The 72,089-nt window shown below is 42.2% G+C and overlaps 1 protein-coding gene across 1 annotated transcript; it reads right to left on the minus strand.

The window, feature by feature from the left end:
- Nucleotides 1-14,808: 14,808 nt before the first annotated feature.
- Nucleotides 14,809-53,899, minus strand: lrp12 (low density lipoprotein receptor-related protein 12). Its single transcript, XM_021571703.2, has 10 exons — nucleotides 52,637-53,899; nucleotides 40,766-40,822; nucleotides 32,181-32,316; nucleotides 27,039-27,241; nucleotides 24,155-24,333; nucleotides 19,931-20,161; nucleotides 19,489-19,710; nucleotides 18,182-18,651; nucleotides 17,714-17,846; nucleotides 14,809-16,815 (listed from the first exon to the last, which is right to left on the minus strand). Exons 1-10 carry the CDS (start codon nucleotides 52,716-52,718, stop codon nucleotides 15,868-15,870), a joined length of 2,661 nt encoding a protein of 886 aa, XP_021427378.1. The 5' UTR covers nucleotides 52,719-53,899; the 3' UTR covers nucleotides 14,809-15,867.
- Between the last annotated feature and the right edge of the window lie 18,190 nt (nucleotides 53,900-72,089).

Below are 72,089 nucleotides of genomic sequence, written 5' to 3' on the forward strand. Positions count from 1 at the left end.
CAAGAACAAGATGGTCGGAAGGAGTAGTGCAGTATTATCATAAGGCGATGAATACTTGGAGAACGGGGGAATGGAGGAGAGAAGAGAGTGGCGGTCTAAGAGAGAGAGAGGAAAGAAGAGGTTGATCTTGAGTCAGATAAAAATGGCAGAAAAAAGGGAAATAGTTTGTTAAAGAATGGAAGTTTGTTAAAGAATGGAAGAAAATGTAAGCAGAGGGAGCTGAAGTCAGGAGAAATTAAAGTGAATGAGGGTGAAGTTAGGTGGTAGGTGTGGTGAAGTTATTGGAGACTGGAATGCACCAAGGATCAGGAAAAAGATGAGTGACAGTAGGAATGATGTTTATGGAAAAAAACGGACTCTTGCTATTGTATAGCACACTATTACTTATACAGCTAATATAAGGACAAGACATGAGTAGAAATTAACTTGGGTTTCACAGGAAGAACATTCCAAGCATTTCAATGTAGGTAAGCAGGGGGGGGGGGGGGGGGGGGGTTGTTACGTACACCTCTAGGAAGAGGGAACACATCACCCTGTGTCAACTCAACTCCCCGTGGTGTGAAAGAGGTATGGGATTGTAGGTGCAAGTAAGGATGATAGAGGCAGAGAATTTACAATTTTCAGGGAATTTATTCCTTCACACGGTAAATTTGGGGAAAGGGGGCTGAACGGAACCAAAGCAAAGAACGGAAATGTCAAAGCCCCCTCTCCTACCTTACCTGCCTACCCACCACCCGGTGCACTAACCAAAATACAGGGGGTGGTCCACCCAGGTCTTACCTAGTGTGTTTAGACAGTAAATACTACGGGTTATGTATGCCCCCAGACCTCTTGCCTAAGCAATACCTAGGTGCCTTCCCCCCTGGGAACAAATGAAACAGAATTTTGCAATTTCACACAAAAAAAAAACCTCAGAAACACAGGACATCAAATAAGCTCTGACTGAGCAACAAATTAACAGAACATAACCATCAGGTCTCTCTCAGCAACAACAAACATAGAGATCTGGCATGTACCATCTGAAAAACCACCAACATATGATAACCCTGAGCTCTTTCTAAGAAACAACCAAAACAGGCTATCACCCTCGGCTCTTTCCTAACAAAGGAACACTGGCTTGCCCCTTGCTTGCGCAAAAAGTCAGAGTGCGCGCTGCCGCTGGGGGCACAGGCTTTTGGCGGGGCTTGTTGAGTTGGCTACTTTTGTGAGAAGGCAGAGCAGGGTGATGCTGGTTGATGAATTTGACAATGAATGTACGTTTTTGCCAGCCAGAGGTGACTGAATTAATGTTTAGGCTTATAGATAATCGTTATAGTAATGAAGTATAATTTCAAAGCATGAGCATAAAAACAGGTAATAATAAACATGAATATTATATTACTTCACAGTAATCTGCATTTTCAGTCCTTCCTCTTGCGTTAGCCATGTGGAAAGGGACAGAAAAAAAGCAACAAAAAGGTGGTGTATCCAGGGAGATACACCACTGTGGTCTTATGCTGCCATCTATTGGAATTATTTAGCAACTGCAGTAGTATTGAATAAATTGTATATCCTTAATAAAGTAGTAATTACTCAGAATTGCAAAATATACAATTTTCTAGTTCATTTTATCACTTATAACCATTTAAACCATAACAAATGAAACTGACAAATGCCATACATTTAAGTTAATTATTTTAAATAAACTAATTATTTAGATGGGTGACATTATCTGTGAAAGTAACACACCCTTAACATATAAACACAGACACTAAAAATGTGCTTTTTTTATAATAAATCTGGTAGCCGTATTTTATTCAGGATCATCGATTTTTTTCTAAATATGTAAGGCTGGGCAGTGTCTCTCATTGTCATCGATCGCTAGCCCTGAAATACTTTTTGCCCTTGGAATGCTGAGCTCCCCCCATTGTTTTCCTATGGAGAGGCATGCGGGTATATTTCGCCAAATATCTCGCAATGTGTATATTTAGTTTTTTTTCAAGTACGACACCATTTTAAATCAGGATAATCTCTTATTTCTAATTATGCAAACTACCGTTCAAATGTTTGGGGTCACTAAGAAATGTCTTTGTTTTTTAAAAGAAAATCATATTTTCCCATTAAAATAACATCAAATTCATCAGAAATACAGTGTAGACATTGTTAATGTTGTAAATGAATATTGTAGCTGGAAACGGCAGATTCTTTATTGAATATCTACATAGGCATACAGAGGCCCATTATCAGCAACCATCACTCCTGTGTTCCAATGGCACGTTGTGTTAGCTAATCCAAGTTTATAATTTTTAAAAAGGCTAATTGATCATTAGAAAACCCTTTTGCAATTATGTTAGCACAGCTGAAAACTGTAGTCCTGATTAAAGAAGCAATAAAACTGGCCATCTTTAGACTAGTTGAGTATCTGGAGCATCAGCATTTGTGGGTTCGATTACAGGCTCAAAATGTCCAGAAACAAATAACTTTCTTCTGAAACGTGTCAGTCTATTCCTGTTCTGAGAAAGGAAGGCTGTTCCATGCGAGAAATGGCCAAGAAACTGAAGATCTCATACAGCGCTGTGTACTTCTCCCTTCACAGAACAGCGCAAACTGGCTCTAACCAGAATAGAAAGAGTGGGAGGCACCGGTGCACAACTTGAGCAAGTGGACAAGTACATTAGAATGTCCAGTTTGAGAAACAGACGCCTCACAAGTTCACAACTGGCAGCTTCATTAAATTGTACCCGCAAAACAATAGTCTCAACGTCAACAGTGAAGAGGCGACTCCGGGATGCTTTATCCTGACCCTTGGTGCAAGCCTCGGGCTCTGAGAACTTCACCATACCTACCACCTCCAATACTTCGCCCTCATTCACTTCCATTTCTCCTCCTGTCTTCAGCTCACTCTGCTTACACTTTCTACCATTCTTCTTTAACAAACCATGTCCCTTTTTCTATTTCTTGTCCTGGAATAAAGGACAAACTGGATCACCCAAAGTTCCAATGCGGCAATTGTTTGCTTGCCGAGAATTTTAGGCTTGAGGTGGTTTCCTTGATCACGCCAGCCTATTTAAAAAAAACTGGGGAAAACGCGGAGTGGAATGTTTACATTTTCTACGCCGGTGGCTGGACGGCATTCGCGCATGTTGGATGCATATCTGTCTTGTCGTTTCTCGTTATCTGACTGGCCGGTGTTGCCCAGAGTTCGGAGCAGATCCAAACAACTAATAGTTTAGCCGCCCTAGAGCCTGACCTTCCTGCACCTTCGTCGCTGGGGGTACCTGTGTCTCTCGGCCGCTGTGCCTACTCCTACCCCTATGATTTCGACTCCGGCAACCTTCCATCCCTGCTCTGGATCGAGCGGGGCTTCTCCATCTGTCGGAGGCCTGCACCATCCTGTGAAGCGTGGGAGTAGGCGGATTTCCTCGTCCTTCTTGCCAGCTGGGATTTTGGGCAGCTCCATGGTAAGAAACGTGACTGTTCCTGGTGCAAAAACAATGTCCTATCCCGGAGCTCAAGTAAATGACATTACTAAGCTGTTCCCGAATGTACTATGTCAGGACATGGACATTGATTCTACTGTAGTCTATGTGGGTTTTAATGACATAATGAAGTCAGCTGAAACTGGATGTCAAAGAGCTGATGGATTCTCTGTAAAAGGCATAGATTATGGCATTGGTCACCAACATTTTCTGGGTCAAGATCACTTTCCGAGTGAAAATGCAAGCCGAGATCTACCGCTCAGGCATGAATCTGAGCAAGTTTGATGTGATGATTGTTTGTTGAAATGTATGTACAGTGGCAAGAAAACGTATTTGCCAAAGCAGCAGCTACTTTTCCTGGGGTCCAGCAAAATTAAGGCAGTTTATAAAATTTTTAAAACATTACAATACTTTTTCAGATTTCACAACGCATTGTTTTCCCTCAGGCCCCTACTCCACCACTACCACATCGTGTGTGTGTATACATGTGCCAATGTTTGTTGCTTCACAGTCCCCGCTGTTCCGTAAGGTGTTTTTTTATCTGTTTTTTTAAGTCTCTCATTTTACTGCTTGTGTCAGTTACTTGATGTGGAATAGAGTTCCATGTAGTCATGGATCTGTGTAGTACTATGCACCTCCCATAGTCTTTTCTGGACTTGGACTGTGAAGAGACCTCTGGTGGCATGTCTTGTGGGGTATGCATGGGTGTTCGAGCTGTGGGGTATGCATGGGTGTCCGAGCTGTGTGCCAGTAGTCAGGCAGACAGCTCTGTGCATTCAACATGTCAATACCTCTCATAAATAAAAGTAGTGATGAAGTCAATTTCTCCTCCACTTTCAGATTGACATGTGTATTATTAAAATTAGCTCTCTGTGTACATCCAAGGGCCAGCCGCGCTGCCCTGTTCAATTTTTCTAAGTCCTTTTTGTGGCACCTGACCACACGACTGCACAGTAGTCAAGGTGTGACAACTAGGGCCTGTAGGACCTGCCTTGTTTATAATGTTGTTTAGAAGGCAGGGCATCGCTTTATTATGGAAATAGACTAGATTCCCACATTATTCATTACGAGATGTAGTTGAGGTTTAGGGTTTAGTGAATGATTTGTCCCATTTTACAAAGCTTTTTTTGGTCCGATATACTTGGCTGTGTAGTGTTAGCGTTTGTTGCTGGAATGTCATCCCTAAATTTAGTTTATCTTGTCAATAAAAAAGTCATTAAAGTAGTTGACAATATCAGTGGGTTTTGTGATAAATGAGCCATCTGATTCAAGGAATGATGGAGCAGAGTTGGTTTTTTTTCCACTATTTAATTGAAGGTACTCCAAAGCTTTTTACGATCATTTTTTTTTTCTTCATAGTAATAGTTTATTTTTATTTAGCTTAGTCACATGATTTTCTTAAATTTGCAATATGTTTGCCAATCAGTTGGGCTGCCAGACTTATTTGCCATACTTTTGCCTCATCCCTCTCAACCATACAACTTTTCAATTCCTCATGCACAGGGATTTAACTGTTTTTAGTCATTTTCTTAATGGCTGAATTCTTATTAGTAACTGGGATAAGCAGTTTCATAAAGGTGTCAAGTGGAATGTCTGTTTGCTGCTCATTACACACCACAGACCAACACATATTTACATCAACAACATAGGAATCACTACAAAATATATTGTATGACCTCTTATACTCTATATTTGGCCAAGCTATCGGAACTTTGTTTTCCTAGATATGGCTACTATATTGTGATCACTAAATCCGATGGATCTGGATACAGCTAATTTCTGCAGCATTAGTAAAGATGTGATCAATACATGTTGACGATTTCATTCCTATGCTGTTTGTACTCTACCCTGGCAGGTTGACTGGTAACCAGAACCAGGTTACAGGCACTGGTTACAGTTTGAAGCTTTTTCTTGAGTGGGCAGCTTGATGAAAGCCAGTCAATATTTAAATCACACAGAAAATATACCTCTATCACATACATTATCAAGCATTTCACACATGTTATCCAGATACTGACTGGTAGCACTTGGTGGTCTATAGCAGCTTCCCACATGAATGGGCTTTAGGTGAGGCAGATGAACTTGTAGCCATGTTACTTCAACAGCATTTAACATGAGATCCTTTCTAATCTTTACAGGAATGTGGTTCTGAATAAAAACAGCAACACCTCCACCACTGGAATTTCTGTCTTTCCTGTAAATGTTATAACCTTGTATCATCAAAAGGTATTGTCTACACGAGTTTCAGAGATGGTCAGAATATGAATGTCTTCTATTACTTACTTACTTAAGTTATTCATTTCATGAACCTTGTTTCTTAAAGCTACATACGTTAATATGGGCTATTTAAAGCACTTTTCTAGGATGCTTGCTTGTTTTCACTGCTTTACTAAGAAGCTTAGCAGAAGTATATATGCTCATGTTATTTGTGTTAGTGCAGGGTGAGCTGCACACAGTGGACTTCCTACTAGGGCACACTGCCTCAGTGCTAACACATAAATCTGGTTCATATTCATAGGCACATGATTGCTAAATACAATAGTTGTAGGATCAGCAGAGGCATTCAGAGGGACATAAATTAGGGAAAAGGGGATACCTAAGTCAGTTGTACAACTGAATGTATTCAACTGAAATGTGTCTTCTGCATCTGAATCAGAGAGGTGCGGGGGGCTGCCTTAATCGACATCATCGGCGCCCGGGGAAAAGTGGGTTAACTTCCTTGCTCAGTGGCAGAAAGACATTTTTTTACTTTGTCAGCTCGGGATTCAATTCAGCAACCTTTCGGTTACTGGCCCAATGCTCCTCCCCGACTGTGTCTACCAATGCCCCTGGAATAATGTACATTTACTAAAGCATTATGATGACTCAGTGAACACAATGGTAGGGATTAACTGAACTGGGCTTGGGTCATTGATAAGTTATTGTCTCAACGCAGCCTTATAATCCAGTGAAAGGATCCAGAAACTCAAATGATTTGGGTGGCTCCCATCCTCCTTATAAAACGTGTTGTTTGCAAAAGCTATCGGAATTGTCAACTAAAGTTACACACATTGAGCTGCAATAATCATGTAGCCAGTTGTGAATCATCCTAAAGCATTCAATGCCACAATTCAGAGGGCACAGGGCCAGATATGATGGGTATTTTATTAGTGTCTAGTTATTATGGCTGTGATCCCCGTACAGGGACCAACATCAGGGGAAATTTCAGAGTGACAACTAAAAATACAACTTCGTAACATTAAACATTCTTGAAAATGCAAGTGTAATTTTACATCTGAAGGTAAAATTATGACTTACATTCTGATATCTTGCTCTTATTTCTCTTCCTGAGTGTCCCATTGATCAAACGAAGTGCTGTTTTCTTTGATAAAATCCATTTTTATAGCCTAAATCGATACATTTTGTAAACCGTTTGTGCCGTGAATTCCATCTCTATCAATTTTTTACGGAGCATTCGGTGTGATTCCCCCCTGTAAACAATCGTTTATCTAGTCATGGTGGGTTTCAGTGCATTCCTCTGGATGTTTGCAACACAGCCAAACTTCATTGGTGTTTTTGCTGGTAGTATTGACCGAAGTGAGCTGATTTGAAGACAACGATAAATGACTGACTACCTTACGCACCAATAATTTTAGCAAAGCTTCATTGATTGACTATATTTCTGCCCAATGACCACTGATCTTCTTGAAATCTAGCTGGGTAGATAGCCAATGAGCTGAGGTAAACGCCAGTATGTAATGGTTTGGGGTTGGACCACAATTCCTTGTTTGTAATCGCAAATAAAAATGTATTTATTGATTTATTTTTTGCAATGAAATGTGTAGTTTGTTTGTGTGTGTGTGTGTTGGTTTGTTTGGGTGTGTGTGTGTGTATATATATATACAACAATGGCCGGAGTTGAATGGAACAGCACTTCACCTTAGTGACTGTTCCCTCTGCTCTATACAATACATATCTGTTTATTTTATGTGACGATAAAAGGCTCATACAATACAAATATTTTTTTTATGTTTTCTTTCACAGTGATAGTGACTCCGACTGGGAGCCCCCGGTGCCAAGCTGCCCGCTCTACCTCTGCCCCCAGTGGTGTTCATATGCTACAGTTCATTACTGCAGGCATGACTGTGCCCCAGGGCCAAAAGGGCACAGCATGGAGGCGTCAATGTGTTCTGTGTCGCATGAAATGCACCACTTGTTCAGTTTGCCTCTGCTTTACATCAGAAAGACTGCTATGGGACATGGCACAGGCAGAAAAATATTATGACGAGGACTTCTAAGGGGTGTACTGTTTTTTTTTTTATAACTAAAGTGATCACTGCCATACTGTGTTAGATCTTGTCTCAACAGGACCACAATGGAAATAAGTCTTAGACTTTGTCATCCTCAATGATTTTATTAAGGTGCATGTATGGCTTTAAGTTGTGTGTTTGTTTTTTTTAAATGGTCAAATTAATTAACTAAAATGTTCCTTTAATAGTGCTATGCCCAGGCCTAAACCCTGATTGGTTTACATTCAAAATACATTTCTCAGATAAAAAAGAGCAAAGTTGTACATTTACCAAGGATTGAAGAATCTTAGCTAGACAAAGCCCTGAAATGAGGCAATAATTGAGCCCTTGCGACGAAAAAAATGTATATTTTTGAAGAAAATAATTCAACAAACAGTAGTTTCACAAGACTTTAATGCACTAATATTTAAGATTTAATTATAGGCTCACTTGGATTCTTGGATTTTTTTAATGTACACTGTGTTAATAACATTATGACTACGCAACCCAGCATGCTATGCAAGGGTGGGGTAGTTGAAGTATGCCTTGCATGGCTACAAGGATATTGCTAGCTGAAGTATCTGTTTATTAAAAAGTAGTTAAACCTATGTCCGGTTTGTCATTTAACAAGGAACAAACATAACATGGTGTCAGATTGATAGTCGCTATGAAGAGACAGAGAAAAGGATGATCTCCGCAAATTTCCGCTACAAAAATTTAACATTCTACGGCAAGTCAAGTGACGTGAGTCGTCGAAGATACTAAGCTAGCAAGAGCAATGGCACTGAGCAGCAGCGAGAGTGACAGCAGTGAGAACGAGGCTGCATTGGAATCTGTTTACGAGCAAGTTGATGACCAACTTGCCGAAGTAAGAGAAATTGAAACTGTACCTGTTCCCGAGTGTTTCCCGTCATGGATAGGCTTAGTTATTCTACTCCTATGCAGTTAACAGGCAATTTAGCCAACAATTGGAAACATTTCAAGTAGAGATTCAATATCTACTTAGCAGCCAGTGGAGCAGGGGAGATATGACAAATTGAAAGCTTCCATTTTTCTGTATGTTATTGAAGAGGATGCATTGGACATTGACTGTGCTCATGGCTAAATTTGAGGAGTAGTTTGTACCAAGCCAGAACATCACGTTTAAGAGATACAAGTTTTTCTTTCATGATCAGTTTTGACCAGTACTGAGCTGAACACACTGAGCAAAACATGTGAATTTGAAAATCTGAAAGACTCACTCGTGAAAGACAGGATAGTCTGTGGCATACTTGATAAATGTACTGCTGCATGAGCAAGATTTAACTTAGGATAAAGCAGTGAAGGTGTCGAAAAAAATTGCCCTAAAAATTGTCAAAGACCCCAGCCACCCCAGTCATAGACTGTTCTTTCTACTACGGCATGGCAAGCGGTACCGGAGTGCCAAGTCTAGGATAAAAAGGCTTCTCAACAGTTTTTACACCCAAGCCATAAGACTCCTGAACAGTTAACCAAATGGTTACCCGGACTATTTGCATTGTGTGCAAATTTTGTGAAGAGGGTATGTAGTGACAGACTGAAAATGACCAAGAATCAATACTGGCTGAGTATGTGGACATGTTTGAGGGTCTCAGATGTTTACCTGAAGAACGCAAAATATGTACTGATGACAAAATTACTCGAGTTGTGCATGCAGAAAAGTACTGTTCGCACTGAGGAAAAAGCTCAAGGAGGAACTCGGACTCATGGAAAAGATGGACTTCATCACAAAAATGGATGAACTGACAGATTGGGTAAGCTCACTGGTTATTGTGGTGAAAAAGAACGGCGAGCTCAGGATATGTCTAGACCCGAGAGATCTCAACAATACTATCAAGCGAGAGCATTTCAAGTTGCCAACCAGAGAAGAGATAATGTAGCAGTTTGCTGGAGCAAAGTAGTTCAGAAAGCTTGATGCCTCATCAGCATTCTGGCAAATTAAGCTAGATGATTCAAGCTCAAGGCTATACGAGTTCAACACACCTGAGGGCAGATATAGATTTCTTTGTCTAGCTTATGGGATTCTCTCGGCAACATCAAGACAATCCACATGATCTTCAAGCACATTCCAGGAGTAGAAACCATGATTGTCAACATTGTCGTCAGGGGGGGCCACAAAAAAAGAACACGACGTCTCACTCTCGCGTGTGCTGGACCTGACACAGAAAGTCAAACTGAAACTAAACAAGGATAAATGCGAGTTTGGTATGAAAACACTTTCTTCATGGGAGACATGAGGAAATCAGCCATCAACAATATGGAACGCCCGAAGAATAAGGATAACGTGAAACGCTTCATGGGCACCTACCTTGCAAAGTTCCTATCTCAACTGTCAGCATCATCCACTCCACTCACGTCTTCTGGAACAGAAAAACGATTGGGAATGGGCCCATGAGCAGGAAAACTGCTTCCAAAACCTGAAGACAATCACAGAAGAGCCAGTGCTCAGGTTATATGATCCAGAGAAAAGCACAAGGATTTCTGCAGACGCATCAGTTTGGCCTGGGAGAAGTTCTTCTGCAACAGCATAACGACACATGACAACTCGTCGCTTATGCGTCCAGAGCCTTGACAGTCAGAGAAACAAGGTATGCACAAATCGAGAAAGTACTACTGGCGAGCACATACACGTGTGGAAGGTTTCACCAATACGTCTACCGACAAGCCTTCAAAGTAGAAACCAACTACAAACCATTGGTGTTGATCATGTCTAAGCCACTGAATGATTGTCCAATGAGAATCCAGAGAATGTTGATCAGACTGCAAAAGTGTGATGTGAAGATGATCTACACCCTGGGAAAGTTCATGTTCGCCACAACACTCTTTCTAGAGCAGTTGATAAGAAAGAGAGAGCCGACATACAGAAAAACACTGAGATTCAGGCCTAAGTCGAAATGATCATAGCATCAGTTCCTGTCTTCTGAGAGAATGGAGCAGATCAAAAGAGAGACTGCAGCTGACCAAACAATGACAGAGTTGAAAGAAGCAATAGTGAAAGGATGGCCCGCAAAGAAAAACAGTTCAAGGAGAATACAGGATTACTGGATGTGCAGAGCTCACTGTTGTGGATGACAGTGTTCAAAGGCAAGAAGATTATCATTCTCATGACACTATGCAAAGAAATGCTACAGAAAATACAAGGGCCACTTGGGTGAGGAAAAATGCAAACGAAGAGCACGAGAAGTAATGTACTGGCCAAGAATGAACCAGGAATTGGCCAGACCACTGCTTCATGTGAACTTTGTTTGACCTACAGGCCAAAGCAGCGCTGCTAATGCCTCATCCAGTACCCAACCGACCCCACTACAAAGTTGGAGTTTGCCTTTTTGACTGCAATGGCAAAAGTCACATTGTTGTTACCGACTACTTCTCAAACTACCCTGAAGTAGCAACACTGTCAACTACCTCCAGCAGAGCTGTAATCACTTACCTGAAATCAGTCTTCGCAAGACATGGGGTTACGTCTGAACTGTACTCAGACAATGTTCTAAAGTTCCGAATTCCGATCGTTCACTAACGACTGGGGATTCCTACACAACACCTTCTGCCCTAACTATCCAAGGTCAAATGGCTTAGCAGAGAGGTCAGTCAACATTGTCAAAGGTCTGATGAAAAAGGCAAATGGAAAGGAGAATTTCCTAAAATGTCTGATAATCTACCGCAGCAGAACAGATGTTCACTTGCACAAATGTTGATGGAACGTCACATCAGAACCAACCTACCCATCAGGACTTGCTAACACCCTGAGGTGCTCAAAAGTCAAACACGCAAAGGAAAGACAAAGACAAACAAAAACAGCGACATGACTAAAGTGCAAGACACCTGGAGATCATGTACGACTCTGAGACATCACTACAGAAACCTGGACTGAATGTTTTTCTATCTGAAAACAAATAGAGCCACAATAGATTATTGTTGGACAGAGACTGCATTTAGTAAAAACAAATAAATACACACTCAAAATATGTTTATTGCCTCAAGTGATGAGAGTGAATCAAAAAAATAAAGGGGAAGAAAAAGGGGAAAGAAATGTGTGGTTATTGACAATTGCATGTTATGCAGGTTGAGTACACAAATGTGAAATTTGACATGTTTAGTAACAGAGAAAAAGTAGTTATCTTTTAAAGCAATGAAGATGTATTATCTTCTTTGGGGTAGGGGGCAGTATTTTCACGTCCGGATGAAAAGCGTGCCCAGAGTAAACTGCCTGCTACTCAGGCCCAGATGCTAGGACATGCATATTATTAGTAGATATGGATAGAAAACACTGAAGTTTCTAAAACTGTTTGAATGATGTCTGTGAGTATAACAGAACTCACATGGTAGGCAAAAACCTGAGACACATCCAACCAGGAAGTGGGAAATCTGAGGTTTGTAGTTTTTCAACTCATTGCCTTTCCAAGATAGTGTAAATGGGGTTATATTGCACTTCCTAAGGCTTCCACTAGATGTCCTCAGTCTTTAGAACCTTGTTTCAGGCTTCTACTGTGAAGGGGGAGCGAATAAGAGCTGTTTGACTAAGGGGTCTGGCAGAAGGCCGTGAGCTAAATCATGCGCGCGGGCCGTGAGAGCGAGCTGCGTTCCTTTTAATTTCTAAAGACAAAGGAATTGTCCGGTTGGAATACTATTGAAGATTTATGATAAAAACATTCTAAAAATTGATTCTATACATCGTTTGACATGTTTCTACGAACTGTAATATAACTTTTTTGAACTTTCGCCTGGACTTGCCCACGCCTTGTGAATTTCGATTGGTGAACTAAACGCGCTAACAAAAGGAGGCATTTGGACATAAATTATGGACTTTATCGAACAAAACAAACATTTATTGTGGAACTGGGATTCCTGGGAGTGCATTCTGATGAAGATCATCAAAGGTAAGTGAATATTTATAATGCTATTTCTGACTTTTACTGACTTCACAACATGGCAGGTATCTGTATGGCTTGTTTTGTGTCTGAACGCTGTACTCAGATTATTGCATGGTGTGCTTTTTCCGTAAAGCTTTTTTGAAATCTGACACAGCAGTTGCATTAAAGAGAATTATATCTTTAATTCTGTGCATAACACTTGAATAGTTTATCAAAGTTTCTGTAAATTGATGTGGCTCTCTTCAAATTCGCTGGATGTTTTCAAGGCACAACATTACTGAACATAACGCACCAATGTAATATGAGATTTTTGGATATAAATATGAATTTTATTTAACAAAACATACATGTATTGTGTAAGATGAAGTCCTATGAGTGCCATCTGATGAAGATCATCAAAGGTTAGTGATTAATTTTATCTCTATTTCTGCATTTTGTGACTCCTTCCCTTTGCCTGGAAAATGGCTCTATGTTTTTTGTGACTCGGCTCTGACCTAACATAATCATATGGTGTGCTTTCGCTGTAAAGCCATTTTGAAATCGGACACGATGGGTAGATTAACAAGTTAAGATTTAATTTGGTGTATTGCACTTGTGAATGTATGAAAGTTAAATATTTTCTAGAAATATTTTGGAATTTCACACTCTTCCTTTTCAGTGGATGTTGTCGAGGGGTTCAGAACTGAAAAAGTGTGCGCGAGCAAGGAGGCCTACAAATCTGACTTGGTTAAACCAGCTCTGTCAGGAGGAATGGGCCAAAATTCACCCAATTTGTTGTGGGAAGCTTGTGGAAAGCTACCCAAAATGTTTGATCCAAGTTAAACAATTTAAAGGTAATGTTACCAAATACTAATTGAGTGTATGTAAACTTCTGACCCACTGGGAATGTGATGAAAGAAATAAAAGCTGAAATAAATAATTCTCTCTACTATTATTCTGACATTTCACAATCTTAAAATAAAGTGGTGATCCTAACTGACCTAAAACTGAGTTTTTACTAGGATTAAATGTCAGGAATTGTGAAAAACTGAGTTTAAATATATTTGGCTAAGATGTATGTAAACTTCTGACTTCAACTGTACTTCTTGCACTTCGCTGAGCAGAGCTGTTGTGAAGGAAGCTGTCAAGGAAGTGAGTTTGTGCTTATACTGGACCTCCCGTACGGAGCTTCTGCATGCCAACATAGGCTCTGCAATTGCGTAACACCATCCAATACGGCGCCTCCGACCACATTTTCGGATCAAGCATAAATTGGCTTTAAGATAGATTGGCCTAACATCACCACAACAGCATGTTTCCAATAAAAGACGCATCAAACTAGTTCTGCTATTGAACAATTCACATTGAACAGGCCCAAATAAACGTGTTCCTTCAGTGATGTACTTTGTTGTTTATGTTGCTTATGAAAGTGGACATGGAATGGAAAGTCCTGCCACTAGAGAGTAGATATCTTCTCACAGTTTGCATGCATCATGACCATCAAAACGCTAATTTACAGAATACTCCAATGCCAGGTATTACCATGGCAACTGCCCAAGCCTGTTGTCGTACAATATAAGGGTTGTACCAGAATGTGAATTACGCTATGACATTTGGGAAGGTCTCAGTATTGTGCATGATTTTTCTTAAGGGCCTAATAATAAACTGTACATTTTAATGTGGCATGAACTCAACCAGTCAGGATATCTTCATCTGATTGTCCAAGAAATAACTTCAACTTTTACCCTCCACTTGGCCTACACCACTGCCGGTAGCCTACCCTCTCAGCCAAGGCAATGTTAAACACTTGAACATACACAGAATAGACTACAGACTTCAGTATTCTTGGATGCGCATTTTTTATTAAACCTGTATTTAACTAGGCCAGCCAATTAAGAACAAATTCTTACAATGACAGCCTAGGAACAGTGGGTTAACTGCCTTGTTCAGGGGCAGAATGAGATTTGTACCTTGTCAGATTGGGGATTCGATCTAGCAACTTTTCGGTTACTGGCCCAACGCTCTAACCACTAGGCTACCTGATGCATTTGTGTCTAGCTGCAGGCTAGTTGTCAAGTGATATTGTCGACCATCAGGTGATTCAGTAAAGAAAACAAATATTGACAGCAATACAGGTACGAACATTAGTCCTGAATTTACTATTGACTTTGAGCATTACAAATTTCACCTCATATCCCAACAAAGAAACAAACAAGTTAGCAGGATGAATGCTTTATTCTGATTTTCTACATGCAGAAAACAGTTATGCTTATATACTTGTTTTTCAATGTATCACTTTAACAAAACAATAGCACAAGACAATTTGACATGCATCTTCTCAAGTAATAACTACTGAAAATGAAATAAATACACAGTGGCACAAGTATTCTCAGTACCAAAACACAGAGGTTACCAAAACAGTAACAAAACAATAAATACAACAAACATCTGTGGATGTTATACAACGTTTCGTCTTCAGAAAGAGGTTCTCTGCAATTTACTTTTCATAAATAAACTGCTCTTGCTAAGATCACGCATGAGAACACATCAGTACCTTTCAATAGAAAATGATTTACACAGCCTCCCATTGAACTGAAATGAAACAAACATACCATCACACGGTAAGCCACAGATACTCAGAGCCCTCACCCTCACATTCCCTATACCGAAGAAACAACTGACATCAAATAAAGCTGACAGCTATTTTTAAATCTCGTCTAGCTTTTCACAGGCTCGAGTTTGTTAATTGTCCGTACTCTATACTTGGTCTCTCTCGTACCATTATTCTTGAACATAAAAAGACAGCTGGTTTATTCTGCTTCATCCCAAATTAGTGTGAGAAGAAGAGGTGCTGTGGCTACGTTGCTATACACCTCAGTCCCACTCTGCTTGCCTTGAGCTAAGCCTAACTCACACTCACAGGTGCACGTGTCTTGTTGCTATGGAGGCAATTCAACTTCTGCTCGGCTAGACAAAGTCAAGGTTCAGTAGTTCTACTCCCCAGTTCCCAGGCTGAGTTGGAACTCCCGAGGGAAAGGTCTGGAACTGGAACTTGGAGGGGAAGAGGGGGAGGTTGGGCAGAGATTGTACCATCTGATGAATACACCAAGAAGACTGCAATACAGTACGAACTACAGACGTTTCAAAAACGGGGCATAAAAATTACATTTACCCCCGCCCTCTTCCAGAGAAAATAAATGGCAAAGTTTTACAGGGATGGTCCATTTTGACAGTCAGTTGAGTCAAACTGTAACGTCATTTAGGTTAGAGCTATTAGCAGAGCAGAAGTAACTCGTCATCACTATTGGTCTCCGTCTTGCCTGTGGCCTCCAGACAGGCGTCTGGGATCTGTGCGGTGTGAACCATGCTACAGTGTTCACAGGGCCCGTTCCGGCCCAGGGACACCCGGCCTGACCTGAGAGAGGCTGGGGATGATAGGCGGGGGGCAGCCTGATCTAGACCTACCTCCAAGCTGAGGAGCCTGGAGGTCTCGCTGGTGGAGTCAGTGTCCGAGGCAGCATCCGATACAGGGATAAGCAGCTCCACGTCGTCTTCGTCCTCCCTGGTCCCTGCTCCATGCTCTAGGTGCCTCAGAGGGCTGTGGTTCTGGGTTCCCCCACCTGAGGAGCCTCCGGAGCGGCCCAGGGAGAAACGTACCCAGTGCAGGCTGCGGGTGACCCGGCTCAGGGCACTGCTCAGCTGGCTCCTCCCGGTCGCAGTACACTGAGGCTCTGCTGCCTCTCCCCCTGGGGTCTCCATGGTGTGTGCCTCCACCACTGCCGGGCTGGCCCTAGCCCGGTGGCTGTCCCTACGGCTGGGCAGAGGGGCGGGAGTGGTAGAGTTTGTCGACACCGAGACGATGGCCTCCACTGCAGTTGCCGGAGGGGTCTTTACGGGGAGGGGGGCTACAAGCCCCCCCACGGCCCCAGGGACATCCCGGCGCTCGCTCTCTGTATCTGTGTCATCCGAGTCGAGGGGCAGCAACCCACGGTTGGGTCCAGCCCTGTCGGGTTCGTGGGCCGAGCAGCCACCGTTACTGCTGGTGGTGCTGTTGTCCTCGCCGTCAGCAGACACCAGGGCCAGTGAGCCGGAGCGCCGTGAGCGTGTGAAGTTGAAGAGGCGTTGCCAGATGTTGCTGTGGCGACCGGAGGTGGGCAGGTGGATGGAGGTGAAACCCAACTGGGAGCGAACAGCCAACCTCAGGTTCTCCAACACAGACGCCTGGACAACACACAGGGAGAACAGCAAGACTGTTAGTATCATCAATCAAATAATAAAGCCCTTTTTAAATCAACAGTTTACACAGTCCTTTACAGTAAGAAATCCAATCTATTATAGATGACAATAAACATCAAACTCCTGAGATGTGAATCTGAAGGTCATTGGGAAATGTGTCTCCCAACAGAAACCAGGAAAAACGACAGTTTATCCCACATAGTTGTAAGCTGGCGGCAAACGGGACTGTTTGTTGGGATTTCCATGACGAAGGCTTTATGAGGAGAGAAACGTTGGTGCTGAACAAACTTGTTGGAGGAGTGGCTATACAGAGAAGCAGGCAGGACAGCTTGATTCGTGGCTCCGGACCTGTCCGTGTTTGGCTGACTAACTGTGACCCTCCTGGCTGCTACCGCGATCTTCCCTCCACTCAGAGACAAACGATGCTTCCTCCCTCCACTCCAGTTCCAAACGGCTTTAAATGAATTATTTAATTTCACCCGAATATCTTTTCCCCCCCTTTTTTGTCCGTACACTGTAATTCAGCTTTCAGCTGTGAATGTGTACATGCTCAAATAAACCTTACTATATATAAACGGCCATATACTGTAAACAGACATAATGTTCTCCATACAGCAGTTACTGCTTAACTAAACAATCCCAGTCAACTTCCACTTAATGAATCACAGTTAAACCGCTTCAACTTTGGTTACTGAAGTCAGGTTGTTAGACATTACACAGTTGATTCTTGGTGTCTCCAATCCTATGACAAAGATAGGCATTCACGCCCGGACTTGAAATGTGCACTCTTAACACAGACGTAAGCTTAAGTCATGTACGGACAAGAGGATCACCTCTTCTGAGGAGAACAAGAGAGGGCAGTGTGATCTAGATGTAGACTTACCTGGTTGCCGGAGCAGACAGGGAAGTCCTCCACCGGGGGTATAAGGCCCTGGGCGATCAGCTGGCCATACGACGGAGGAGCCTCCCTCCTCAGGAGCTCAGCCTCAACTCTGGACAGCTGGGTCTCAAATGACCTGGGGAAACAGTTAAGAAGGATTCCAAGGAATGGAAGCAACAAACACAACCAGATCAGTTAGACGTACAAAAAAAAGTTCATTCAGTGTCCTTTGATGGAGATCAAAGACAGAAATCAGAGAACTAACTAGCTATATGAATCCAAAGAAAGCATTTACAAAAGCCTAAAAACTAGTCTGGATTACCAATCATAGTAGTAGGTGTAAAACATACTAAAGCTGTCATAGCAAACCACGCAGACAGAAACAAAGTCTTATGACTTATGTGGGCACTGTATAACTGTTTAACAACTGTGCAATAACAGGAGTAATAGCATGGGGTCTGAGTTTATTACCTGCGCTCAAACATCCGGAGGGAGTACAGTTTGCAGGTGCAGCCCAGAGCGATGACCAGCAGCAGGCCACAGATGAGACTTCCTATAACCGCCGCCGTGATGACCCGTGTGGGCACGATGACCGGACAACTCTCCTCGTCGCTCCCGTCGCCGCAATCGTCCTGCGCGTCGCACACCCAGCTCTCGAACACACAGCGGTTGTTCTTGCAGTGGAAGTTGCCAGGCTGGCAGAAGAAGCAGTTCTTCTCGTCCGAGCCGTTGGGGCAGCGGTTCTGGTAGTTGCAGCGGTCCGAGCGCGGGTAGCAGGCGCCGTTCCTGGAGCAGGGGAACTCATCCTCCTGGCAGGTGCTGCAGTTGACCTCGTCGCGGCCATTGGGGCAGTGCCAGTAACCGTCGCAGCGCTGCTGCTCCGTGTAGCAGCCCCAGTTGCCCCCACACGGGATCTCCCAGGGCAGACAGAAACCGTCCACCTGGCAGGAGATGAGGTAGATTTAATTAATTAGTTGATTCGAGGGCATCCGTAATGATTCCAAAATAATGAAATCGAGACTTTTCAAGGGAGAGTTTAAAGGGAAATATCAGAAGCACTTCTAGGTCAGTGAGATGCGTTTTACACATATTTGGCCTCGAAGAAAGTGGGTCTGGGTTTCGTGCGTTTAACGATACACGTGCGCCGAACGATACACAATACACCCATTGACAACAATACGGACGAGATCAGAAAATGAAAGTAAGTCCTGCTTTGTGGCATTTCGCAAAGCCTCTGATATACCAATCGCACTATATATTTGTGTGCGTGTAGATATTGTTGTACTTCTTCGATAGAGCCATTGGATGTCTTTCAGCGGATTCATTCCGATATATACACACGATGACACATCAGAAATACTACAGCTCTGTGTTGGCCAGTGCTTCCTGCTCTGGTCCCGTCGTGCATTCGGTATGAATGCTGGATCTTGTGGTACACTATGAGCAGAGGAATAGACAGGAAGTCGAATCTTCCAAATTCTACCAGTGAAATGAAAATGAGCTTGTTCTAGCTTGTGGCGAGGAGATTTTTTATGTTTATGAAAAACGTAACGTTGTTAATATGCTATATACAGTGGCAGAGATAAGGCTAAGTGTCACTTTAAATAAACAAGATTGTTTGTTTAGATTTTTTTTTTTTTAAAGCCTTTCTCCTGCGCAATAAATAAGAAGCTAGTATGCAACGACGGAAAACTATTAATTGAATCAATCGGCCCTAGCAACCAAACCAATAGCAACTAATCGATTTGGAGAAACTTGGGTTGAACTCATGCGCCTACCTGGTAGGTGACATTGAAGCCCCTTGCCGCATTGATCTTGTCAGCGTAGAAGTGAACGCGCAGCTGGCCCGAGGACGAGACCACGGCCATGGGGGCACGGGAGTCGAAGGCTGTGAGGACGCGGAGTAGACGGCGAGGGTTCTCTTCCAAGCCGTCGTACACCTTGACGTAGTCCCCATAGCCCGTCCCGTCTAGCTTGAAGTCCATGAAACGCAGGATCACCTGGAATCAGTCCATTAAATAATTAATTCATGATTTTAAATACATAGTCTGCGTCTGGTGAGCCTTTGTCAAAAATTGTTTACCATATAAGGATAGCGTGTCATTTCAGACAAACCCATAGTTGTCTCAGCCATGTGAATACCGTACAATAATACACACATGCAAAAAAATCATTGAGGATAAAAAAAATAAATAATCAACAGTCCTAGCTACATCCAACCTTGCGGTGGTCGCCTGTGTCGATAAGCCAGGTGCAGTTGCTGCCTGGTGGGTAGAAGTCAGGGTAGTTGGGTGAGCTGAAGGTGCCGTAGAAGTTCCGCAGCCACTCGCCGCAGGTAGGCACGTCACAGTCGATCTCGTCACCAAGGTCCTGGCAGTCGATGCTGCCATCGCATTTGAGCGACTCGTGCAGGCAGGTGTAGACGCGGGTGTAGCGGGAAAGGCAGGGAAACTGAATGATAATTGTATTAATTAATAATATTAATATTATTTTATTTGACAAATGTAAAATACATATAGTTGTCTTGGCCATGGGAGTACAACAAAAACTTGTAGAGGATTAAAAACAAAGTCTATAAACGTATTTTCAACTGTGGTCCTTGCTTTTATCAAGTGGGCAAAATAATGGACAGCTTGCGCAAGATTGGCTGTACACTAGACACCCCATACTCACTTTATATTCAATTAAATTGGATAATACATACAGAAAGTATTCACACCCCTTGACTTTTTCCACATTTTGTTGTGTTACAGCCTTAATTTAAAATCGCCTAAATTTAGATTTTGTGTCAAGTAGAACATTTTCTATGAACTAATTTAAAATGAAAAGCTGAAAATGCTTGAGTCAATTAGTATTAAACTCTTCTGTTATAGCAAGCCTAAATAAGTTCAGGAGTACAAACGTGCCTAACAAATTACATAAGTTGCATGGAGATCACCTATTGGTAGATGAGTAAAAATACTGACATTGAATATCATTTTGAGCATGGTAAAGTTATTAATTACCCTTTAAATATACCCAGTCACTACAAAGATACAGGCGTCCTTCCTAACTGAGGTTTCCTACCTCTTCAGAAACTCAGGGATTTCACCATGAGGCCATGGTTACAGAGCTCAATGGCAGTGATAGGAGAATGTGGCTCAGTTCGTAGAGCATGGAGCTTGCAATGCCAGTGTTATGGGTTCGATTCCCACAAGGGACCAGTACAAAATAGTATGAAAAATGTATGCACTCACTCCTGTAAGTCAATCTTGAGAAGTGTCTGCAAAATGTTAAATTGAGTTACTCCACAATACTAACCTAAATGGCTGAGTGAAAGGAAGGAAGGAAATATTCCATGACATGCATCTATTAAAATAAAAATGCAAAAAATGTGTGAAAGAAATACACTTTTTGTCCGGAATACAAAGTGTTATGTTTGGGGCAAATCCAGTACAACACATCACTGAGTACAACTCTTCATATTTTTAAGGGTGGTGGTGGCTGCATCATGTTATGGGTATGCTTGTCATCGGCAAGGACTAGGGAGTTTTGGGGGGGATAAAAAATAAATGGAATAGAGTTAAGCACAGACAAAATCCTATAGGAAAACCTGGTTCAGTCTGCTTTCCAAAAGACACTGGGAGACAAATGCACCTTTCAGCAGGCCAAATATACAGGAGTTGCTTACCAAAATTACATTTAAAATTGGCTTGAAAATCTATGTCAAGGGTAAAACATTGAGGGCCTCCCGCATGGCTCAGCGGTCTAAGGCACTGTATCGAAGTGCTAGCTGCGTCACTACAGATCCTGGTTTGATCCCAGGGCTGTGTTGCAGCCGGCTGCGACCGGGAGACCCATGAGGCTGCGCACAATTGGCCCAGCATCATCCAGATTAGGGGAGGGTTTGGCCGGCTGGGTTGTCCTCATTGCGCTCTATCAACTCCTGTGGCGGGCTGGGCGCAATGCATGCTGACAAGGTCACCAGTTTCCTCCGACACATTGGTGCGGCTGGCTTCCGGGTTAAGCAAGCATTTTGTTAAGAAGCAGTGCGACTTGACACAAAAATTGGGAAGTAAAAGGGCAATAAATAAATAATTAAAGACTGTAAAATGGCTGTCTAGCAATGACCAATAACCAGCTTGAAGATTTATACAATCCAGGTGTACAAAGCTCTTAGAGACTTACCCAGAAAAAGTCGCAGCTGTAATCGCTGCCGAAGATTATTCTAACATGTATTGACTTAGGGGTGTGAATACTTACAGTACCAGTCAAATGTTTGGACACTCCTACTCATTCCAGTGTTTTTCTTTATTTTGACTATTTTCTACATTGTAGAATAATAGTGAAGACATCAAAACTATAAAATAACACATATGGAATCATGTAGTAACCAAAAAAAGTGCTAAATCAAAATATATTTTAGATTATAGATTCTTCAAAGTAGCCACCCTTACCCTTGATGACAGCTTTGCACACTCTTGGCATTCCCTTCAAGAGGTAGTCACCTGGATTGCATTTCAATTAACAGGTGTGGCTTGTTAAAAGTTTGGTAAAAGACCAAGTCCATTTTATGGCAAGAACAACTCAAATAAGCAAAGAGAAATGACAGCCTATCATTACTTTAAGACATGAAGGTCAGTCAATCCAGAGTTTCTTCAAGTGCAGTCGCAAAAACCATCAAGTGTTATGATTAAACTGGCTCTCATGAGGTACGCCACAGGAAAGGAAGACCCAGATTTACCTCTGCTGCAGAGGATAAGTTCATTCGAGTTACCAGCCTCAGAAATTGCAGCTCAAATATATGTTTCAGAGTTCAAGTGACAGACATCTCAACATAAACTGTTCAGACACTGCGTGAATCATGGTCAAATTGCTACAAAGAAACCACTACTACAGAACACCAATAAGAAGAAGAGACTTGCTTGAGCCAAAAAACATGAGCAACGGACATTAGACCGGTGGAAATCTGTCCTTTGGACTGATGAGTTCAAATTTGAGAGTTTTGGTTCCAACCGTAGTGTCTTTCTGAGACACAAAGTAGGTGAACGAATGATCTCCGCATGTGTGGTTCCCACCGTGAAGCTTGGAGGAGGAGGTGTGATGGTGCTTGCTGGTGACACTGTCTGTGATTTATTTAGAATTCAAGGCACACTTGAAAAGCATGGCAACCACAGCATTCTGCAGCGATATGCCATCCCATCTGGTTTGGGACTATAATTTCAACAGGACAATGACCAAAAACACACCTCCAGGCTGTGTAACGGCTATTTGACCAAGGAGAGCGATGGAGTGCTGCATCAGATGACCTGGCCTCCACAATCCCCCGACCTCAACCCAATTGGTTGGCGCCCCCCCTTGGGTTGTGCCGTGGCGGAGATCTTTGTGGGCTATACTCAACCTTGTCTCAGGATGGTAAGTTGGTGGTTGAAGATATCCCTCTAGTGGTGCGGGGGCTGTGCTTTGGCAAAGTGGGTGGGGTTATATCCTTCCTGTTTGGCCCTGTCCGGGGGTGTCCTCGGATGGGGCCACAGTGTCTCCTGACCCCTCCTGTCTCAGCCTCCAGTATTTATGCTGCAGTAGTTCATGTGTCGGGGAGCTAGGGTCAGTTTGTTATATCTGGAGTACTTCTCCTGTCCTATTCGGTGTCCTGTGTGAATTTAAGTGTGCTCTCTCTAATTCTCTCTTTCTTTCTCTCTCTCGGAGGACCTGAGCCCTAGGACCATGCCTCAGGACTACCTGACATGATGACTCCTTGCTGTCCCCAGTCCACCTGGCCGTGCTGCTGCTCCAGTTTCAACTGTTCTGCCTTATTATTATTGGACCATGCTGGTCATTTATGAACATTTGAACATCTTGGCCATGTTCTGTTATAATCTCCACCCGGCACAGCCAGAAGAGGACTGGCCACCCCACATAGCCTGGTTCCTCTCTAGGTTTCTTCCTAGGTTTTGGCCTTTCTAGGGAGTTTTTCCTAGCCACTGTGCTTCTACACCTGCATTGCTTGCTGTTTGGGGTTTTAGGCTAGGTTTCTGTACAGCACTTTGAGATATCAGCTGATGTACGAAGGGCTATATAAATAAATTTGATTTGATTTTAATTGAGATGGTTTGGGATGAGTTGGACCGCAGAGTGAAGGAAAAGCGGCCAACAAGTGTTCAGCATATGTGGGAACTCCTTCAAGACTGTTGGAAAAGTATTCCTCGTGAAGCTGGTTGAGAGAATGCCAAGAGTGTGCAAAGCTTTCATCAAGGCAAAAGGTGGCTACTTTGTAGAAACTAAAATCTAAAATATATTTTGATTTGTTTTAACACTTTTTTGGTTACTAAATGATTCCATATGTGTTATTTCACAGTTGATGTCTTCACTAGTATTCTACAATGTAGCAAATAATAAATATAAAGAAAAACCCTTGAATGAGTAGGTGTCCAAACTTTTGACTGGTACTGTATGTAAATGAGATACCTGGTTGAAGGCACAGGGCTGGAAGGAGAATGCTGCCGAGGGGTTGGGCTGGACGCACAGCTCCTCATCAGAGTTGTCACCACACTCGTCCATGGTGTTGCACTTCCACGACTCCGGGATGCACTTTCCGTTGGAGCAGTGGAACTGGTCCAAGTCGCAGCTGATCATCTCCGATTTTCCTGAAATTAGGAATATTAGGAAATACTAGGACTGTGGCGGTCAGGAAAGTTCCGTCAGCCGGTGATTGTCAAGCAAATATCTGTCGGCCTCAAGGTAATTGACCGTTAATTAACATGAACATGTTTTGCATCTCCTGGCTTCCACACATCCCTGCCACTGACACAGACCTTTGGAACATGTACATTTTAAAAAAGTCTCAGAAATACATGTAATATGGCCTACATCTTCACAATAAATCCATTATTCATTTTAAAATGGGTCTAAAGAAGCATGATATGAAGAAAATGTCCTTATTTAGGTCCTGATCTGGCTATGCCAAATGGCTGTGGGCTACACTAGTTCATTTAGCAGACAAGATTTGCTTAGGATTCCGTGGCATTATTTTATATTATTTTATAGTGTATGAAGAATACAATTGAACAAAGCTGAATAAAATAGAAAGGACATTTTCTCCAAACAATTTGAGGGAGTGCACGCGTGCGCGGCTATTCTGTGTTGAGGGGTTAACAAAGAAATACCTATTCCTATATGCTTAATTTAGAGTTATTAGTGTAACTTCAATTCTACAAATGTTGGAATATATGTTTTGACTTTTAATACATTGTAAGGCTGCATGATGTGACTCTAATGATGATTTGAAAAAAGTAGCTTGAAAGGCATGAGCTCTGCTTTGTTTCTTGAGCAGGCTGCATACACATTACATCAGTCTCTCATTCACAATTTGACAAGCACTTGATAATGCTTATAATTTCACGTCGGCAATAAATATTCCAAACAGTCTGGTACAGTTGTGGGATGCGAAGGGTAGCCCAGTGGTTAGAATGGCAGGGTAGCCTAGTGGTTAGAGCGTTGGACTAGTAACCAAAATGTTTCATGTTCAAATCCCTGAGCTGACAAGGTACAAATCTGTCGTTCTGCCCCTGAACAGGCAGTTAACCCACTGTTCCTAGGCCGTTAAAAAAAACTTGAAACTCACACACTGCTTGCTTGGGTCTGCCAGTTAGGCTCTACACCCCTTGTAGAGCGGCTTAATTTTAAGAAGTTATTTGGCCACTTTAACCTTATTTGGCCATCCAAACCTTATCAAAATATATAGGACTATGGGCTAGGCTACATGAGGTGTGATACTAACCTTATTAAAACGTATAGGGCTTTGGGTTAGACTACATGAGGTGTGATACTAACCTTATTAAAACATATAGGGCTTTGGGCTAGACTACATGAGGTGTGATACTAACCTTATTAAAACATATAGGGCTTTGGGCTAGACTACATGAGGTGTGATACTAACCTTATTAAAACATATAGGGCTTTGGGCTAGACTACATGAGGTGTGATACTAACCTTATTAAAACATATAGGGCTTTGGGCTAGACTACATGAGGTGTGATACTAACCTTATTAAAACATATAGGGCTTTGGGCTAGGATACAAGAGGTGTGATACTAACCTTATTAAAACATATAGGGCTTTGGGCTAGACTACATGAGGTGTGATACTAACCTTATTAAAACATATAGGGCTTTGGGCTAGGATACAAGAGGTGTGCAATTATGATTTGAAAAAGTTGCAAAAAAAATGCAGTTTCTTATGCTGGGCATCATTCACAAGTGATATTATATCATTCACAAGTGATAGGCTAATATTGTCACCCATCAGACTATTCTTGATTTAATCATGTCTTTACATATACTAAATAATATATGTGTAAAATTTGTTTTGGATTTAGAATGGACCATTATCATGCACCTGTATCGAAACAGGGACAGCGGAAAAAAATACATGTCATCCATCTATGGACTTAAATAGTGAATGGAGAACGCTTTTCCCCGTGGTTTATTTTCATGCCAGCCAGGTAGGCTATACTCCTGTTGTAAAGATAAACAATGTGCTTAATATTAGGAAAGTTGAGAAATAAATATAGTAGGCCTAGCCTTTAGAAAGCTGATGGGATCCTCCTCTTTAGTAGAGGCCATCACTCTGCTTTCTCACGCAATTGCATAGCCTATAGAAATGTTACACAACATGAGCTCATGGGCTCTCATGAAGTGTTTGGTTCAATTTTCTGAAACATTTGCATTGATGTCAGAGTGATTAGAGGAACAATATAGTGCTGACTACCAGGTAGGTAGCAAGTTTGGTAGGCTACTATATGACCAGCAGCCGCATCAGAGCTTGGAGAAGCCTAATTACCGTGACTAAATGGTCACATGGAATTTGACTGCCTTCATGACTCGCGACCGCTGCTGTAGCAGAAATCTGGTCACCGCAACAGCCCTAGGGGAAATACCACCATTTAATGCAGTGTGGGACCATTTAAAAATGTTTTACCATTAGTGACAATCAAGCGATTGTGGTATCATTTAGTTAAATTACGTACAATGATAGTGTTTATTGATCAAGCTGTGCACCATCAACATTATATCAGCAGAATCAATTTCTTCATACGTTCATTTATAGACGTGCACAGTTCGTGAGCCTCTGATCCTCTGTCTTTTTACACATTTGAAAATCCAATGCTTGGAGACAAGAGAGAAAAGCATAGAAAGAGGACAAAAAAACTAAAAGCTGCTTTCTCTCTTTTCTCTTGGGGGTAGGAACATCCTCACCACCAGTAGACATCTGTCCACATGTCATCTCTGATCTGACCGTACAGTAGCCCTTGATACAGATATAAATAGCATGACTCTGCGAGTGGTGCTACCTGTTATATAAGACAGCCTGAAGCCCTTGCCAGTCATGATGTCGTCTGAGTGGAACTTAATCCACACGTGGTCCTGGGAGGAAATGTAAGGGGCTGGGATGGATGAGCCACATGCCCGGTAGCCGTCCAGGTTCTTGTAGGTGCTAATGGAGATCCAGTCCAGGCCGCAACGGTGGGAGCTCTGGATCTCAAAGTCCTGGAAACTGCGGGGAGAAATGGCAAAGGGTTAAAAGAGGTTTCCCGACAGTAAAAACCATTCATGTACTGTACATTTCACAATTTAGTAAGTTAAAGATCGAATCCGCATTTTGGGAAATAGCACCACTGTTCGCCCCAGCGTCTTTGTTATTGTTTTGTTGATGAAACAATGGAGTGGGGTGTCAAGCAGCGTGGTAAAATAAAATGTGCAGTACATATTCGGCTGTTCTATTGCGCGTGCATTGATGATCGAGTGTTCGTTGTTTGCCGTAACTTGTTGAAATATCCCAAAAGGACGTGGCAGGTCCACTAATTAAGGACTCTAGCTTTAGAGACACTCTTATCCAGAGCGAATTACAATAAGTGCATTCAACTGAAGTAGGTAAGAAAACCACACATCTTGTCGAAGTCTGTAAATTGGATGTCACCGATATGAGCGACTTTCATAGGGTACATGCTGTAAAAAAGCAAACAGTTGAAAGAAGTTTCCCAACAATAAAGATGATCAATGTATTTCCCTGATATGACTAGTTGACTTTCCTCCAGGGTTAGAATACAATGGATGAGACATAACCAATAACTGAACTGCTTTCATAAAAATAAAAAAATAGAGTAAAACCACTTATATTACTAATGTGTAGAACCATGACTTAAGTATAAACACTACTAACCTATTACTAACACATTCGCTAATAGTGGATTTATCAAGTGTTGTTTGCATGCAAGCCCTGTTGCCCATTAATGGTCATTGATAGATTGCATTTTCTGTTTGTTCTTAACCACTAAACAGGGTCTATTTCTGTGCAGGTAACCATGGACACAGCACTGCCATAAAGAAAAGGCAAGTTACTGTCAGCACTCTGATCGGTGATCATCCAGAGGTGGCGTTCCTAGTGGCCAGGGACTTTAATGCAGGGAAACTTAAATACATTTTACCTCATTTCTACCAGCATGTGCAACATGTGCAACCAGAGGGAAAAAAACTCTATACAACCTTTACTTCACACACACAAAGATGTGTACAAAGCTGTCCCTCGCCCTCCATTTGGCAAATCTGACCATAACGCTATCGTCCTGAAGCAGGATGTACCAGTGACTCACTCAATACGGAAGTGGTCAGATGATGCAGATACTAACCTACAGGACTGTTTTACTACAGGACTGTTTTGCTAGGAGAGACTGGAATATGTTCCAGGACTCTTCAGATAGCATTGAGGAGTACACCACAACCGTCACTGGCTTCATCAATAAGTGCATCGATGACGTTGTCCCCACAGTACGTACAGTTGAAGTCGGAAGTTCACATACACTTAAGTTGGAGTCAATAAAACTCGCTTTTCAACCACTCCACAAAAATCTTGTTAACAAACAATAGTTTTGGCTAGTCGGTTAGGACATCTACTTTGTGCATGACACAAAACATTTTTCCAACAATTGTTTACAGACAGATTATTTCACTTATCATTCCCTGTATCACAATTCCAGTGGGTCAGAAGTTTACATACACTAAGTCGACTGTGCCTTTAAACAGCTTGGAAAATTCCAGAAAATTATGTCATGGCTTTAGAAGCTTCTGATTGACATCATCGGGGTCAATTGGCTAATTGACATCATTTGAGTCAATTGGAGGTGCACCTGTGGATATATTTCAAGGCCTAACTTCAAACTCTTTACTTGACATCATGGGAAAATCAAATGAAATCAGCCAAGACCTCAGAAGAAAAAATGGTAGACCTCCACAAGTCGGATTTATCCTTGGGAGCAATTTCCAAATGCCTGAAGGAACCACGTTCATCTGTAAAAACAATAGTACGCAAGTATAAACACCATGGAACCGCGCAGCCATCATACCACTCAGGAAGGAGACACGTGGTCTCCTAGAGATGAACGACTTTGCGAAAAGTGCAAATCAATCCTAGAACAACAGCAAAGGACCTTGTGGCAGTATCATGGCAGTATCATGTTGTGGGGGTGCTTTGCTGCAAATCAAGGTCCCTGGATTTTTTTTTCTCATTTTGTCTGTCATAGTGTAGTGTACCTATGATGAAAATGACATGCCTCTCTCATCTTTTTAAGTGGGAGAACTTGCACAAATGGTGGCTGACTAAATACTTTTTTGCCCCGCTGTAAATACGTACGGTCACTGTGGGGATGACGTCATCGATGCACGACCAGTCGCGGAAAAAAATATTGGCACCCTTGCACTTTTTTCAAATATTGCACCATTTCTTCCAGAAAACGTTTGAAATTAAAACATATTTTGGTATCCACATATGCATGCCTTTGGTGTGCAGTTGAACAAAACCAAAAAATCTGAATAATTTACTAAATCTTAGATAATTCCACAAAGAAATCCTAAAATGGCCCTGAAAATATTATTGGCACCTTCTAGAAGTAGTTAGAAATAATTAGATTTCAAGCAGGTGATTCTCATTTACTTTGGAATTGAACTCACCTGTGGTGAATGGAAGGTGCCTGCAGTAAAAAAATATTGTATTCCTCATGTTTGAATAGAGAAAAAGACTCATTGTCCTGTTTTGTGTCACTGTGTGTACCACACTGAGCATGGACAAAATAAAGAAAACCAGAGAATTATCTGAGTAGGTCAGACACAAGATTGTCCATGCTTGGCAACAATCTCAAGTTCATCTCCAGAGACCTTGATGTTCTGGTTTCTCCTGTACGTAATGTTATCAAGAAGTTTAAGGCCCTTGCCACTGTAGCCAACCTCACTGGACGTGGCCACAAGAGAAAACTTGATGGAAGACTGCAGCGAAGGATTGTATCGAATGGTGGAGAAAGCACCTCCATCAACTGCCACACAGATTCAAGCTGACCTTCAGACACAAGTTACGAGTTTCAACTCGCACCATCCGTCGCCAACTCAATGAAGGAGGTTATATGGTAGGAGACCCAGGAGGACCCCACTGCTGAGAGAAAGACATAAGAAAGTCCGATTGTAATTTGCCAAAACACATCTGAACATGCCAAAATCCTACTGGGAGAATGTTCCGTAGAAAGATGAGACCAAATTAGAGGTTTTTGGTAAAGCACACCATCTCTATGTTTACAGAAAACAAAATGAAGCTTTCAAAGAAAAGAACACCTTCCCTACAGTCAAACATGGAGGTTGAGTGATGTTTAGGGGTTGCTTTGCTGCCTCCGGCACTGGGTGCCTTGAACGTGTGCATGGCATCATGAAGTCAGGTGAATACCAAGGTATTTTGGAGCGCAATGTCGGACCCAGTGTCAGAAAGCTGGGTCTCCGTCGAAGGTGATGGGTCTTCCAGCTGGACAATGACCCCAAACACACTTCAACAAGCACAAAGGAATGGTTCAAGACAAAATGCTGGACTGTTCTGAAGTGGTCATCAATAAGCCCAGATCTAAATCTTGTGGAGAGATCTGAAAACAGCAGATAGGAGAAGGCACCCTTCTAATCTGGGAGAACTGGAGCAGTTTGCCCAAGAGGAGTGTGCCAAACTGACTGTACAGAGGTGCAGGAAGCTCATCAATGGTTATAGGAAGTGTTTGATCGCAGTTATTCTGACCAAAGGCTGTGGTACCAAATATTGAGTCTAGAGTGTCAATACTTTTGTCAATTTAAATGGATATATTTTAAGTTCTGAAAAAACAAAGGTTCTGTAATATTAACAGTGAAATAAAGAATTGTGGAGACCAAATACTTTGTTCAATTTCAACTTATTTTTAGGGAAAATTGTGAGTTACTTGAAAAAAGAGCAAGGGTGCCAATATTTTTGGCCATGACTGTATTGATGAATCTGGTGACTGAGGTGGTAAACTCCTCAATGCCATTGGAATAATCACAGAACATATTCCAGTCTGTGCTAGCAAAACAGTCATGTAGCGTAGCATCCAACCACTTCCATATTGAGCGAGTCACTGGTACTTCCTGCTTTAGTTTTTGCTTGTAAGCAGGAAACAGGAGGATAGAATTATGGTCAGATTTTCCAAATGGAGGGCAAGGGACAGCTTTGTACACATCTTTGTGTGTGTGAAGTAAAGGTTGTCTTGAGGTTTTCCCCTCTGGTTGCACATGTTACATGCTGGTAGAAATTTGGTAAAACTGATTTAATTTAAGTTTGCCTGCATAAATGTCCCTAGCCTCTAGGTACGGCGCTTCTGGATGAGCATTTTCTTGTTTGCTTATGGCCTTATACAGCTCGTTGAGTGTGGTCTTATTGCTAGCATCGTTTTTTTGTGATAGATAGATGGCTACGAAAAATATAGATGATAACTCTCTTGGTAGATATTGTGGTCTACAGCTTATCATGAGGTACTCTACCTCAGGCGAGCAATACCTCAAAATTACCTTAATATTAGAAATTGCGCACCAGCTGTTATTGACAAAGACACACACCCCCCTCCCCATGCACGGAAAACCCAGCCAACTGTATATTATCTGTGTCGTCGATTAGCCACGACTCGGTGAAACATAACATAACATACTACAGTTTTTAATGTCTTGTTGGTAGGACAGTCTTGAAATGAGCTCATCCAGTTTATTATCCAGTGATTGCACGTTGGCTAATAGAACGGATGTTAGGGACGGGTTGAGAGGGTCGACTAAAGTGTTCTGCACCTTGCTTGGTGCCCCCAGTTACCCAACCCCCATATGGGCCCCCTACCTCCTCTCTTCCCCATCTTCTGATTGAGTGCAGGTTTCTGTAGTTGGCGGTTGCAGAAAAAAACATCTCTGCATTTTCCCCACCTCAAGTGCCCCCTACGAGCTTGGGCCAGGAGGAATCAGCCCCTGCATTAATTAGGCCCTCTTATCGTGTGGGCAATGTATGCATCCAGCTAGGCTGAGGAGGGTACAGACTGAGGCAGGAAGCTACTGAGGGAGGAGAGGGAGAGATGTTTCAAAGTGCAGAGGGAGAGAAGCGGTATAGATTGTGGAGAGGAGATGGTGTAGAGCTCTACCTGATGGTGATGATTTCCCCAGGGTTAGCCCTGATGTTCCAGCTGCAGTTGATCCTGGAGGGGTACTGGAAGGGCCAGCCAGGGCTGGTGATCACTCCACTGGATGCCCTGATCTGCTCTGCCACATCTCCACAGGCTGGACACACACACACACACACACAGACAGGCGTGCGCACACACATACACACCCACGCAGACACACAAATGAGCATTTAAAGTGATAATTTCAGGCCGGTAGTTTTCAAAGTAGTGTTCTCAAGCCAAAACGGTTCACCAAAGATTGTGTTCCACCTTACATACAGTTGAAGTCGGAGGTTTACATACACTTAGGTTGGAGTCAATAAAACTATTTTTCAACCACTCCACATATTTCTTGTTAACAAACTAAAGAGTTGGCTAGTCGGTTAGGATATCTACTTTGTGCATGACACAAGTAATCTTTCCAACAATTGTTTACAGACAGATTATTTCACTTATAATTCACTGTATCCCAATTCCAGTGGGTCAGAAGTTTACATACACTAAGTTGACTGTGCCTTTAAACAGATTGGAAAATTCCAGAAAATTATGTCATGGCTTTAGAAGCTTCTGATAGGCTCATTTATTTATTTTATTTCACCTTTATTTAACCAGGTAGGCTAGTTGAGAACAAGTTCTCATTTGCAACTGCGACCTGGCCAACATAAAGCATAGCAATTCGACACATACAACAACACAGAGTTACACATGGAAATAACAAAACATACAGTCAATAATACAGTAGAACAAAAGAAAACAAAAACTCTATACACAGTGAGTGCAAATGAGGTAAGTTAAGGCAATAAATAGGCCATGTTGGCGAAGTAATTACAATATAGCAATTAAACACTGGAATGGTAGATGTGCAGAAGATGAATGTGTAAGTAGAGATACTGGGGTGCAAAGGAGCAAGACAAATAAATACAGCATGGGGATGAGGTAGGTAGATGGGCTGTTTACAGATGGGCTATGTACAGGTGCAGTGATCTGTGAGCTGCCAAGACAGCTGGTGCTTAAAGCTAGTGAGGGAGATATGAGTCTCCAGCTTCAGAGATTTTTGCAGTTCGTTCCAGTCATTGGCAGCAGAGAACTGGAAGGAAAGACGACCAAAGGAGGAATTGGCTTTGGGGGTGACCAGTGACCAGTGAGACATCATTTGAGTCAATTGGAGGTGTATCTGTGGATGTATTTCAAGGCCTACCTTCAAACTCAGTGCCTCTTTGCTTGACATCATGGGAAAATCAAAAGAAATCAGCCAAGACTTCAGAATGTTATTTTTAGACCTCCACAAGTCTGGTTCATCCATGGGAGCAATTTCCAAACACCTGAAGGTACCACGTTAATCTGTACAAACAATAGTACGCAAGTATAAACACCATGTGACCATGCAGCCGTCATACTGCCCAGGAAAGAGACGCGTTCTGTCTCCTAGAGATTCATGTACTTTGGTGCGAAAAGTGCAAATCAATCCCAGAACAACAGCAAAGGACCTTGTGAAGATGCTGGAGGAAACAGGTACAAAAGTATCTATATCCATAGGAAAATTATGTGGATATATTGAAGCAACATCTCAAGACATCAGACAGGAAGTTAAAGCTTGGTCACAAATGGGTCTTCCAAATGGACAATGACCCCAAGCATACTTCCAAAGTTGTGGCAAAATGGCCTAAGGACAACAAAGTCAAGGTATTGGAGCAGCCATCACAAGCCCTGACCTCAATCCCATAGAAAATTTGTGGGCAGAACTGAAAAAGTGTGCGCAAGCAAGGAGGCCTACAAACATGACTTAGTTACACCAATTTTGTCATGAGGAATGGGCCAAAAATTCACCCAACCTATTGTGGGAAGCTTTTGGAAGGCTACCCAAAACATTTGACCCAAGTTAAACAATTTAAAGGCAATGCTACCAAATACTAATTGAGTGTATGTAAACGTATGACCCACTGGGAATGTGATGAAAGAAATAAAAGCTGAAATAAATCATTGTCTCTATTATTCTGACATTTCACATTCTTAAAATTAAGTGCTGATCCTAACTGACCTAAGACAGGGAATTTTTACATGGATTAAATGTCAGGAATTGTGAAAAACTGAGTTTAAATGTATTTGGCTAAGGTGTATGTAAACTTCCGACTTCAACTGTATGTGTATCATGTCATTGTTCTCGAACCCTGCACAGTGCACAAAGAGAGTAAATTAAACAGATGTGCTTGGATCCACTATGCAACCTCATTGGACAATACTGGGCTGACCTGATCCCGCCTAACATTTTTACCTTGCAACCTAATTGGGCATGATTCCACCTGCCAATAAACATTGTCCATCATGCTAGGTTGCTGTAAGCTACTGATTTTCTATCACACTTTGTGGCATGGTTGGAAAAGACTAGGGCAAAATATAATAAGATCTGAGGACCTTCAGAATGTATTCACACCCCTTGACTTCTTCCAAATATTGTTGTGTTAAAAGTGGGAATAAAATGTATTTAATTTTAATTTGTGGTCAACAATCTATATTAGTAGATAGGTAATGTTAGAAACAGCTAAGATTTTTGCACACCTGGATTGTACAATATTTGCCCATTATTTTATTTTTTTATTCTTCAAGCTCTGCCAAGTTGGTTGTTGATAATTGCTAGACAGCCATTTTCAAGTCTTGCCATAGATTTTCTACACAGAATGTACAAAACATTAGGAACACCTGCTCTTTCCTTTCCATGATTTAAGCCCTATTCGCATGGGACTAATCCTACTAGAGAATGTCAGTAGTTATTAGCCCAGCATGTCCATTTTTTTAGTGGACGATTTGGACGGAATTGGTTTTACCAAACTGCCGCTACAATTCTTTTTTTTCCCTCATTCAAAATTGGCTCTCCTGGCGTGAAGATATTTCAAATATCTAAGGATAGCCTAATATTAGCCTACAGTTGAGAGAAAGTCAAAATAATGATGCATATTATTAAGAACCATGAACTAACCTATCCAGACATTTAATTACCTGACGTGTACGGAAATTTAGTAATTCATTGGCACAATATCGTTCACTTCATCTTTTAAAAAGAGAAGTATGGCACTAGGAAAGTTGATATATAACAAAACAATGAATATGAAGGACCAAAAAAAGCCAATACCGATTAATTGGCAGATTTAAGAAAGAAAATGTATTTGTAATAATGACAATAACAACAAAACTGAATGAACACTTATTTTAACTTAATATAATACATCAATAAAATCAATTTAGCCTCAAATAAAATGAAACGTTTAAATAATTTAAAAACAAAGTGTTGGAGAAGAAAGTAAAAGTGCAATATGTGCCATGTAAAAAAGCTAAAGTTTAAGTTCCTTGCTCAGAACATGAGAACATATGAAAGCTGGTGGTTCCTTTTAACAGGAGTGTTCAATATTCCCAGGTAAGAAGTTTTAGGTTGAAGTTAAAATAGGAATTATAGGACAATTTCTCTCTATACGATTTGTATTTCATATACCTTTAACTATTGGATGTTCTTATAGGCACTTTAGTATTGCCAGTGTAACAGATCGAACCAGGAACACATCGACAACAGCCACCCTCGAAGCAGCGCTACCCATCGCTCCAAAAACCGTGGCCCTTGCAGGGCAAGGGGAACAATCACTCCAAGTCTCAGAGCGAGTGACGTTTGAAACGCTATTAGCGAGCACCCTGCTAACTAGCTAGCCATTTCACATCGGTTACACCGGCCTAATCTCGGGAGTTGATAGGCTTGAAGTCTTAAACAGCTCAATGCTTGAAGCACAGCGACGAGCTGCTGGCAAAACGCACGAATATGCTGTTTGAATGAATGCTTACGTGCAATGTAATCAGGTGGTTAGAGAGCGTTGGAATAGTTAACTAAGGTTGCAAGATTGAATCCCCGAGCTGACAAGGTAAAAATCTGCCATTCTTCCCCTGAACAAGGCAGTTAACCCACTATTCCTAGGCTGTCATTGAAAATAAGAACGTGTTCTTAACTGACATGCCTAGTTAAATAAAGGATAAATAAAGGTGTAAAAAAATATATTAAAAAATCAGCCAAAATGGTCTCCAAAAATACAGATTTCTGATTGTTATGAAAACTTGAAATCGGCCCTAATTAAATCGGCCATTCCGATTAATTGGTCGACCTCTAATCTGAAGGCTATATGCATAGTACTTTGTTTTAAGCATCAAATTGTCCAGATGTTCTTACCCAAACTGGGTGCAGCACCTGTTCAACTCTGTAATATCCCTAAAAACAGAGGCGTGACAATTTGCACAGGATAATTATTATCTGAAGAGCTGGAAGTTTGCTGAAAAACAGTAGGTTTTTAGGGCTGGGATAATAACCTTCCTGCCAAGTAAAAATGACTGACATGGCAGATTTGAATGGGACTAAAAGTACAGATGTTCTCTTCACAGTCCATGCTGTTCCATAGGGTGTATTTTCATTAAAAAAAAATTAAAAAGAAATCTGATTCAAATGCTTGCATCTGTTACCCGATGTGGATTTGGGTGTCTGAGTTGTGTGCTAGTAGTTTAAACAGACAGCTCTGTACATTCAGCATGTCAACACTTCTTACAAAAAACAAGTAGTGATGTCAATCTCTCCTCCACTTTGAGCCACGAGAGATTGACATGCATATTATTAATTTTTAGCTCTCTGTGTAAATTCAAGGCCAAGCTGTGCTGCCCTGTTCTGAGCCAATTGTAAAAAGCCAGGAGCTTTTTTTCATAGTATAATTTCTTCTTCTTATTTAGTTTAGTCACGATTTCTCAATTTGCAGTACTTTTGCCAATCAGTTGTGCAGCCAGACTTATTTGCCTCAGCTCTCTCAACCATACAATTTTTATATTCTTCATCAATCCACTGGGATTTAACAGTCTTTACCGTCATTTTCTTAAATGGGTGCATGCTTATTAGTAACTGGATTAAGCAATTTCATAAATGTGTCAAGTGCAGCGTGTGGTAGCTCCTCATTACACACCACAGGCATACAAATATTGTTTATACCAACATAGGAATCACTACAAAACTTCTTGTATGACCTCGTGTGACTTTGGTTTTCCTAGATATTATTACTACATTGTGATCACCACATCCGATGGATTTGGATACTGCTGTCAAGCACATTTCTGCAGCATTAGTAAAGATGTGATCAATACATGTTGATGATTTCATTCCTGTGCTGTTTGTTAATACCCTGGTAGGTTGACTGATAACCTAAGTGTATGTAAACGTATGTAAACGTACGACTTCAACTGTATGCATGTTGATGATTTCATTCCTGTGCTGTTTGTAACTACCCCTGTTCAGTAGGTTGACTGATAACCTGAACCAGGTTTCAGGCACTGGTTACAGTTTGAAGCTTCTTCTTGAGTGGGCAGCTTGATGAAAGCCAGTCAATGTTACAATCACACAGAAAATATACCTCTCTGTTGATATTACATACATTTATCAAGCACTTCACACGTTATCCAGATACTGACTGCTAGCACTTGGTCTATAGCAGCTTCCCACAAGAAAGGGCTTCAGGTGAGGCAGATGAACTTGTAGCCATATTACTTCCAACATAATTTAACATGAGATCCTCTGAGCTTTACAGGAATGTAGTTCTGAATATAAACAGCAACAGTAGTAGAAATACATACATTGGGATTTCTGTCTTTTCTGTTGATGTTATAACCATGTGGCTCAGTTGGTAGAGCTTGGCGCTTGATTCCCACGGGGGACCAGTACCAGAAAATGCATGAACTCACTACTGTAAGTGGCTCTGGATAAGAGCATCTGCTAAATGACTAAAATGTCAAATGTATGTATTGCTACCACTGTATCAAAAGGTATGATCTATTATCCATCTTCCTTATAAAACGTGTTTTGTTTACCAAAAAGCTGCAATAATGAGTGAGCTGCAATAATCACGTAGCCAGTTGTGAAGAGAAAGAATCCGGCTAAAGCATTCAATGACACGATTCAAAGAGGGCACAGGGCCAGATATGATGGGTATTTTATTAGTGTCTAGCAGAGAATACATCAGCTCTTTGACATCCAGTTTTAACTGGTCAGAGTTGACTTCATAATGTCATTAAAACCCACATGGACTACAGTAGAATCGATGTCCATGTCCTGACGTAGTACATTCGGGAGCAGCTTAGTAATGTCGTTTCCTCGAGCTCCGGGATAGGACATTTTTTTGCACCAGGAACAGTCATATTTCTTATGGAGCTGCCAAAATCATGGCTGGCGAGAAGGACGAGGAAATTCTCCCACTCCAACGCTTCACAGGATTCGGAGAACCCTTTAAGGATGGGCGAGAGGCAGGATATCTTAAGTCAGTTGCTCCCGGTGCCTGGTGCAGGCCAGCTCGATCCAGAGCAGGGATGGAAGGTTGCTGACACCGACATCGAAATCATAGGGGTAGGAGTAGGCACGGCGGCCGAGACACAGGTACCCCCAGCGACGAAGGTGCAGGAAGATCAGGCTCTAGGGCGACTAAACTATCAGTTGTTTGGATCTGCTCCAGGCCTGTCGTAGGGAGTGTAGCATGCTTTGCGGCAGGCCGCTGTCTTCTGCTTCCATGGCTCGTAACATGCGACCATCATTGGATTTGCATGCTCCTCCTGCTGTGCTCCTCCGACTCTACTATCAGATGGGGGAGGAGAGGAAGAAGATGGCTCCCCTGGAGAGCGAACTCTGGGCAACACAGGCCAGTCGGACAACAACAAACAGCAAGGCAAAGATGCATCCAAAAAGTGCGAACACCGTCCAGCCACCGGCGTAGAAAAGGTAAACATTCCAATATGCGTTTCCCCCAGTTTCTTACGTAGGTTTGGAATTTCTTTGATCAAGGAAACCACTTCAATCCTATAATCCTCGGCAAGCAAACAATTGCCACATTGGAACTCCGAGTGATTTGTATTTACTATGGATCCCCATTAGCTGATGTAAAGGCAGAAGCTACTCTTCCTGGGGTCCGGCATAATTAATGCAGTTATACACATTTAAAAACATTACAGAATTCACAACACACTAAGTGCGTGCCCTCAGGTGCATACTCCACAACCACGTATCTACAACACACAATCCATGTGTACGTGTGTGTGTATAGTGCGTTATCATGTGTGTGTGTTACTTCACAGTCCCCGCTGTTCCAAGTTGCATTTTTACCTGCTTTTTAAATTTGATTCTACTGCTTTCATCAGTTACCTGATGTGGAATAGAGTTCCATGTAGTCAAAGCTCTATGTAGTACTGTGCGCCTCCCATAGTCTGTTCTGGACTAGGTGGCCGTGAAGAGACCTCTGGTGGCATGTCTTGTGGGGTATGGGTGGGTGTCTGAGCTGTGTGCTAGTAGTTTAACTTTTTATAGCTGCAGGGGCAGTATTGAGTAGCTTGGATGAAAAGGTGCCCATTGTAAACGGCCAGCTCCTCAGTCTCAGTTGCTAATATATGCATATTATTATTAGAATTGGATAGAAAACACTCTAAAGTTTCCAAAACTGTCAAAATATTGTCTGTGAGTATAACAGAACTGATATTGCAGGCGAAACCCTGAGGAAAATCAAAACAGGAAGTGGCTTCCATTTTGAAAACTCCATGTTCCATAGCCTCCCTTTGCTGGATTTAAAGAGATATGAACCAGATTCCTTTTCCTATCGCTTCCTCAAGGTGTCAACAGTCTTCAGACATTGTTTCAGGCTTTTATTTTGAAAAATGAGCCAGAACGATAACATCGCGTCAAGTGGTCACATGAGTTTTGCTCGCACAACAGAGTTTGGATAGGTATTGCTTTTCCCTCTCCTACTGTGAAAGACATTTGCGGTTGATATATTATCGATTATATATTTTAAAAACAACCTGAGGATTGATTATAAAAATCGTTTGACATGTTTCTGTGGACATTATGGAAACTATTTGGAATTTTCGTCTGCGTTGTCGTGACCGCTCTTTCCTGTGGATTTCTGAACATAAGACGACAAACAAACGGAGGTATTTTGGATATAAAAATAATCTTTATGGAACAAAAGGAACATTTGTTGTGTAACTGGGAGTCTCATGAGTGAAAAAGCTGTTTGCTTCTGAGGGCCTATACAGTACAAGTCAAAAGTTTGGACACACCTACTCAAGGCTTTTTCTTTATTTTTTACTATTTTTTACTTTATATAATAATAGTTAAGACATCAAAACTATGAAATAACACATATGGAATCATAAAGTAACCAACAAATGTGTTAAACAAATCAAAATATATTTTAGATTCTTCAAAGTAGCCACCCTTTGCCTTGAGAGCTTTGCATTCTCTCAACCAGCTTCACAAGGAATGCTTTTCCAAGTCTTGAAGGAATTCCCAAATATGCTGAGCACTTGACTTTTTGGCAGCTTTTCCTTCAATCTGCAGTCCAACTCTGGTTGTTCTGTTCTGTTCATGCAAAAAGGCTATTCTGAAAGTCTGCTGTGGGCAACAATTGTAGTGTTTGGTTATTCGCAGACAAAAACAAAGGCTGAGTTGTAAGTTACTGCCTACAGCCTACAAGCTCAGAGATAATCATGTGATCTAGGCTAAATGAACTTACCATTAGAAATCCCCGATACATAAACGTTCTCGTTGTGCTGGGAGCAAACTGCAATTCCTAGAAAAGATGAAACAAACAAAAAAAATGTTATTTTCTAATGAATGATTGTGTGATCATGAGCTTTGGACTCATCTTTTGTGTAAACGGGGCTTATTCATAACTTTGGCCCTTCTGAGGCAAGTCCACTGGTTCTAGGGCAAATGCAAATATTGACCTATTGAATCAATGAAACCCAAGACTGACTTTAGACATAAGCTACAAACAACACGTCGATTAACAGGCAACTGAAATGACATCTGTAGTCTTGCAGCAGGAGAATTTGATAAGCTTTGAGACAGTGTGTAGGCTAATGTGTATGGGAACAACTGGCAGTTAGAGAGGACGATTACACTTGCCCAAAGTGTCACACGCAAACATGGGTCAACAACTGAGTGGAAAATAGTGGAAAGTGAAAAACTAACTAGGCTTAACAATCTTGCAGGTTATGAGTATCATAGAAAATGAAGAAAAAAATATATGACTGAAAGAATGAATTCTACATGCCTATAGAAATATATAGGCTCATGGAAGACTTGGCTAATGGAAGACTTGAAGTACTTGGCTGCCTGGCCCTAGGCTTATGCCATGTTATTAGCCAAGCTGTGAGCTGAGGGCATTTAGGCAATGTCGGGTGTGTGGTGCTGTGAGTGAGCAATAGAACAGAGCATCAATAATCTTCAGACAAACCCTCCAACATGTCCTAACAAAGGAAACAATGTTGCAAAACGACTAGTTTGACTACAGAACCACTGCTCCTTCCCTGGGGTAGCCTAGGAATCATTTGACTACACAAATTAATTAGAAGTACTAACCTATGACATATTATTCTGAAAACTTCATCGCTCATGCCTCAATCAACTCTTTGAACTAAGGCTACCCGCTACGCCTACATGCCCATTATGGATGGTAGTGGGGGGGAGAAAAACACCTCAGTAGGCATATTGCATTCATTTGTTAGTTGGGTAGTTCCACCTCAAAAAGCACAAGAGGGTTGACACCCCCCATGTCAGATTGTTATGAAATCGCTTCTGTTGTTAGAAACCGTTACGATTAGCATTCCTGCAACATAATTTTGTTGAAATATAATTTTGGCTCAGAGAAATTAAGCTAATTGATTGCACCCAATTTGGCCATTTTATAGGATTCAGATATAATAGTACCTAACATCTGATTTGAATGGTCAAAAGCCACCCACGGACCCTCCACACCAATCCCCACCCCAACAACGAGTATATAGTATCAGTTCTTTATGTTTCACAAGTAGTATGGAGCTGCGGCTCTGCGTATCGGTTCTTCATCCTATGTAATGTGTTCTCAGTAAATTTGGTGATGTTGTTTTCCCCCAGTTCAGAGAAATTAGTAAATTAAGATGTTGGGTTTATGTCCCATCCTACATCCTGATATTACCAGGTTCTGACCACTATAATGGTGCTGTTCCTCCTATTAGGTGATTCTTTAAAGAACCCACCCCCTTTTTGTCAAAAGTGATAATTCACCCAAATTACATATTGGTTTTCTTAACCTGTAAAGAGTCCATTGACCTGGTATGACAGCAGCACATGCTATGTAATTTGGGTGAACTATCCCTTTAACAATGGTGGAGATTCTTTAAATGGGGCAGAAAACCAACAACTTCAATTACTAATTTCTCTGAGGGGGGAAGAAACATTACATTTCATAGGATGAAGAAGCAATATTCCGAGCCATATCTTCATACTACTTTTCAGCCATAGAGAACTGATACCATATACACTTGTTGCTGGGGTGGGATGTGGGGGAGTCCGTGGATGGCTTTTCAACACTCCTTTGGATTCCTCATGTCTAACTCATTGTTAGAAACAAAAGTTTGGTCCAAATTGGATGTTAGGTACTATAATTATTGAATATTATATGAATCCTATAAATTAAAATGCCAATTTTGGTGCTATCAATCAGCATAAGATCAAATGATATTTCAACAAAAAAATGTTTCTGGAATGTTTATCTTATGTTTCTAAATACAGAAATGATTCCAGAACAATCTGAGATGACAGGTGTTACGGCTTGCTGAAATGACATGGAACGACCCAGTTAACAAATGTGGATTTAAACGTAATAGCTGCCTTTCACATGGGCTGAAATAACAGAATTAGAAAGGTGTCAACCCCCACAGAGCCCTGGTGCTGCTGATTAATATTTAAAGGTAACCCATCCAATGACAATCAAATCAAATATTATGTCACATGCGCCCAAATACAACGTGCGCAGACTTTACCGTGAAATGCTTGCTTAGGTACCCTTCCAAACGACGCAGTGGGTTTTTTTGTTACATAGGTTAGTCTCATTAAGATAAAAATCTATTTTTCAAGATAGACCTGGTCCAACCAAGACAGCAACAGGGTGGAACAATGTTTAAGACTAAGATCAGACATAACTTAAAGACAGACACACTATAAAATGTATAAATAAACATATACAGTACATTAAAATGACAGAAACATAGAAGCATCATAGATAAACATCCTAATGACAATCACATTCCTCAGTCACGTGAGTGAACCAGACATTTAACCTCCTCCAAAGAACCAAGATCCTGGAGTTTCAAGCTGGTCTGGAGAGAACTGCAAGCCCAAGGAGAAGGAGTAACTAAAACAATTTTTGACATGATCCGTTCTGATTTTAGGAAAGATTAAAACTAAGTAAGACCGTAACTGCTATTGTTTTTCTGGCCTTATCTATTAAGAGGGATAAAGCATCTGTTTTCCCAAAAAGGTTATAGACCATAGTATACCAATGTTTAAGTGTAGAGTCTACGAAGACCAGCCAACAGAACTACAGAGATCACAGTGATGTGTCAGATGCTTTTGGTTGGTAATAAACCTAAGAGTTGCATGATACATAGAATCAAGTGCCTTCAAATCAAATCCAAAACTTTGTCACATGCGCCGAATACAAGTGTAGACCTTACCATTAAATGCTTACTTACAAGCCCCAACAGTACAAGAAGAGGTAAAAAAATATTTACCAAATAAACTAAAGTAAAAAATAATAAAAAGTGACACAATAACATAACAATAACAAGGCTATATGCAGGGGGTACCGGTACCGGTACCGAGTCAGTGTGCGGGGGTACAGGTTAGTTAAGGTCATTTGTTCATGTAGGTAGGGGTGAAGCGAATGCATAGATAAACAGCAAGTTTTGATTAATTGTTCAGCAGTCCTAAGGCTTGGGGGTAGAAGTTGTTAACCTGTTAGAGCTCTAGGGGCGCTATTTCATTTTTGGATAAAAAACGTTCCCGTTTTAAGCGCGATATTTTGTCACGAAAAGATGCTCGACTATGCATTCTTGACAGTTTTGGAAAGAAAACACTCTGAAGTTTCAGAATCTGCAAAGATTTTGTCTGTAAGTGCCCCAGAACTCATTCTACAGGCGAAACCAAGATGATGCATCACCCAGGAATTAGCAGAATTTCTGAAGCTCTGTTTTCCATTCTCTCCTTATATGGCTGTGATTGCGCAACGAATGAGCCTACACTTTCTGTCGTTCGCCCAAGGTCTTAGCAGCATTGTGACGTATTTGTAGGCATATCATTGGAAGATTGACCATAAGAGACTACATTTTCCAAGTGTCCGCCTGGTGTCCTGCGTCGAATTCGGTGCGCAATTGCCAGCTGCTTCTACTTTACCATTTGATTCAGGGGAGAAAGCATGTGTCCAAGAACGATGTATCAATGAAGAGATATGTGAAAAACACCTTGATGATTGATTCTAAACAACGTTTGCCATGTTTTCAGTCGATATTATGGAGTTAATTTGGAAAAAAGTTCGCGTTTTGAGGACTGAATTTTCAGATTTTTTTTGGTAGCCAAATGTGATGTATAAAACGGAGCTATTTCTAATACACAAGGAATCTTTTTGGAAAAACTGAGCATCTGCTATCTAACTGAGAGTATCCTCATTGAAAACATCAGAAGTTCTTCAAAGGTAAATGATTTTATTTGAAGGCTTTTATGTTTTTGTTAATGTTGCGTGCTGGATGCTAACGCTAATGCTAACGCTAAATGCTAACGCGAAATGCTAACGCTAGCTAGCTACTTTTACACAAATGATTGTTTTCCTATGGTTGAGAAGCATATTTTGAAAATCTGAGATGACAGTGTTGTTTACAAAAGGCTAAGCTTGAGAGATGGCATATTTATTTCATTTCATTTGCGATTTTCATAAATAGTTAACGTTGTGTTATGCTAATGAGCTTGCTGATAGATTTACACAATCCTGGATACAGGGGTTTTTTCATAGCTAAACGTGACGCAGAAAACGGAGCGATTTGTCCTAAACAAATAATCTTTCAGGAAAAACTGAACATTTGCTATCTGAGAGTCTCCTCATTGAAAACATCTGAAGTTCTTCAAAGGTAAATTATTTTATTTGAATGCTTTTCTGTTTTTTTGTGTAAATGTTGCCAGCTGAATGCTAATGCTAAATGCTACGTTAGCCATCAATACTGTTACACAAATGCTTGTTTTGCAATGGTTGAGAAGCATATTTTGAAAATCTGAGATGATAGTGTTGTTAACAAAAGGCTAAGCTTGAGAGCTAGCATATTTATTTCATTTCATTTGCGATTTTCATGAATAGTTAACGTTGCGTTATGGTAATGAGCTTGAGTCTGTATTCACGATCCCGGATCCGGGATGGGGAGATCAGAAAGGTTAAGGAGTCTTTTGGTCCTAGACTTGGTGCTCCAGTGCTGCCTGCCTTGTGGTAGCAGAGAAACCAGTCTACGACTTGGGTGACTGGAGTCTGACAATTTGATGGGCTTTCCTCTGACACCGCCTATTATATAGGTCCTGGATGGCAGGACGCTTAGCACCAGTCATGTACTAGGCCATACGCACTACCCTCTGTAGAGCCTTATGGTCAGATGCCGAGCAATTGCCATACCAGGTGGTGATGCAACCGGTCAGGATGCTCTCGATGATGCAGCTGTAAAGAATTGAGGATCTGGGGACCCATGCCAAATCTTTTCAGTCTCCTGAAGGGGAAAAGGTGTTGTCGTGCCCTCTTCACGACTGTCTTGTTGTGCTTGGACCATGATATTTAGTTGGTGATGTGGACACCAAGGAACTTGAAACTCTCGACCGGCTCCACTACAGCCCCGTTGATGTTAATTGGGGCCTGTTCAGCCCGCCTTTTCCTGTAGTCCACAATCAGCTCCTTTATCTTGCTCACATTGAGGGAGAGGTTGTTGTCCTGGCACCACACTGCCAGTTCTCTGACCTCCTCCCTATATGCTGTCTCATCGTTGTCGGTGATCAGGCCTACCATTGTTGTCTTGTCAGCAAACTTAATGATGATGTTGGAGTCGTATTTGGCCATGCAGTCGTGGGTGAACAGGGACTACATGGGACGGGACTAAGTACACACCCCTGAGGGGCCCCAGTGTTGAGGATCAATGTGGCAGATGTGTTGTTGCCTACCCTTACCACCTGGGGGTGGCCCGTCAGGAAGTCCAGGATCCAGTTGCAGAGGGAGGTGTTACAGACAACCAAAGCTTTAGTTACTAGACTATCATTTTACAGATGCATGTTGAAAACGTTTTTGGAAGATGTGATGGATCATATTCCCTTTCTTTTGTTGTTCAGGGAAATCATGCTGTTTAATCAGCTTCTTGATATGACACATCTGTCAGATGGACGGATTAAATGCACACTAACAGGGATGTAAATAAAAAATAAACGACTTGGCCTGTTATTTTATTGTAGCTTATTGACGGTATACTGAACACAAATATAAAACGCAACATGTTAAGTGTTGGTCCCATGTTTCATGAGCTGAAATAAAAGATCCCAGAAATGTTCTATATGCACAAAATGCTTATTTCTTTCAAATGTTGTGCACAAATTTGTTTACATCCCTGTTTGTGAGCACCATCACCTGACAGGTGTGGCATATCAAGAAGTTGATTAAACCGCATGATCCTTACACAGGTGCACGTTGTGCTGGGGACAATAAAAGGCCACTAAAATGTGCAGTTTTGTCACACAACAAAATGCCACAGACGTCTCAAGTTGAGGGAGCGTGCAATTGGCAAGCTGACTACAGGAAAGTCCACCAGAGCTGTTCCCAGAGAATGTAATGTTAATTTATTTGCCGTACGCCGCATCCAATGTTGTTTTAGAGAATGTGGTAGTACGTCCAACCGGCCTCACAATTGCAGACCACGTGTATGGCGTTGTGTGGGTGAGCGGTTTGCTGATGCCAACGTTGTGAACAGAGAGCCCCATGGTGGCTGTTTGGTTATGGTATGGGCAGGCATAAGCTACGGACAATGAACACGAGATCCTTAGGCTCATTGTCGTGCCATTTATCCATTGCCATCAACTCTTGTTTCAGTATGATAATGTACACTATTTCTGGAAGCTGAACATTTCCCAGTTCTATTATGGCCGGCATACTCTGCAGACGTCACCCACTGAGAATGTTTGGGATGCTCTGGATTGACGTGTACGACAGTTGTGTTCCAGTTCCTGACAATATCCAGCAACTTCACAGAGCCATTGAAGAGGAGTGGGACAACATTCCACAGGCCACAATCAACAGCCTGATCAACTTTATGCGAAGGAGATGTGTCGCGCTGCATTAGACAAATGGTGGTCACACCAGATACTGTTTTTTTTAATCATGACCTTACTTTTTTTATATCTGCATCAAAAGATGCATATCTGTATTCCCAGTTAGGTGAAATACATAGATTAGGGCCTAATTTATTTATTTAAATTGACTGATTTCCTTATATGAACGGTAACTCAGTAAAATCTTTTAAATTGTTTCATTTTGCGTTTATATTTTGTTCAGGACATTTTTGGCTATTGAACTTCAGTAAAGTGAAGTGGATCAACACCCGGTAACATATTTATGGTAAAATAATGACATCATGGGTCCTTGATCTGTACTATACAGATATGCATAATTATGAGGGCCTTTCTATTAACTAGGGTACCAGTGAGGATTTCCTACACTGGACAACTTGTTGCAGCTGTTGACAAGTCAATGTGCCGTTTTTTTTCTTCACGTCATTACATGAAGATATAAGGGGGATCATAGCTATATTCGACCAAATTCAAGAGTTGATTTAAAACCTGTTTAACCCTTTTTCATGGTTGTCTTGACGGATTGTCCAAAATCGTGTGACATAAAACATTACTTTTCTGTCCTTGCATTTATGACAGTGTAAATTATTGTCATACATTTTAAGCAGTTAAATTTGACATTGAAGTTGAACCCTGTAAGAATCCTGGATACAGCTGGTGGACCGTTTTTTTGTATAGAGATCCCATAAATGCAGTGTAACTACGTAACATTTTGTGTCTCGTGTTGTTACAGGTGAAAAAGTTTTCATGGGCACACAAATTCCAAATGATGTATGAAATTGCAAAATTGAATGTTTCTAACCGAGTCACCTTACCTTGATACTTAAAACTTAAATCTATATTTTCATTAAGGTGGTTCTTTCTTAATTATGCAAAATAGTTACACCGTGACATTTTCACACATCATCTGATCCAGGAAGGAATTTTCAGAATGACACGTAACCACTTTCGTTTGTTTCCCACGCTTCAATTGAAGGGTGTTGCGGTAAAACCAAATGCAGTTATTATGAGGACAAAATTATCTATTGCCTTCAACTTGAATTTCAATACAAATCCTTCCATTAAAAAAGGAACCTGTTTTTTGGTAACTTTCTCATCATAAAAACAGCAATGGTGAGATTAATGCTACCGCTATTCATGACTTTATTATGTGTCCCTGCGTCAACCAGTCTATCAATGCATTCGTAAGGCCTAAAAAAATTCATTATTCTGGTAATGGCTACTTTTTGTATGTACAATTATATGAATTATACCATTGTATAACATTAAAATCCTAGCCCTATGTTGTTATATAGGTGGAGTTATGGGACAATTTGCATATTCACTTTTATTGTTCTAAGTACACATGTGGAACTGCATGAAAATCTTTTTTTCCCCCATTTAAAATGTTGATCCAATGTGACACATTGGCCCTATTATTTATAGAAAGACCCATGAATGTCATTCTCTTCATGGTGATGTACAAAGGTAGAAAAATGTAATATCCTCCATTGCATGTTTGGGTATTATTCTACACACAGGCTATTATTCTAATGAGGTCAGACCCCAAACAGAATCAAATTTGGTTGGTTCAGAACGGACTTAATATCTACCAATCTTAGACGTGACTATGTTAAACAAGTTTGGACATCACAGTATAGCACAGTAGAATACTGCTGTATTCTACTGTGCTATACTGTGATGTCCATAGTGTGCTGTTTTCTACTGTGCTATACTGTGATGTCCATAGTCTGCTGTATTCTACTGTGATGTCCATAGTCTGCTGTGCTATACTGTGATGTCCATAGTCTGCTGTATTCTACTGTGCTATACTGTGATGAACATAGGCTGCTGTATTCTACTATGATGTCCATAGTCTGCTGTATTCTACTGTGCTATACTGTGATGAACATAGGCTGCTGTATTCTACTATGTTATACTGTGATGTCCAAACTTGTTGAACATAGTCATGTCTAAGATTGGTAGATATTAAGTCCGTTCTGAACCAACCAAATTTGATCTTGTTTGGGGGCCGACCTCATTAGCACAGCAGACCATCAAAAAAAATCAGTGTTTTATATTAAAAGTCAACCGTGATCATGGACATGCAACTAAGGATTTTCATCACACAAAATAAATTAATGCCAAACATTTGGCAGAAAATAGCTCCATTTTCATCCGTTAGAAGTGTAATGCTATTTGGCTAGCAGCCACACAAATAAATTAGCTTACAATGAAAAAGCAAGGTATTTTTTGCAAAACGAAGCATGTGCATCACATTTATAATGTTTATCATAGAATGATTGTAACCATCTACATATCCTAATGCTTTGCTTGAAGTTAATCTTGCATTTTACCGGATAAAAGTACACACAGAAAATTAGCACATCGGAGTGCTGTCTGCTGATAGAATGCCCGTTCGTGAATACGTGAATTTGCTTAGTCTGACAACGAGAGCACAGATTTCTCATCCAAGCGGAAAAGTGCAACTGAAGCACAACATTTTTTTTAAAGTCGAGCAGATATTACAATAAGAAGCATTTTAGATTTGTGCTTACACAACACAGAAATATATTTATTTAGTGTTTTATCTGTATCTTTAATTTGAAATACGCAGAATTCTGTGTTAATGCAACCCCTGTTACAGTAGAGTACAGTTCAGTACAGTAGAGTACAGAAAAGTAGAGTTCAGTACATTACATTATACTGTATCCTACTCATTTGTACTCTACTGTACAATACTCTACTGCAACTGTGGTTTGGGATTACTATGATTTCCCCATTGTGGCCAATTCAATTGCAATAATTTTGTTGCAGATTTTTCAGTCACTGTTACCGATTCATAGACAACATTGTTATCAGTAAAAACACAAACTAACCGGTAGGTCTACCTATACTTATTACTTCTGTGAACTTTCATAATTCTCCCTCATGCCGGAGAGAAATAACAAAATGTCATAAAGATATGTGGGGATTTGGAAAGTGATGGTGGGGAGGTAATCGGCAGTTACAAACGGCGATATAATTTGGACAAGATTTTATCGATACCAAGACTCAAATATAGATTTGGAAAAAAAAGAAAATGCCAGGTAGCGTTAGCTAGCACTAGTCGGCTGTACCTGCGCCGAAATTCAGGTATTTTTCATCCTATAACTTATTCTACAGTTTTTTAAATAGTGTGCCAACATGTTTTCAGCACTTATTTCCATGACTGATCAAAACTCATTTTCTTGTGTCTCTGCAGCAGACATATACAGTGCATTCGGGAAATTATTCAGACCCCTTGACTTTCCACATTTTGTTACGTTACAGCCTTATTCTAAAATTGATTAAATGTTATTTTTTCCATCAATCTACACACAATACCCCATAACGACAAAGCAAAAACAGGTTTAGACATTTTTGCAAATCTATAAAAAAAAAAACCAGAAATATCACATTTACATAAGGATTCAGACCCTTTACTCAGTACCTTGTTGAAACACCTTTTGCAGTGATTACAGCCTTGAGTCTTATTGGATATGACGCTACAATCTTGGCACACCTGTATTTGGGGAGTTTCTCCCATTCTTCTCTGCAGATTCTCTCAAGCTCTGTCAGGTTGGATGGGGAGAATCGGTGCACAGCTACTTTCAGGTCTCTCCAGAGATGTTCGATCGGATTCAAGTCCAGGCTCTGGTTGAGCCACTCAAGGACATTCAGAGACTTGTCCCAAAGCCACATCTGCGTTGTCTTGGCTGTGTTCTTAGGGTTGTTGTACTGTTGGAAGGTGAACCTTTGCCCCAGTCTGAGGTCCTGAGCGCTCTGGAGCAGGTTTTCATCAAGGATCTCTCTGAATTTTGCTCTGTTCATCCTTGTCTCGATCCTGACTAGTCTCCCAGTTCCAGCCGCTGAAAAACATCCCCACAGCATGATGCTGCCTCCACCATGCTTCACCGTAGGGATGGTGCCAGGTTTCCTCCAGACATGACGATTAGCATTCATGTCAAAGAGTTCAATCTTGGTTTCATCAGAACAGAGAATCTTGTTTAACACTGTCTGAATCCTTTAGGTGCCCTTTTAGCAAACTCCAAGCAGGCTGTCATGTGCCTTTTACTGAGGAGTGGCTTCTGTCTGGCCACTCTACAACAAAGGCCTGATTGGTGGAGTGCTGCAGAGATGGTTGTCCTTCTGGAAGCTTCTCCCATCTCCACAGAGGAACGCTGTCAGAGTGACTATCTGGTTCTTGGTCACCTCCCTTACTAAGGCCCTTCTCCACCGATTGCTCAGTTTGGCCAGGCAGCCAGAGTCTTGGTGGTTCCTAACTTCTTCCATTCAAGAATGATGGAGGCCACTGTGTTCTTGGGGACCGTCAATGCTGCAGACATGTTTTGGTACCCTTCCCCAGATTTGTGCATTGATACAATTCTGTCTCTGAGCTCTACGGACAATTCCTTCGAACCCATGGGTTGGTTTTTCCTCTGACATGCACTGTCAACTGTGGGACTGTATATAGAGAGGTGTGTGCCTTTCCAAATCATGTCCAATGAATTGAATTTACCACAGGGGGAATCAAATCAAGTTGTAGAAACATCTCAAGGATGATCAATGGAAACATGATGCACCTGAGCTCAATTTTGAGTCTCATAGCAAAGGGTCTGAATACTTATGCAAATATGACATTTCTGTTATTAATTTTAATACATTTGCAAAAATGTCTAAAAACCTGTTTTTGCTTTGTCATTATGTGGTATTCTGTGAAGATTGGTGATAGGAAAAAATAGTTAATCCATTTTAGAATAAGGCTGTAAAGTTAAAAATTTTGGAAAAAGTCAAGGGGTCTGAATACTTTCCGAATGCACTGTAGTGAGCAATATGATTGGAACATCAAATCGCAAGAAAATCCCAGTATCGAATCACAATAAATATAGCATTGTGAGAATCTCCGAAAATTATAGACTCTTAGATTCTATTTGACACCAAACGTTATATGCTCCTAAAAACTTCATGTTACATTTTAGTCATTTAGCACACGCGACTTAGAGCATACATTTTCATTCTGGTTCACCGTGGGAATCGAACCCACAACCCTGGCTTATCTCTACCAACTGAGCTACGTCAGTGCTCATGGGTCCTTTTAGATGGAAATGACCATATCCTGCTGTGTGCTTGAGTGTGTTTGAGTTGCTGTGGTATAGATTGTATGAGAGTGGTAACAAATATTTAGCTATTAAATACTTACCAGTGAATATGAGGAGGACCATGTGTAGAGAGATCCACGATGAAGATGAAATCCCATTTGAGCTCAAAGTGTAGTAGGCCATTATAGCTAATGAACTAGGCCTAATTATATTTGTTACTACTTTATTACTTGTTACAATGTTCCCAAAAATGTAACTAGGCAAGCTCTCTTCTTTGGTGTCCCAAAAATATTTAGGTAGTGACAAAAACAAAAGCAACAAATGAGATTACTACGGATTTAAAGTTATTTTAACTAACGTTTGCCAATTCCTGTCTGGCCAGACAACCGACAGTGATTGACAATCAATTATACAGCCAATACAGATCTTATAAAGTTATCTTGCTAGCTAGATGACAATGAAGAAACAATAATATAGCCGTCTTGACAAAATACTGCAATCAAACCGTTGAACGCAACAGTGCGTTGTAACTGGCTGGCTAGTTAGTTAGCATAACAACAAAATAGCGACATTGAATTTTTAGCTAACTGCTAGCTAACGATTACTCTAATGTAAGCTATCTATCTATTCCTAGCCAATATTAATCCATCGTCACATTACATGTGTAGATATACGTGCCACCCCATATCCTAGTATGATATTAACCTTTGTGTTATGCATTGTTCCAGAACAGAGGAAAATACAAAGGCATTGCTAGCAATACAGTCAACTCCACCGTTAACTAGCTCACGTTAGCTACTAGAATTCCCCTTTGTGTTAGCTAGCTAGCTAGCTAATGTTAGTGTTCAACGCAAACGTTAGCTATCGTTAACAAAGATAGCTAGCTGGGTTAGCAAAATGACGTTTCATTACCAACATTGAAATCGCACATAAATGTCACTGAATGTAAACTAGAAAAATAAATACAATATAACCGAAAGATAACTGTGAACTAAAAAACAAAAGAGCGTTTGCAATCCCCCTTCTCTCGTTTACGCCTCCACAACCTCACAAATGCTAGCTACAAGCTAGCATGCTAACGTAAGCTAGTTTCCAAAGCAATGGCAGAACGGAACGAAAATATTTCTTAGAGGTATCCTTGAAATGCCACTTCACTGTCTTCTTCTAGTGGTGTCTAAAATGTTTATTTAGAGTTTCACCATCATTGAAAATGTTATAAAGCACAAGCCCCCTAAAACTCCGGGCCCTAAACTGTATGTAACAGTACACCCCGTTGTAGCCACAACTAGCTATGAATCGGCTGAATGTTGTTACAGCCGGGGTATCGGTGGTATCAGTATAATCATCGTCCCCTTCTGCTTCGTCTTCTTGTGCTGTATTGCTGCCTTTCTCAGGTCGGAGTGCGAATTACACATTTAAATATTTTTTTAAAAACGTCACCCGTAGGTGTAGGCCGGTGGAATAGGGAAACGACAACAGCTTCCTTGCCATTTTTCTCTGCATGTCGTTTTGAGTACACAATTGTTACAAGCTTAAATGTGGTTACACCCGACTCAGCCAGCTCACAGAAAATGTCTTCCTATGCTTAGCATACCAACTGCAATATAACATGACATGCTTCACAGTCTCTACCTCCCCACAATCCTCACATTTCCTGACCTCACATTTCCCATCGGTGTGTTTCCCCACTATATTTGTCCCCATGTGCAGTTGCAAACCGTAGTCTGGCTTTTTTATGGTGGTTTTGGAGCAGTGGCTTCTTCCATGTTGGTCGGCCTTTCAGGTTATGTTGATATAGGACTCGTTTTACTGTGGATGTAGATGCTTTTGTACCTGTTTCCTCCAGCATCTTCACAAAGTACTTTGCTGTTGTTCTGGGATTGATTTGCACTTTTCGCACCAAAGTATGTTCAGCTCTAGGAGACAGAATGCGTCTCCTTCCTAAGTGCTATGACGGCTGCGTGGTCCCATGGTGTTTATACATGCGTACTATTGTTTGTACAGATGAACGTGGTACCTTCAGGCGTTTGGAAATTGCTCCCAAGGATGAACCAGACTTGTGGAGGTCCACAATTTTTTTCTGAGGTCTTGGCTGATATCTTTAGATTTTCCCATGATGTCGAGCAAAGAGGCACTGAGTTTGAAGGTAGGCCTTGAAATACATCCACAGATACACCTCCAATTGACTCAAATTATGTCAATTAGCGTATCAGAAGCTTCTAAAGCCATAATTTTCTGGAATTTTCCAAGCTGTTTAAAGGCACAGTCAACTAACTGTATGTAAACTTCTGACCCACTGGAATTGTGATACAGTGAATGATAAGTGATATAATCTGTCTGTAAACAATTGTTGGAAAAATTACTTGTGTCATGCACAAAGTAGATGTCCTAACCGACTTGCTGAAACTATAGTTTGTTAACAAGAAATTTGTGGAGTGGTTGAAAAACAAGTTTTAATGACTCTAACCTAAGTGTATGTAAACTTCCGACTTCAAATGTGTATAATATGCGGTGTCAGAGGAAAGACCATAAAATGGTCAGAGATTCCAGTCACCCAAGTTATAGATTGATTTCTCTGCTACCGCACGGAAAGCGGTGCCGGAGTGCCAAATCTAGGACCAAAATGCTCCTCAACAGCTTCTACCCCCAAACCATGAGAATTCTGAACAATTCATAAAAATTGCCACCGGACAGGTTACATTGACCCCCCCCCCCCCCTTGTACACTGCTGCTACTCGCTGTTTGTTTGTTACCTATGCATAGTCACTTTTCCCCCACCTACATGTACAGATTACCTCAACTAGCCTATACCCCTGCACATTGACTCAGTACTGGTGCCCCCTGCATATAGCCTCGTTGTTGTTCTTCTTATTGTGTTACTTTTTATTATGACTTTTTATTTTAGTCTACTTTGTAAATATTTTCTTTCTTCTTCTTGAACTGCACTGTTGGTTAAGGGCTTGTAAGTAAGCATTTCACTGTAAAGTCTACACTTGTTGTATTCGGCACATGTGGCAAATACAGTTTGATTTGATCCCCCTCCCATGTGAATGAAATTGTAGGCACTCTGCAGGGCAAGTTTGGTGAAGAACCGGGCCCGGCGGAGCTGCTCGATGGCTGACGGCACCAGCAGGAGAGGGTACCAATACTTTATGGTGATGTCATTGAGTCCTCGGTAATCGATACAAGGGATTAATCCTCCCTCCTTCTTGGCCACGAAGAAGAAACCAGCCAACGCAGGGGACGTGGACCCGCAGGTGAAACCCTGTTGGAGGGCATTTGAATGTAGTCCATCTACCCTCTGTTGGTTGGCCTGGGTCTCAGCCACCGACAGAGAGTAGATGCGTCTGCGCGGAGGTGTAGCACCGGAAAACAGGTAAATGGCACAGACCCAGGGGCGATGAGGAGGGAGACAGGTAAGACAGGTCTTGGAGAATACCTCCCTTAGATCCTGATATTCCTCCAAGATATTGGGCTGGAGGGCAACTGACGTGGAACCACAGGGGACAGGGAATCATGTCCTCCCGAATTCAGGTGACCAGTCAGTGATTCTCATCCTCGATCATGAGATGGTAGGGTTATGGCGCTGAAGCCAAGGTAGACCCGAGGATGATTTTGTGAACTGGTGGAGGGGATGGGGATGTTTTCCTGGTGATTAGGCTCCACAGTAAGGGTGAGTGGTTGGGTGATGTGTGTGATGGATCCTAGAGGCCGACAGCCAAGACCTTGAACCAGAAATGGAGAGGAGAGTGGGTGTGTATTAATATTGAGAGAGGAGGCAAGGGTCTGATCCTTAAAGTTCCCAGCAGCCCCGGAATCCACTAAAGCTGTAGACACAGGGCATGAGGGACAGTCAGTCAGAGTGATGGGTACGACAAATAGTCTAACAGGAAGAGGAGTAGCTGGAATACTCACTCCTTGTCCAGGGGATGTAACATCACGCACCATCCCTCTAGTGGATCCCGGATTCTGAAGTAACGGACACTGCTGGTGCTTGTGCCCTCCCTGGCCATAGTACAGACAGAGCCCCAGCTGTATCCGTCTGCATCGTTCCGCCGCGGGAAGGTGTGTGACCCCTACCTTCATGGGTTCAGGCTCTGATCCCGAACACTTGCCGAAGGAGGGAGAGAAGCAATGAAGGTGCCAACTCTCCCGGAGGAGGATATCCAAGCGGATTGCCATCGCAATGAGTGTGTCCAGGGCATCCTCACGCAGAGGACCTCCACACGCAGACCTCTTCTAAATAACGTGCTGAGCGCCGGCTCATTCCGTCCACTGGAAGCTGCTACTGTCCGGAAGGTAAGAGTATACTCAGCAGCTGTCTGATTCCCCTGCTGGAGCTGATGCAGATGCTCAACTCCCTCTCTGCCCCCCGCAGGATGATCGGAAATACATTTAAACAGAGCCATAAACCCCTCATAAGACTCAAGCTCCTCCTCTCCTCTCTCCCAGACAGTGGTAGTCTATTCCAATGTCCGCCCAGTCGGCAGAGAAATAACCGTGGCAACCTTAGACCTGTCAGTGGTGGGGGCTCCCATCTGATGTACGAAATAGAGGGAGCCCTGAATGAGGAAGCCACAGCATTTGGATGGTGTCCCATCATATTTCTCCGGGAAGGGTAGACAGGTATCGCTGACCTGAGCGGGTTGCTGCATGGGCTGGTGTGATGATTCGTTGGGTAGACTGGCTCTTGAATATCCTCCGCTGTTGAGATGTTGTAGACTGCAGAGAACATCTTCCATGGCCATCCCCAGTTGAGCCAGCTGATCATGGTGTTGACAAAGAAGTTAACCTTGTTCATCGATTGTCTGGTCGGATGTCCGGTTGTCCTGCTGTTTCCAAATTGAGTAGGTATTCTGTAATGATGGGGCGGAGAGTTTGAAGCAGGTGAAACATTTTAATAGAACACGACACTAACATAAGGCAGAACGCTGATATACAAGAATAATACCAACTGGTGAGTGAACATGGAAGAGTGACATATAAAAGGGAGTAGATGATGAAGGTAATTAAGTCCAGGTGTGAATTCTAATGATTACCAGGTGCACGTAATGATGAGTGCCAGGTGTGCGCAATGATGAATCCTAGGACCGGTGGTGTAACGGCATTCAGAGGAAGAAGGTGAGGACCAAAGCGCAGCGTGGTAAGTGCTCATGATTATTTAATAGAACAGAACACTGAATGACAAAAACAACAAGAGAACGAAATGAAACCGAAACGGTTCTGTCTGGTGCAGACACAAAAACAGAAAACAACTACCCACAAACACAGGTGGGAACAGGCTACCTAAGTATGGTTCTCAATCAGAGACAACGATGTTGTAGGTGTCACGTTCTGAACTTAGTTCCTTTGTTTTTGTCTTTGTTTTAGTATGGTCAGGGCGTGAGTTGGGGTGGGCAGTCTCTTTGTTTTTCTATGTTGGTTTTTGAGTTCGGCCTAGTATGGTTCTCAATCAGAGGCAGCTGTCAGTTGTTGTCCCTGATTGAGAATCATACTTAGGTAGCCTGGGTTTCACTTTTGGTTTGTGGGTGTTTGTTTCTGTGTGAGTGTTTGGGCCACACGGTACTGTATTGTTTTGTTCCAGTGTTCAGTTTGTTTATTAAAAAGACATGAACACTTACCACGCTGCACCTTGGTCCTCCTCTCTATCTCCAGACGACAACCATTACAGTAGGCCTATAGGCTATTTTGCAAATATGAAACCATCACAGTTAGAAAAAGTGAGGCATTTACTCTGCAAGGATCGTGGAAATTAAAGAAATAATAGGAAATAGATGCCTATTTCTAATTATTTTAGAATGCACTCTTCTCACTAACAGCAAATGATTGCTATTATACTAAGCTATATGAATATTCCTGCACAAGTCTACTAAATAGGCTACTTTTTATTTTATTTTATTTAACTAGGGAAGTCTGTTAAGAACAAATTCTTATTTACAATGACGGCCTAGTTTTGCCTCTTGCAATGCAATAAGGATAAGCACATTCTCAGGTCAAATACATTTTTTATAATTTCCCTTTTATGTGAAAACTGGCACATGCATGTTTTGGGGCATATTTTGTGCATACGCAATATTTATAAAAGAGGCCCCTGATTCCTACTGACCTTCCTCACAGAATTCTGGATAGAGAAAAACTGCCTTCCCCGCTCCTCTCTCTCTCTCTCACTTATGTTACCACTCCTGGGTCAACCCCTCTACTGTGATGCTCCGAAATTCCATCCCCCCTAATGGGACCACCACATCTACCTCCTCCCTCTTCAGAGCTGCCTCATTTCCCCTACCACTACATGAGTTGGGATCCACAGAAAACTACCTTACACCATTTCTGACCCACCTTATCAGGTCTGGTCATGCCTTTGAATTGCCTTTGACCAGTCTAGCAGCAGAGTCTGAACACAAAACCCTTTAGGACCCATTTCTTCCACCCATCCCAACGCCGAAACTAGTGCTAGCATTTCAGCAGAGAAGACTGAACCTTCATAAAAGAGCCACTGAGGAACTTATGGCCAGCAGACAGGAACCCCCACTTCCAGACCTCCCATTCTTAACTCCTCCCACCATTCCTGCACTTGGGTCACATAGCTTGGCCTACCACTTCTCACTCCATTTCCCTCACCTCCCCATTCCCATGCCTCTCCCTACAGACACCTTGCGAGGGGAGTTGAGTCATTCCCCGTACATAGCTCGTCTCAGCCTCAACGAACCTCCCCAATTACAACCAACAACACAGGGATAGGGGTAGTTCGAAATGCCCCACAACACAACCTTAGCACCCATGCCAGTACCACATCCAACATCCACAGTGTTGTAGCTGCCGCCGATCCAAATGCCATGCTCCCATATTCCAGCACCAAGCGGATCATCGCGGATCATCCTCCAGGACGGCTATTCCCAGACTGGGGCAATGCCGTCAGGGGTACGCCAAATAAAAATGTGATTCATATTTTCAAACAGTCCATTTATATTTTCCAACGGGGCTATACATTTCGGTAACTTTTTTCTCTTGCCTGAGTAGCCTCATTTCACTGTCAAAAATAAACTTAAACCATGTAGTGTTTTGCGAAATAACAACCCAATGTCAAATACAGGTAGCCTAGTCAAATCGTGAACAACCAATCACGTTAACTGTTACTCTTTCGCAAGAATTCCACTAATGGTGTCATATGTAGCCAAAACTAGCTGCTGCTCATTCCGTTTGCTAGAATATTGATAAATTGTAAAAAAAAAAAAAAAAGTAAGGTCCGTGTCCATAGAGACACATACCAGCTCTACTGGTAGAGTACTGCTACAACCAGAAATACTACACCAGCACTGTTTCACAACACATCAGTGACATGGCAGGATATATTTTGAAACAATTACTGCTTCACATAAAAGCCAGTGAATTTTATGTGTTACAGCTGAGACGAGGTTAACGTTTTCTTTACTGACCATAATTTACACTTGTCTGTTTTTCTCTCCTGAATGATCTGAATCTAGGATTGCAGGGACTCTCCGCAACTATATTCAACGTGCGGGACAAAATTGAGGCTATGATTAGCTCTTCTCTGTCTGCATTAACAAGGACAACACACAGGTTTTTCCATCATTGTCTGATTTTTGTGGTGAGTTATTCACAATTATTGATGAACAAATAAGGTTTTATATGTAAGATGGCTAAATAAAGAGCACAGTTATTGATTATTATTATTTTATTATTTGTGCCCTGGTCCTATAAGTGCTCTTTGTCACTTCCCACAAGCCGGGTTGTGACAAAAACTCACACTCATTCTTAAGTTTAATAAATGTATCGTATAGTGTGTGTGTGGCAGGCTTACAATTATGGCAAAAAACAACATTTGAGAGTGCGCTGAACCCGGTGCTAGACGGGGTACACAGCTGGAGGTTGAATGTTTGAAGGCGTACGGGACTATAAAATGATTCTTTTTTTTTATATTGGTCTAAACCCCCACCTATATTTTCAGTCGAACAGCTTTCCCAATGCCTCCTGCACCTTCTGGACCACAAACGGAATATTCCTTCCTCTTTTCCAGAGCACCCCATCATCGGCAAACAGGGAGAGGCCAAAACCAGGCCCGACATCCTGGAACATGTCATTCATCATTATATTAAACAAAATGGGACTAACTACACTTCCCTGCCATGTCCCATTCTCTGTCCCCACTGACTCAAAATAGGCCCCACCAACTCAGACCTGGATCGCACGGTTCTTCAAGAATTCCTGGATCCAATTAAACAGGCGACCCCGCACCCCAGCAGCATACAAGTTCAGCAGCAGTGCCCCTTTCCAGAGCATATGCCTTTTCAACGTCCAGAAACACCGCCATCACTCCCTCCTTGTTGGCCAGCACCTTCTTTATATCACAGTCCAGTGCTAGCACTGAGTCCATGGTACACCGTCATAACCTAAATCTGCTCTGGTACAGGGAAAAGAGACGTTTACTCGCAAACATACAGTATGTACTAATCAGTCTGTGACCATTCCTTCCATTACTTTACACAGTACATAGGTCAACAATATGGGTCTGTATTCACAACTGGCACCACCATGGCATGTTTCCAGGCTGCTGGTAACGTCCCTTAAAATCAGGGCGTTATCATGTTCCTTAATAAATGTTTTGGTATTTTGGTATTTTATTAGGATCACCATTAGCTGATGCAAAAGCAGCAGTTACTCTTCCTGTGGTCCACACAAAACACGAAACATGACATATTACTATCACGACACAAGGTGAGACCCAGATGCAGACACAGGAGGCAGATGGTTTGAGCTCTGATATTTATTATAATCCAATGGACAGCCAAAAGACAGGTCAGGGATAGGCAAGCGTTCATAGCCAGGGCAGAGTCCAAAACGGTACAGGGTGGCAGGCAGGCTCAAGGTCAGGGGCAGGCAGAGTGGTCAGGCAGGTGGGCTCAGAGTCAGGACAGGCAAGGGTCAAAACCAGGAGGATGGGTGCATGGTTGACCGAGGGGAGTTGAGAACCTGGTTGACCGGGGTGCCGGTGGAAGTCGGCGATGAGGGCTGGGTCCAGGATGTCTCTAGCGGGAACCCAGCACCTCTCCTCTGGGGTGGGGGTGTTCTCCCTGTCAACCAGGTACTGGAATCCACTGCCCCGCGGTCGAATACTCAGAAGGCGGCTCACCGTGTACGCCGGATAGCCATCGATGACACGGGGAGGAGAATTGGGCCTGGAAACAGAAGACAAAGGGCTGTTAGACACGGGCTTAATCCAAGACACATGGAATCTAGGGTGAATACGGAGGGTACGGGGTAACAAAAGACGAACAGCAGCGGAACTAAGGACTCTAGAGATGGGAAAAGGGCCAATGAAACGGGGGGAAAGTTTGCGGGATTCCACCTGAAGGGGCAGGTGGCTGAACGGGCAGCCCCACTGTACAGACCACAGTTGGCTCTCAGCCTGCGGGAATGTTCCTTAGGCGATAGTCCAGCTCTGCCTAGTTGCATAGGCTCAGGGTTAACCGACTCACTAGTCGCCTCATTTCCATTGTGGTGCCTACATTTGCTTCAGCAAATGCTACAGTAATATAAGGACTGAATGCAAGTCTAATTTACACATCTCCATCTGGCTTTTGGTGGTTACATTATTTTTTAATATAGCTACATCTATGGGCTTTTATGTTTTTCTGTCATAGGTAATGTTTGCTAGCCTAGGGTATTTAATGTATGGCTCATCAGACTCAGGTAGCATCATACTTGAATTTTCATGATGATCAAAGCTCTAATCAAATCCAGACACATTTATATGCTTTATATAGTTTAGAAGGACACTTCCGGGTGGGTGGGAAGGAAACCGGAAGGAAAGTGATTATCCTCAGGATGGAACATTTGTCAAATACCAGGAAGATATTCAACCATAGTCTGTACCTTATTCTTTAGATGTTTGGGGTGGGGGTGTTCTAAGCTATTATATGGAATTGCTTTAAGATGGTCATACCATGGATCATTTAGCCATTTGATTTAGAGGTTTCGGACCCCTTAAAGTATATAACAATTTGACCTTTATTACTATAGCCCATAGAAACTCATTGAGTAGAACATTCATAAATAAGGAATAACCTTATTCCTTTTTCAGGAATAAGGTTTTGAAGTGTCTGTCCTATATCTAGGAGATATAAGAAAGCTCAAGAAATATTTTTTAAATGTGTCTATATTTAGACATACACTGCTCAAGACATACACTAAAATAACACATCCTAGATCTGAATGAATGAAATATTCTTATTAACTACTTTTTTCTTTACATAGTTGAATGTGCTGACAACAAAATCACACAAAAATTATCAATGGAAATCAAATTTATCAACCCAGGGAGGTCTGGATATGGAGTCACACTCAAAATTAAAGTGGAAAACCACACTACAGGCTGATCCAACTTTGATGTAATGTCCTTAAAACAAGTCAAAATGAAGCTCAGTAGTGTGTGTGGCCTCCACGACCTCCCTACAATGCCTGGGCATGCTCCTGATGAGGTGGCGGATGGTCTCCTGAGGGATCTCCTCCCAGACCTGGACTAAAGCATCCGCCAACTCCTGGACAGTCTGTGGTGCAACGTGGCGTTGGTGGATGGAGTGAGACATGATGTCCCAGATGTGCTCAATTGGATTCAGGTCTGGGGAACGGGCGGGCCAGTCCATTAGGAGGAACCCAGGGCCAACCGCACCAGCATATGGTCTCACAAAGGGCCTGAGGATCTCATCTCAGTACCTAATCCCAGTCAGGCTACCTCTGGCGAGCACATGGAGGAAATGCCACCCCACACCATGACTGACCCACCGCCAAACCGGTCATGCTGGAGGATGTTGCAGGCAGCAGAACGTTCTCCACGGCGTCTCCAGACTCTGTCACGTCTGTCACATGTGCTCAGTGTGAACCTGCTTTCATCTGTGAAGAGCACAGGGCGCCAGTGGCAAATTTGCCAATCTTGGTGTTCTCTGGCAAATGCCAAACGTCCTGCACGGTGTTGGGCTGTAAGCACAACCCCCACCTGTGGACGTCGGGCTCTCATTACCACCCTCATGGAGTCTGTTTCTGACCGTTTGAGCAGACACATGCACATTTGTGGCCTGCTGGAGGTCATTTTGCAGGGCTCTGGCAGTGCTCCTCCTTGCACAAAGGCGGAGGTAGCGGTCCTACTGCTGGGTTGTTGCCCTCCTACGGCCTCCTCCACGTCTCCTGATGCACTGGCCTGTCTCCTGGTAGCGCCTCCATGCTCTGGACACTACGCTGACAGACACAGCAAACCTTCTTGCCACAGCTCGCATTGATGTGCCATCCTGGATGAGCTGCACTACCTGAGCCACTTGTGTGGGTTGTAGACTCTGTCTCATGCTACCACTAGAGTGAAAGCACCGCCAGCATTCAAAAGTGACCAAAACATCAGCCAGGAAGCATAGGAACTGAGAAGTGGTCTGTGGTTACCACCTGCAGAACCACTCCTTTATTGGGGGTGTCTTGCTAATTGCCTATAATTTCTACCTGTTATCTATTTCATTTGCACAACAGCATGTGAAATGTATTGTCAATCAGTGTTGCTTCCTAAGTGGACAGTTTGATTTCACAGAAGTGTGATTGACTTGGAGTTACATTGTGTTGTTTAAGTGTTCCCTTTATTTTTTTGAGCAGTGTTTTTAACCCCTTATTTTTGTTGTCACAAAACTACCCCCATACTTCCATTTATTTGAATGGGTTACCTTCAAACGAGTTCTGTGAAAGTCTCCCCTTTCCATAGAGTGGTCATGTTATTTTTGTAGGCCAAACCGTTGGGATGTTACAGACATTTTCGTGAGAAGACCGATTTTTGGGATGTCTCATGATCTGACAAACACTGCTGTAGCTTGGCCACCTTCCACTGCAGATGTGGAAGGCCTGTTGGATGTGGTGGATTGAGACACAGCCCATGCAAAAAACAGAAATCTCGAGCTTAAACAAGGATTTTGATGGAGATTTTTGTATTATGTTACTTAGATTGAAGCACGGGTAGGTAAATAGACTCTTAAGGATTAAAAACAGCTTTTAACAAATTACAAAAACACTATTCCTTGTGTTTCATCGTGTAGAATTTGCAAAACCGTATAGACCATTTTTAAAATAGTTTTTTAGGCCACTTTCCTAAAACAGTAATTGTCCACCTAACGAATCAAATGTCCGGGAAATTTCATCATTTCTAAAAAGCCGTGCTTCTACACCTGCATTGCTTGCTGTTTGGGGTTTTAGGCTGGGTTTCTGTACAGCACTTTGAGATATCAGCTGATGTACGAAGGGCTATATAAATAAAAAAAAATTATTTGATTTGATTTTTGCTTTGTCATTATGGGCGTAGCTTGTGTAGCTTGAAGCTTGATGAGGGGAATTATTTTTTTTTTTTTTACAATAAGGCTGTACCGTAAACTTTTTGGGAAAAAAGTAACCTATCTTAAATTAAATACTGAGCACACAATTAAAAAGACAGATCAAATTTAATATAGCCATTGAAAATGTCAACAGAATTAATAAATAAGCTTAACAATGATATACAATAATAATAATTATAATAATGGTGCTGAAGCGCAAATCCCGGGTGCAGGCTACGAGAGACAGCCTCTCCTGGACAATTTGGGCAGCTACAATTTTATTTCTATGCTTTAAAATTTTTATCGGCTAAATTACAGCAATTACCAGTTAAGGGAAACCCTGGAACATTTCCCCATCAGAGTTGTGTTTTTATCAAATTGACTTGTTGCAGATAAAAGTCTGTGGTAGTGTACGTGTACATAAGAGGTTAAATTCCTATGTACCGAATAAAAAATACAAATTAAATGGGTTTCAATCACATTTTCAACTCTAGACTCACTGATGGTTTTGTCACAAAAAATGTTGTGGTTGTATAGTGAATGTGCGCATTGGCTTGCAGATACAGTGCAGGTAGAGCCTACTACATGATGAGAATATTATGGACAAAAGTGCAAGATTACTTTTATTTGTCAAATGGCATTCAAGCATCGATCATCATGTCACCAGTATAAGACCCTCGATATTTATCGAAAGGAGCATCAACCTCATCACCATGCACTTTCACGACCCTGTGAAGTTCATCATAATTTATTTAATCTGTAACCTAATAAACTAAATGCTTTCCCATGATGTGGTGTCATATTTATCAGACATGTAGGCTACATTACTCGTAAAAAGGTTGGATGGAAACCTGGTACTTCTTAGGGATATTTTTTTATATTTTTAAAAAATGTTTTCCTGAAATGACATACCCAAATCTAACTGCCTGTAGCTCAGGCCCTGAAGCAAGGATATGAATATCCTTGGTACCATTTGAAAGGAAACACTTTGACGTTTGTGTAAATGTGAATAGAATGTAGGATAACATAACACAATAGATCTGGTAGAAGAAAATACAAAGAAAAAAACAACTGTTTTAAAAAACAAATTCTCTACCACCATCTTTGCAATGCAACAGAAAGCCATCACTCTGGTTGTAATTCCGATGGTGTCCACAAGAGGGCAGCAGCATATGTGCAAAGTTTCAGACATAACTTGAAGTATGAGCAAGCTACATAACATTTAGTGTGAAGTCACCCAGGTACATTTGGGCAATTCGTGAAGGATGCATTTACATTGACATTCCATTTTTCTGCAAGAATATCGTCAAATCTATATACTTGGACTTTGATTTACCTTTCCAGTATTTGTAGCCATATTGTAAGTTCAACATTTGCAAAACATCCATAATTTCATAACTCTCCATATTCTTGCCATTTTTGTCCAAAAGGAAAAGGCTTGCGTCAAAAACGGGAAAGCTAGAAAACAGGAACTAGAGACAAAAGGAACAAGGGAAAAAAATGCTAGAAGGCTTGACGAAACAAAACAAACTGGCAACAGACAAACAGAGAACACAGGTATAGAAACACTGGGGATAATGAGGGGGATGGGTGACACCGGGGGAGGGGGGGGGGGGGGGGGGGGTGGAGACAAGCACAAAGACAGGTGGAACAGATCAGGGTGAGCCAGTACGCCCCTCCTGTCATCCTACCTGGGTGCATACCTGGTTGACTGGGGTGCCGGCATTGGAACTCAGCGATAAGGCCTGGGTCCAGGATGTCCCTAGCGGGGACCCAGCACCTCTCCTCTGGGCCATAACCCTCCCAGTCAACCAGGTACTGGAATCACCTGCCCAACGGTCGAAACTTCAGGAGGCGCCTCAAAGTGTACGCCGGTTGGCCATTGATGAGACAAGGAAGAGAGGTGGGCCTAGAAACAGGAGGCAAAGGGCTGTGAGACATAGGTTTAATCCTAGACACATGGAAAGCAGGATGTATATGGAGGGTACGGGGCAACAGAAGACGAGGGCCTATAAAACGGGGGGAAAGTTTGCAAGACTCCAACTGGAGGGGCAGGTCTCGAGTGAACAGCCATACCCTCTGCCCGAGACTATATCGGGTTGCCAGGTTCTGGTGGTGGTCCGCTTGGGGTCGATACCTGCAGGTGGTCTTGAGAAGAGTCGACCGGGCTCTCTTCCAAGTACAGCGACAGCGGCAGACAAACATCTGGGCTGAGGGTATGCTGACCTCTTCCTCTTGCTCCGGGAAGAACGGGTGCTGATAACCCAGAGAACACTCGAAAGGCGAGAGCCCAGTGGCAGAGCAGGGGAGTGTGTTGCTGGTGTATTCAACCCACACGAGTTGCTGGCTCCAGGTGGTGGGGTTGGTGGAGACAAGGCAGCGAAGAGTCGTTTCCAGGTCTTGATTGGCTCACTCCGACTGGCCATTGGACTGAGGGTGGAACCCAGAGGACAAGCTGGCCGACGACCCAATGAGCGTGCAGAGTGCCTTCCAGAACCAGGAAAACTACTGTCAGGGGAAGACAGGGGAAGACCTGTGACAAAGTCCAGGTATATGTGAGACAAGGCAGTGGTTGAAGGAGATCAGCCTTAGCTTGCCGAGGAGCCGTGTTCTGCGCACAGGCCTTGCAGGCGGCGATGAATGCGGAGACGTCCAGGACCATGGTAGGCAAACAAAAGCGGTGCAGCACAAAGGCCAGGGTCCGACGGGAGTCCGGTTGGCAGGCAAGCCTGGAGGAGTGGGTCCACTCCAGGACTGAAGAGCGGACAGTGTCAGGAACAAACATCCGGTTAACATCCGGTTATTTGGCTGCACCTTATGGACCTGCTTTCATATTCCCCAGCTGAGTGCCATCGGCAGGCACGAGGTGGGAAGGGTGGTCTCGGGGTCCGAGGGTGTAGCTGTGGGGCTATAGCGGCGTGAAAGCGCATCCGGCTTGATATTCTTGGATCCCGGTCGTTAGGAGAGGGAGAAGTTAAACCGGGTGAAAAGCAGGGCCCACCTAGCTTGCCTGGAATTGAGACGCTTGGTGGTGCGGAGATATTCCAGGTTCTTGTGATCAATCCACACAATGAACGGATGTTCCGCCCCCTCCAACCAGTGTCTCCACTCCTTGGCGCTGGGACTGGAAAGCCCCCACTCCGACATCCGAAGCATCGTCCTCCACCACGAACTTACGAGACGGGTCAGGATGAACCAATATGGGAGCTGTGGTGAAGCGGTGCCGGAGGTCCCGGAATGGCCGGTCAACTGCTGTGGACCATGTGAACAGAACCTTGGGAGTGTTGAGTGCAGACAGGGGGAAGCCAGGGTGCCATAGCCCCGGATAAAGCAGAGATAAAAGTTGGAAAATCCCAGGAAACATTACAGGTGCACTTTTGACATAGGCCAATCCACCACCTCTCTCACCTTCCCGGGATCCATCTGTACATTCCCTGCAGCAATGATGTAACCAAGGAAGGGGATGGTGGAGCGATGGAATTCGTATTTCTCCACTTTCACAAAAGGTGGGTTCTACAGGAGGCGCTGGAGGACCTGTCGGACGTGGAGCACGTATTCTTGGGCTGAGTGAGAGCAAGAGGATATCGTTGAGGTAGACAAAGACAAACTGGTTCAACATGTCGTGGAGAACGTCATTGACCAGGGCCTAGAAAACTTCTGGGGTGTTGGTGAGGCCAAATGGCATGACCAGATATTTGTAATGACCGCTGGCCATGTTGAAGGCAGTCTTCCACTCGTCTCCTCCCGTATCCGGCAGTTCCAACTTGGAGAACATTGTGGCCCCTGGAGCGGCTCGAAGGCTGAGGTGATGAGTGGTAGTGGTTCTTCACCGTAATGCCATTGAGGCCCCGGTAGTCGATGCATGGGCGCAGGGTTTTTGCAAAGAGGAACCCTGCACCGGTGGGGGAGGAAGAAGGACAGATACACCCTGCAGTTAGGGAGTCCTCGATGTACACTACTGTTCAAATGTTTGGGGTCACTTCGAAATGTCCTTGTTTTTGAAAGAAAAGCAAAAAATGGTGTCCATTAAAAGAATATCAAATTGATCAGAAATACAGTGTAGACATTGTTAATGTTGTAAATGACTATCGTAGCGGGAAACGGCTGATTTTTTAAATGGAATATCTCCATAGGCGTACAGAGCCCCATTATCAGCAACCATCACTCCTGTGTTCCAATGGCATGTTGTGTTAGCTAATCCAAGTTTATCATCTTTAAAGGCTAATTGATCATTAGAAAACCCTTTGCCATTATGTTAGCACAGCTGAAAACTGTTGAGCTGATTAAAGAAGCAATACAACTGGCCTTCTTTAGACTAGTTGAGTCTCTGGAGCATCAGCATTTGTAGGTTCGATTATAGGCTCAGAATGGCAAGAAACAAATAACTTTCGTATAAAACTCGTCAGTCTATTCTTGTTCTTAGAAATTAAGGCTATTCCATGTGAGAAATTGCAAGAAACGGAAGATCTCATACAACGCTGTTTACCACTCCCTTCACAGAACAGCACAAATTGGCTCTAACCAGAATAGAAAGAGTGGGAGGCCCCGGTGCACAACTGAGCAAGAGGACAAGTACATTAGAGTGTCTAGTTTGAGAAACAGATGCCTCACTGGCAGCTTCAACTGGCAGCTTCATTAAATAGTACCCGCAAAACACCTGTCTCACGTCAACGGTGAAGAGGAAAAAGACCGTTTCAAAGAAAAAGCTATATCATAAACATAAACAATGTCTAAACTGTATTTCTGATCAATTTGATGTTATTGTAATGGACAAAAAAAGGAGGACATTTCTAAGTGAGCCGAAACTTTTGAAAGGTAGTGTATGTGCAAATGTATTTGAGGCCGGAGGCAAAGTACATAGGAGGCCTATGTTTGAGACAGTCCCAAAAACTAAGGCGTTAACTTTACAGGGAATAGGGAAAGCAGAATGGAATGTGACTGGGGCAGAGATCTGTGTGGTTCATAAATTAAGGAAGTGGGTAATAATAGAGTCCCTGGGGAATGATATCACTCCTCAGTGTATAATGATAAAGGGGATAGCTTGAAGTAGAGGAAGGACAGCTAACCGTGCACAATATAGAGACTACTATGAGGATAAATTGAACGACACGCATACCTGGATCATGGTGGGAGTAGAAGAGATAGTGTTGTCATTTGAGACACTATTGTCAATGTTCAGTGAGGGGTTGTTTGATGTAATAATAGCAGCACATCTCCTGCAAAGTGTGATTAAGAACCATGTGACTCAGAGTTTTGTAAGGTTGGATACTCTTCCAACACCACTAATCTCGCCCTCATTCCTACGCCAGCAGTGGACCCGAGTGATGGTAACAGGAAAGTGTCAGAAGGTTGCTGCTTATCAACCGTTGGGACCCAATGTTTACACTGTAACGAGCGTGTTCACAAAGGGGTGGGGTGTAGATTGGACTTGGGATGAGAGATGTGTACCTAACTAGAGCATAGGGAAGCATTATGCACAGATACTGACAGTAGCAGAACATAAGATGTCATTGGAGATGTTGGTGGCTAGAAAATCGGGTAGGATTTGGGAGACAGGTAGGGAGTATCTGAAAGATTCCGTCCTAGATCTATCAGTGAACCACAAAGGCAATAGGAGGTCAGGAGGAGGAGACAGACTCAATGCAAAAGCTATTCTCACTGCAGTCGCTGTAGGGACAGCAACTGAAGGAGCAGTAGTAGTGGGGAAGGATGCTATAGTAACAGCATGGAACTGGACTACGGCGCAAATGAGGGGTATCTTGAAGTATGCATCATGGGCAATGTTAGTGGTAGCAGGGGTTACCTTCGTAGCATTGCTGAGGGCATTGATGTTGAAACGTATGTACAATGATGATTTACCTCAAGATGAGGTAAAATTGATTAAGGCCACCGCACGTGTACGGAGGCCAAGGAGGATGAAGGAGATAGGGGCTGAAGTGATTATGTGGCGTGGGAACACCTTTTGTAACCTGTGGCCGAACGAGGGAAGAGTAGGTGAAAGCATGAGGAGGTTTTTTTTAGGGCCTTCATTTCTGTGGACCCCAGCATAACAGCATCCAGAAGGCATAGTCAGGCTAAGAGAGAGTGAGAATCCTCATGTTTTCAAACTTTGGTTTTTCTTTGCATATATAATTATGTTTTGTGTTTCTTTTTGCTTTTCAAGTGCTATCACTCTCTTAGGAACCCGAAGGAGGAAATGGAGAAAGTCAAAAGCTCCAGTTGAAGTGTCATTATCAGTTAGTTATATGACGAGAGGGGGGAATAAGAGTGTGCATAGTGTGATTATAAATCAGAGGCCTTATGTCTCGGAGATGTAAATATACAAATCAACTGTGAATGTTAATCAGGTTTTTATGAATTTCTAAGTCATTTCCAAGTTTATGTAATTTTGACCAGTATGGAGTTACTGTTAAAAAGGGTGGACTGTTGGATTCTAGCTTGGAATATAGTTATTCATGTTCACTGCTTTACATGTACAATTAATATATATATATATATATATATATATATATATATATATATATATATATATTGGAGTCAATGGAGGGTGGATAAGGGAGAGTGCAGAAAGTTGACTTTCTGTTAGAACATGTTATTGTCAAATATCATGTATCCTATGGAGAGAGGCAAAGAGTAACAGTCTTGCTTCAGTCACTGATTAGGTTGGATTGCCGGTGGATTATGGAGGAGTGAGAAATGTGGGCCGAGGTCAGGTCAGATGAAATGAGAAGGAACAGTCATCACTTAAGTTCCTGCCTAGCAACAGAGATGTATTGGCTGTCTAGAGGTGCAATGAGGAGACTCCGCCTAGAAGGAGGGTATAAATATAGGCGCTTGTGTAAACATGTCTTTGTCTTCTGGAGCTGTTTGACCTAGTGGGTGAATAAACCTGGTTTGAGCTTTGGCTAGTTGTCCATGAGTTTTACTCTATTTGGTTTAACAATCCCCATTAGCTGCTGCCAAGGCAGGAGCTACTCTTCCTGGGGCCAAGCAAAATGAAGGCAGTTATAAAAAATGTTAAACATTACAAAACATTCACAACAGATTTCTCAATACATTACGTGTGTACTCTCAGGCCACTACTCTATTACCACATATTAACAACACAAAATACATGTGTATCTTTGTGTATAGAGCACATGTTATCATGTGTGTGTATGCATGTTTCTATGCCTGTGTTTGTGTCTCTTCACAGTCC

The sequence above is a fragment of the Oncorhynchus mykiss genome, chromosome 18 (genome assembly GCF_013265735.2).
Source record: "Oncorhynchus mykiss isolate Arlee chromosome 18, USDA_OmykA_1.1, whole genome shotgun sequence".
In the NCBI taxonomy this organism is placed as follows: domain Eukaryota; kingdom Metazoa; phylum Chordata; class Actinopteri; order Salmoniformes; family Salmonidae; genus Oncorhynchus; species Oncorhynchus mykiss.

What these genes read in the sequence shown, in the direction of transcription:
- lrp12 (XM_021571703.2), bottom strand. Translation starts at nt 52,718, where the DNA reads ATGGCCTACTACACTTTGAGCTCAAATGGGATTTCATCTTCATCGTGG. An exon ending in TGTATCGGGGATTTCTAATG is followed by an intron (nt 32,317 to 40,765) that starts GTAAGTTCATTT and finishes GTGTGTGTCCAG; the next exon opens with CCTGTGGAGATGTGGCAGAG. An exon ending in CAGGCTGTCTTATATAACAG is followed by an intron (nt 24,334 to 27,038) that starts GTAGCACCACTC and finishes TCCTAATTTCAG; the next exon opens with GAAAATCGGAGATGATCAGC.